The sequence below is a fragment of the Arvicanthis niloticus genome, chromosome 17 (assembly GCF_011762505.2).
Source record: "Arvicanthis niloticus isolate mArvNil1 chromosome 17, mArvNil1.pat.X, whole genome shotgun sequence".
NCBI lineage: Eukaryota > Metazoa > Chordata > Mammalia > Rodentia > Muridae > Arvicanthis > Arvicanthis niloticus.
Window position 1 is genome coordinate 12,805,207 of NC_047674.1, and position 70,371 is coordinate 12,875,577.

General features: G+C 46.2%; 3 protein-coding genes and 1 long non-coding RNA gene across 6 annotated transcripts in view; all 4 read left to right on the plus strand.

The window, feature by feature from the left end:
* LOC117722622 (olfactory receptor 6B2-like) overlaps positions 1-393 on the plus strand; it is a 5,796-nt gene extending 5,403 nt beyond the window's left edge. For both annotated transcript variants that reach the window (XM_076914752.1, XM_076914751.1), the window contains exon 2: positions 1-393. This exon is cut by the window's left edge and continues 2,971 nt beyond it. The gene's annotated coding sequence lies outside the window, so the exon portion shown is untranslated.
* Positions 394-1,053: 660 nt separating this feature from the next.
* Positions 1,054-8,574, plus strand: LOC117722600 (olfactory receptor 6B2-like). Its single transcript, XM_076914753.1, has 2 exons — positions 1,054-1,516; positions 5,033-8,574. The coding sequence occupies exon 2, from the start codon at positions 5,043-5,045 to the stop codon at positions 5,979-5,981; it is 939 nt and encodes a 312-aa protein (XP_076770868.1). The 5' UTR covers positions 1,054-1,516; positions 5,033-5,042; the 3' UTR covers positions 5,982-8,574.
* Positions 8,575-12,352: 3,778 nt separating this feature from the next.
* On the plus strand, positions 12,353-49,749 carry Ndufa10 (NADH:ubiquinone oxidoreductase subunit A10). 2 transcript variants are annotated; one of them, XM_034521831.2, is made up of 10 exons: positions 12,353-12,517; positions 14,998-15,166; positions 15,929-16,144; positions 18,896-18,982; positions 21,897-22,018; positions 24,258-24,337; positions 25,106-25,160; positions 26,996-27,081; positions 35,209-35,317; positions 49,327-49,749. In XM_034521831.2, the coding sequence occupies exons 1-10, from the start codon at positions 12,443-12,445 to the stop codon at positions 49,393-49,395; spliced, it is 1,068 nt and encodes a 355-aa protein (XP_034377722.1). In that variant the 5' UTR covers positions 12,353-12,442; the 3' UTR covers positions 49,396-49,749. The 2 variants fall into 2 exon arrangements, with proteins under 2 accessions (XP_034377722.1, XP_076770869.1); XM_076914754.1 differs by having other exon boundaries at positions 49,302-49,619.
* A 15,508-nt stretch (positions 49,750-65,257) lies between these two features.
* On the plus strand, positions 65,258-68,409 carry LOC143434764 (uncharacterized). Its single transcript, XR_013104520.1, has 2 exons — positions 65,258-66,002; positions 67,142-68,409. It is a non-coding gene; the product is annotated as an uncharacterized LOC143434764 (long non-coding RNA).
* Positions 68,410-70,371: the final 1,962 nt, after the last annotated feature.

Here is a 70,371-nt window from a genome sequence, read left to right on the forward strand (position 1 = left end):
TGGTAGCCTCCTTCTGAGTCTTTAGCATAGGATGCACTAGGGAAGGTATGGCTGAGGACTGTCCAATACACTATCTCACAAAGCAACACCATGAGCCTCCACTTCTGACCCTCCCACTTGCTGAGCTGATTGGCTTCTCCATCATCAGGCAGCAGTAAGAGACAGGGTCCCCTTGGCAGCTGTGTCTTGGATGAAGGCTTTTTAGATGCTTTCCACTTGTGGGTTTCTATATGCATGAGAAATTTTACACAATCTTTGAAACATAGGCACATAAAATAGGTATATAAATCAAGTATTTATTGATATAAAACATACATAAATGCTTTAAAGACAATTCTTGGTATAGAAGAATCCCCCCATCTATTAATGATAAAGGCAGATTTGCATATTTAATCACATGGATGTGCTTGCTTATTTTATGCAAGGAATGTAATCTTGGGTAAATACTTGACACTGAAGGCCATAGAGAATCTTCAACTTACTCAGCTGACAAACGTCTTGCTTTTATAATTGTCACTCTGTGAATGCAGCTTCATATAAATATGTAGCACACAATGGCAGAAGTATATTTAGGACCCTGCCAGAAATTGCTGGAGATTCCTGGTCTCAAGACAAAATCAATTCAACACTTTTTTTTAAAATGTGACTCAAGTCAGTGACTCAAACAGTAATTTTATAAATCAAACGTTCTAATGCACTAATCTAATTCTTAGATGTTGTGGAATGACAATAGGAACACATGGAAAGGCTTTGATTTACGTAATTAAAACATTATAATTCTAAAAGAGCAGACAGGTGTGCTCTTACAGTGCAGATGCTGCAGTTCATGATTTGTGGTGGTCTGGACTCTGAGCCAGGATGTTTCAAGCAGAGTTCTTTGGTGTTGTGTGACACCAGAGCATATGCAGTACATGGTATTCATGGCGTGTTCAGGAAGACTGTTGTGAGGTTGCGTGACACAACACGGGAGAGCACTGTCAGCCACCCTGCATTCATTCGCTCTTTGTTAAGCGTGTTCAACAACCATTTAGTATTGTTAAATCTTTCATGATCCCCATGCTTAGCGGCAGAAATTTGTCTCAGATAGAACTTAGGAGAGGATGGGAGAATTCTGCAGGATAGAAGGATAGCTACTGAGAAACACAGGGTGTAGTTGTGGAGTCCAGCAGCCAGATGTCCGGGAGGGTGGAGAGACAAAGAAAGGCTCCATGGGCTCCTCTGGCTTGAGGGCTAAAGGGCAGGGGCAACATCAGAGGCAGCCTGCCTCAGAGGCCTGATCCAGCTCATTACCGGTATGGGCAGCTCCATCAGCTGCAAGGGGGTAATTGGGCCCTGGAGACACGGGGCTCAAGCTAAAAAGCCATAACTGTTCTTTCCCTCACTTGAGGAGCCCATGTCCTGATAGCCCATGTAAGGCTCAGAGACTGGTCACTGTGGCTAGTCTCAGAGTCACCAGCCAGGAAGAGGCCCCTCCTCATTCCCAGAGTCTGTTCAAGTGAGGCTTCCAGAGACCCAGGTAGGATGAGTACTTCTCAAGCCAGGATGATCTCACAGGGTAATTTTAGAGTATGTTGTATAATGTGCGTCATAGAAGAGCTTCATGTGTAACATGCATCCCATCATACATGTCCACATTGAGGCTGGGCCCTGAGGATTCACCTCCACAGCTGAAGCATCCAGCATGAAGGCTCACAGTGCTACAGCAAACGGTCATTTATAGCATCTGTACGTGCGATGCAGAGTGGTCATCTGCGGGTACTGCAATATTGATGGGCACTGTGTGGTTATGCATCTCTGAGTACTGGGCTGAATGTGTGTGTGTGGGTTGGGGGCTTAGTCTGATGAGTACATGTTCAGGACTTCTGTACTAAGTGTATATTGATGAGTCCTGTGTTGAGTAACCACGGATGGGAGCCATGTCAAGTACAGATATGTGAGAACCGTACTGAGTGCATAGTGTCCAGGACCAAATGTTGAAATTGCAATGCCAAGGCCATTACTGAGTTAGCTTAAAGAGACATGGGCTGGATGGTCATTTTAAATGCTGCTGAGGTCAGTTCTCAGCCTTGAACACACTAGTGTTATACAGTAAGAAACTGCTACCTTGAGACAGTCCACAGCTGTCACAAGTTTGGGTTCCTACAGGATACTCAACCTTGAGGGCAGGAATCACTATCCCAACTGCAGATCTGTCCTGTGCCGTGTATTTTCTAGATGTTTATTTTCTATTCCTTTCTGTGAGTTCCAAGCTTGCTGAGACAACCTTACAGACAGCCATGAAGCTATCCAAGAAGCACTCACAGAACACACATGCACACGCACACGCATGCACACACACACAAAGAGAGAGAGACAGAGAGACAGAGAGAAAGAGAGAGACAGAGCTCCCTCCTAGATACAGGGAAGCCACAGGACCCTCTGTTATACTTCCATCACTGCAATGACCTGGGTAGGCTAAGTACTGGGTTCACCTGTCTCTTCTTTTCCTCTCTCTTTGCCACTAGTACCCAAGGCTATTGCCACTGAAGACCACAGCACTTGGCTTAAAACAGCAGACATTTGCTCTTGAAAGTTTTGGGGATCAGAAATTCAATATCAAAATGTGGCAGGATTGTTCTCCCGCCTGACCCCTGATCCCTCTCTCTGCTTGTTCTTGAGTCTGGTGACTCAAAGGGTCCTCAGGCCTGTGGCTGCATGATTTCAACATCTGCCTGAGTTTTCATGTGGCTATCCTGTCCCAGATGTCTATTCTTTGCTATCTTTCATAAAATCAGTGTCATTGAAGTTAAGGTCCATTATCAAGGAGGTCAGAAATTTGTGAAATCTTGAGTCTGCTTTGCGACCATCATGTGTCTGCTATGACAGCCAACAGGAAGGAAGGAATCCTTCCATGCTCAGGGCCCAAGATCCCCTTACTGGGACGCTAATGGCACAGCCTTCCTAGGAGACACTGCCGCTTCCCAGCAAACATGGAACCACTGATGTCAGCTGGACATCTAAGTGTTCACATGACACCTTCTTTTTGCAAACCAAAATTCTGGGGCTAGAATCACAGTGCCTCAGGGAGCACTAAGCCTAAAAACTGCTTCTCCAGACTTGACTTTACCACTCCCTATAAGCATGCAGCTGGCTGGCCATCAGCACTGGCATAGCTTCAGCAGCCTGAGCAAGTGCCCATCATTCTAGTCTGCCTTCAGATTTGGGTTCTACCTCATCTCATCAGTGCACCTAGATGGGCTGCAGCTGTGGGGCTGGACACACACACACACAGGCCTTCCTGTGAGGTGCCAGGGGTCGTTCATGGACAACTACAAAGGAGAGACGTGAAGCCTGAGCTGAGCGAGTATGGCTATCAATGGGTGGTGAAGGAGGAAGCTGGACAGCAGACCCAGTCACTGGCCCAGAGGTCAGCAGACCCAGCAGGATAGGAAAGCTGTGGGGATGTGAATACATCAGTGTGTGAGGACCAGCCTACACAGTCTTCTAATCTAGAGGTGGCATGTGTTGTGGATGTTTGTAGGAAACAGCTCTGTGCCTGTGTCCACTGCCATCCTAGTACCCGCAAGAACTACCTGTGTCTATGGGGGCCTGCCCAGGGCCCAGATCCATCCTCTTGAATGAGCAGTGGCCTTGGCATTGGTTCCTCCATTATTGAGAGCTGGTGGGTGTTTGTTACTCCATAATCCCATGTCTAGGATCCATATTTGGAGGGGCAACAGCTACTAACTTTCCTCCTGCCTGGAAGTTCTCCAAGAATGTGAGTAGTCTCTAGAGTCTCCTTCTGCTCCCTGTTTAGTTCTGGGTCAGCTTGGTTGCCTGGTATCCAGACCTTGTACCAAAGCTTACTGCCTGAGCTGTAGGAACCTTGGAGGCCTGCTCCATGTGTGTTCACATGGCTATCTCTACATTTGATCTCACTGTCCACCCTGAGTTCAGTCTGCTCTGGAACCTTGCCCAATTCTATCAGTGCTTCTGAGACCTATAAGACATGAGTGGACAATCTCTCTGTTCCCATGAGCGGACTAGCTTCTGCAAGTAGCAATACTAATGGAAAAGCAGTGGTGCCATTATGAACCTGTGGAGCGGGTCCTCAACCTTTCTAACGCTGCAACCCTCTAATACAGCTCCTCATGTTGCGGTGACCCCCAACCATAAAATCATTTGGTTGCTACTTCATAATTGTAATTTTGCTACTGTTATGAATTGTAATGTAAATATATGATATGCAGGGTATCTGATATGGGAGCCCCTGTGGGGATCAAAAACCCACAGGTTGAGAACCACTGGTGTGAAATGTCTGGATGTGTGGGCAGATGTGAGTTCCTCCAGGGTGGAGAGGGGTTGGAGTGATGTAGAGTGGGGTAGGGAGGAGGTGGTCATACAGTCAAGGAGCCTTGGGGACCTCACTAAGTCACAGCAATACCCTAGGCTGTCATACTCACAGGTCCAGAGAGGCAGAAGCACACTCCTCTGTAAACTCTTCCTTCCAGACGAAGGAGCAGAGCCCTGTCTATATTCACCTCTACAGGGTAGCACACCCAGCCCGGTCTATACCAGCTTTCTTTCTCCATGGTAAACGTTTATGATACAAAAGCATAGCAGAGCAAACTACTTTGGCACCTCAGATTCAAGGGAAAATATATAAACTAATTATTATCATGTCTGCCATGATTGAACAAGGGGGTGGGGGCTGATAGTGGCTGGAAAACTCATGCCCTTCCTAGAATATAAAACTCAACCCAGCAAGACAACTAAGAAACCCATTTCAGATCCCAGCTACTCTCCTCATTGGCCACTGTAGGTTTCCTATGTCTTAAATATCTAACTTCAACAGTTCCCCTTATCTGTCCTCTCTTCAGTCCGCACCCAAATACAAATGCACAGTTAAAGACCTGGCAGAATAAATTCCTGTCCTTGCTGCTTACAGGAACCAGGAGTGCTGTCTATCTTCCGGCAGAGATTACCAGCTGGCTCCCTGTTCTCCCATAAGCTGATGCTTGGCCCTTCCTATTGGCTTCTTGATCTTTTGCAGGTGCATAGGGATGAGGGGAGAGAACATCACCAAGGTCGGCACATTCATCCTGCTGGGCTTCCCCACATCCCCTGAGCTGCAGTACCTGCTCTTCCTCCTCTTCCTGCTTGCCTACCTCTTTGTGCTGGTGGAGAACCTGGCCATCATCCTCACTGTCTGGAGCAGCACCTCCCTCCACAGACCCATGTACTACTTCTTGGGCTCCTTGTCCTTCCTAGAGATCTGGTATGTGTCAGACATCATCCCCAAGATGCTGGACGGCTTCCTTCTACAGAGGAAACACATCTCTTTCAGTGGATGCATGACTCAGCTCTACTTCTTCAGCTCCCTGGTGTGTACAGAGTGTGTACTCCTGGCTTCCATGGCCTATGACCGCTATGTGGCCATCTGCCACCCCTTGAGGTACCAAGTCATCATGACCACAGGGCTGTGTGTCCAGCTCGTGGCCTTCTCTTTTGCTAGTGGCTTCACCATCTCTGTGATCAAGGTCTACTTTATCTCCAGTGCCACCTTCTGTGGCTCCAATGTCTTGAACCACTTCTTCTGTGACATCTCCCCCATCCTCAAGCTGGCCTGCACTGACTTCTCTACTGCAGAGCTGGTGGACTTCATCTTGGCCTTCATCATCCTGGTGTTCCCACTCTTGGCCACCATTTTCTCCTATGGCCACATCACCCTGGCTGTGCTGCGTATCCCTTCAGCCACAGGCCGGTGGAGAGCCTTCTCCACCTGTGCCTCTCACCTCACTGTGGTCACCTTCTTTTACATGGCCATGATATTCATGTACGTGCGACCCCAGGCCATTGATACCCGGAGCTCCAACAAGCTCATCTCTGCCGTGTACACTGTCCTCACTCCCATGATGAATCCTTTGATCTACTGTCTGAGGAATACTGAATTTAAGGATGCTGTGAGAAGAACGTTGGGACTGGGAAATACTCGACAGTAGATATCAAGTATTCTCGAGAGTAATTCAAACAAAACCTCTTATACCGCCCAATTCTATTTAACACTTTAATGAAATTCAACAAACCTGTAAAACTGCCTACAGTAATGAACTTTCATCCTAATATGCTTTCTGGGTGTGGACTGAGGGAACTAGCTCCCAGGTAGCATTAGAGTTCACCCCCCCCTCCCCAATAACCCTCTCTGCCTCAAGAGGACCACTATGCTGACTTCTAATGCCACAGAGTAACTTGAGCGTGTTGAGTTTCATTAAGGTAATCATGAAGCACTTAGATTTTCATGTTCTGCTTTGGCTTGGCAGTGCTTCTGGGTGTCTCCCTGCCTTTGCATGTAGCAATTCATGTATCATTTCTTCATTATATTCGCATGTACATCATCATGCAGTTCTGTGCTTTGCTATTGGCTGACAGTGTCATGGATGCTCTATAGGGTGTGTAATGCTGCTATATGGAATCCAGGTAGTATTTTTTTTTCTTACTGATTATCTATACAGTTTGTTGAGCTGCACAGAACTGTATCTAGGCTGGACCTAGGTACATATAAGCCTTATGTGTCTGTAACCGCTGCAGCACAAGGTGTGTGTATGGCCAGGTTTAGTAGAAACTGCACAACTGTTTTCCAACTGCCTGTGCCAGTTTAGCTCCTGTTGGTAGTATAGGAGAATCCCAGTGGTCTCAAATTCTGGCCAACAGGTACTTGTCCATGTTCATATGTTTCAATTCAGTCTTTCTTCTGGGCTCCAAAGGTATCTCACTCTGACTTAAATCTGCATTTTACAAATGCAAATGGTTTTCTGCTGACATCAATAGAGTCTCTCCCTGTCCATTTGAATATAAATTCTCTTTTCCTTCCTCCCTCTGTCCCTCACTCCTTTCTTCCTTCTCTCCCTCTCTCCTTCCTTCCCTCCCCCTAGCACCTCTCTCTTCAGACCCTGTCACTGAAGACAGACCTGGTTCATGCCAACCTGTCTCTTCCTGCACCAGTACTACAGGGTTTCCGGAATGTGGCTTTTCATGTACCATGAGGTCCAGATCCATTAGCATGTCTTCTAGTCACCTGCTTCTAGTCTAGGTTGCCTTTTTTTTCTCCTGAGTCTTCCAGAAGGGAAGAATTATACATCTTAGAATATGCTTGTCAACTCAACCGAAGAAAGGCTTGTGGGTTCGTATTTGTGGGACTGTGTTGAATCTACAGGTTAATTTGGAAACGAATGTTATATTCACAGTTTTGAGATTTTTTTTTAACTAGAAAACAATGAGCACCTGTCTTCTGGTACCATCTCAGTTTCTTAAAACTACCAGGTAGCTTTGGTTAACAGTCCTTCTTTCCAGTGCTTGAATTTCTAAAACCTATAACACAAAAAGTATCCCTTAAGTTTACATTTTAATATCCTGTTAGTTTATTATACCACACACAATATAATTTCAAGCTTTTTCTTAAGAGAATGGCAGATTTATAGAAAGTCGCAAAGAAATATGCCAGGTAGTAGTCCCATGTGTCCCTTGCCTGGTCTTTTCAATAGTGTTGTCTTGCATGACTGAGGTATAGCTCGGTGATGGGGCACTGACTCTGGCATACCCTGCTGCACTTGTTCAAGTTACATCAGTTATGCAGATTCATGTGTCACAGGATTTGCACATTTGTGGCGATTGTGGACACAGTGTAGTCGGGGGCAGAACGTTTCCAACACTGGAAAATGTCTGGTGGTGTTGATTTGCAGCCATATCCTCACACTGTAGCCTCTAGAAGCAGGTAACTTCTTCTTCCTGTGGTTTTAGTTCAACACACATTATGATACAAATGGAAGCACATCATTTGACTTTTAGGGTGTGCCAGCTACCATGCCCAACCCTGGATTATTTCAAATGTGAATTTACGAAAGCTGTTTATATAGTCTAGACGCTGGTCTGTTGTCAAATACGTGCTTAGTAAATATTTTCTCCGTCTGTAGTTTGTCTTCCCAACCTCTTAAGAATGTCTTTCCCAAAGCAGGCATTTCTGGGCTTGATAAGTCTAGTTAACCTGTTTCCTTTTTTGAATTATGCTCCTGATATCAAGTTAAAAATATTTACCTACTTCTAGGCCCAAAATGTTCCTATTTTTTTAAAAGCTTTGTAGTTTTACATATGATATTCAAATACAGGATCCATTTTGAGTGGTTAAGCTTGATTTTGTTGCTTTGGTTTTTGTTGTTGTTTCCTTGTGCTAAGGTTATTGAAGGTTCATCTGCTTCCCACAGCTAGCCAGTCACTTTCCCACTGCCTGCCATGGAACCATGTTTGCACTGTTGTAGAAACAGCTGAGAATATGTGTGCTGATTCATTTGTGGAAACTCTTTTTGCTTCGTTGGTTCTTGTTCTATGAACACCATAGCCCTCCTCACCACTACATGTTCTTGATTTGTATCAACACATAATAAAACTCATTAATGGAAGGGTAATTCATTCTTCTTTTTAAATTCATTATGACTATTCTAGCATCTTTACCTTTCTGCAACCTAATAAAGCTTGTCTCTGTCCATTAAAACATCCTTGTGAAGGGTCTAGTTGGATCTCCATTAAACTTAGAAGACTTGACATTGCCTGTTTCTTCTGATCTGTGATAGATAGATAGATAGATAGATAGATAGATAGATAGATAGATATGCCTTTTTCAGATCTCCTTTGATTTTTTATGTGTTTTACAAGTTGCCACCTACAGATATGTTATATTTAAATTCAAGTATTACAAATTTACTTAGACCAAATATAAATTGAATTCTGCTATTCAGCTTTGACTTATATGCTGTTAGCATACAGAATACTGTATAATTCTCTCTCTCTCTCTTTCTCTCTCTCTCTCTCTCTCTCTCTCTCTCTCTCTCTCTCTCTCTCTCTCTCTGTGTGTGTGTGTGTGTGTGTGTGTGTGTTAATTTTTTGTTTGTTTTGCCTTTTGGATTGCATAGCCTGACTGAACTTGCTATTTATTCTAGAAGCTTTTTTGTCAACTCCTTTGGGTTTTCTGAGTAATAATAATATAATCTACAAATAGTTGTATCTCTTTCTTTCCTGTATGTATTCTACTTACATCTTTTGTATTTATTATGTGGTTTAGGGGTTCCATTGTTGAATAAGTGAGAGGAAAGCAGAAACCCTTGCATTTTATTCAAAAGGCAAATCCCATTCACCCTGTAGCCTTTGTTGGAGCAGATGTGTTCTTTTATTTTAAATGCATATTGAGTCTTGTCAAATGCTTTCCCTGAACCAGACAATCTGATCACATGTATTTCTTTTGTTTTTTATATATTAGTTGATTTTAAGAATCAGGTGCCTTTTCATCTTTGGACAATATCCCATTTGCTTGTGGTGTACCACTCATTTAATGTGCTGCTGGATTCAATTTGCTGATGTTTTCTTGTGTAAGTTTAGAAAAGATACTGATGTATGGAGGTCTTAAATTTTGGACTGTCCTTGACAGTGATGGCAGCATAACACTTGGTGGTGAGTGTTATCTCTTCTGTTTTCTGTCGGAGACTGTTCACATTTAGTATTACATACTTATGTATTAAGTAAAATTCTTCAGTAAAACATATGTACTCAAGAAATTTCTCTTTTTGAGTTAAGAGATTTTTGAATTACAGATCCAATTTCTTCAACATAGAACTACTAAGGTTGGGGCTGGAGAAATGGCTCAGTGATTAAGAGCACTGACTGCTCTGCCAGAGGTCCTGTGTTCAATTCCCAGCAACCAGATGGTGGCTCAAAACCATCTGTAATGGGATCTGATGCCCTCTTCTAATGTATCTGAAGATAGCTGCAGTATACTCATATAAATAAATAGATCTTTTTAAAAAGGAGAACTACTAAGGTTGTCATATAACATGAAGGCTTTTAATGATTCAAAAAGGTTATACACTTTTTACAAGGCTACCTCATGCATGTATGATATATATATATATACATATATATATATATATATATATATATATATATATATTTGAACACACACACACACACACCTCACTACCCTATCCTCACTTCTTACATCTCACATCACTCCCTTCTGCTTCCCCAGTTTCCCTTCTGCTTTTATATCATTAGTACATACATGGCTTTATCTGTCTATGCATTCTAGGACACACCAATGGGAGAAAAGATGAGACATTTGCCTTTCCAACTTAGTTTGCTTAATTTGATAATGTCAAGCTGTGTTCCCCCACCTCAAACAACACAACTTAAAGATTCTTTACAGCTGGACAAAATTTCATTTGTATATCCAACACATATTCTTCATTCCTTTGATGCTGGACACTTGGGTTGGCTCCTAACTTAGCTATTGTGAGGAATGTTGCAGTAAACACTGTGGTACAAGTATTTTTGTGGCAAGTTGACTTGAAAATTTGGGGTAAGCACTTGGATGTGGTATAGCTTACTTATATTGTAGCTGTAGTTCCAGTTTTTGAAAAAAAAAAACTCAATACTGAATTCCATACAGACTAGCTTAGTTTACATTAACATATATATATGAGAAAACAAGCCATTATGTAACCAACACCACTCCATGAACTCTGCATTAGCTCCTGCTTCCTGACCTGCTTGAGTTCCAGTCCTGACTTCCTTTGGTGATGAACAGCAATGTGGAAGTGTAAGCTGAATAAACCCTTTCCTCCCTGATTTGCTTCTTGGTCATGATGTTTGTGCAGGAATAAAAAACCCTGACTAAGACAGGAGCCTTCTGCTGTCATTTGAAAAGCTTCCCTCATCCAGCTATTTCATAGAAAAGTCTTGATGGGGATGAGAACTGCCACCCAAGTAGGCTTATTCTCCCTCTGAATGGCTAAAGAGTTCCTCCAACAGCTCCAGGAGAGCCTCAACCCCCATCAAGAAACACACTCTCTGGTCACAAGCATCCAGGGAAAATAAAAGTGTGAAAATGCTCCCCAGGTCACTTTGCTGAAGCCTATAGTATCTTGATATTAAGGCAAGACAAAAAAGTCCCTAACTAATAATCATAGACCATTATTCTTAATGAGCAGGTAAGGAGTTCTTTTTAAAAGTTTAAGAAGAACTCATTACTATAAGAATGACATATAATCAAATGGAGGGGGGCTAATCAAGGGATTCAAGGCTCACTCAATAGTCGATATTTAAAAAAAAAAATCACAGTTAACTCACAATAAAAGCTTGCAACAAACTTGGGGCAGATGAATTGACTGCGGCTTAAGTAGCACCATGAAGACCTGCAAGCTAATTACATGCACCGTTTTTTTGTTTTTGTTTTTGTTTTTTTTTTTTTTTTGTTATACCACCAGTAGAAGTTGTCAAACACAGAGACCTTATCTAGGGAGGCAAGGACAGTGTCTTTCCTTAAGGGTAAGCCTGAGACTGACACCTAGTGCATCGGAGGGGAGCTGAGAAATGAGATGGTGATGCAAGAGGAATGTGGAGTGGGTTCCCCCTCCCGTTCTCAATGTACTGGAAAGGATACGGGGCTTTCTAGAAATCCAGAAATCAGGGGAGGTTTTGTGTCAACTACATGGAAGGTGATCCACAGCCCAGAACTCCCCATTGTCTTGGGGATCCTCTTCATATCAGCACTTTCCTGGCTTCTTCACACAGTTCCACCCGAGTCTCAGAGGGTCTTGGAGCTGAAGAGCTTTCCAGGAGGTGACTGACTATAAAGTCAGCAGCTGCGGAAGTGAAGCAGGGAGCTTTGCGTTGGAGATACCTGGTGGTAACAGGTCTGAGGCCACCTCAGCTCTCAGTACTACAAGAGCTCAGAACCCAGTCGTGAGCGGGTGGCACCCCCCCAGGGTTCAGGCTGGTGGAAAGTCCTTCTCTTAGAAACCGGGGGGGGGGGGGGTGTGCGGGGGGGGATTGGGAGAGGGGAGAGTGGGAGGAGGGGAGAGTAATGTCCATAGAACCCAGATGTGGAATGGGCTTTCTCCTCAGCGAGCAGGAGGGCAGGGAGAGGATCCCCCCTACAGAACTCAGACTGAGAGTGGGTGACGTCCATAGAACCCAGGGACATGGAGCATGTAGGTGCCAGGTTCTCACCACAGAATCTGGGGAGCGAGCGGATCCACCCCACAGAACACCCGGAGACAGGGGTCACACTTTTGTCACACAACTCAAGCATCTGCGAGAACCCGAACTCAAAGCTGGCAGCCTTCATGCAATTCACAAGGCTCAGGCGGGTCTTCTCACCCTTCGCCACACTCAGTTTAACTGTCAAAGATCTAGCCCTGTTGCCTGGCCAAACAATCTAAGCCCACGCCCGGAGATTTGATCAAGCCTAAGCTCCGCCCCTCCTCTCTGGCCCCGCCCCATCCAAGCTAAGGAAAATTTTTTTGGACAGGCGCCGCGAACACTCGGTAGTGACGTCATGGTAGCGCGCCGGGAACAAGATAGGACCCCGTCGCGTTCATGTCCCTCTGGTCCTTGAGCCGGTGCAGACGGCGAAGCAATGGCCTTGAGGTTTCTAAGACTTGTTCCGGCGTCGGCGCCCGCGCGCGGCCTCGCGGCGGGAGCCCAGCGCGTGGTGAGCGGCGGGTGGCTCTCCTCGCTTGGATCTTAGCCTATCGGCTCGGAGCTCTGACGCTCCGGCATCGTCGGTCAGACCCATGAGCTCCTGAGGCCTCCACTCACAGCTCCGGGTGCAGCGGCACTCATTTTCCCGGCTGCACTTGGGGAACCGAGATGCCGGAGCCCTGGAGCCTGGGCCCGTATGCTCATCCGTTCAGTGATTGGCGAAGCTGCTTTGTCGAACGCCTTGTAGATTCTGGGTGATGTGATATGGAGCAGCAACAGAGATTTGGGGTAGATTGGATTAGGACTTCCTAAGGTGCATGCAGAATAGTGAGTGATAGTAGGTGCCTAGGAGGGGACCGTGGCTGGAAACAGGACACGTTTTATGACGGCATCATAATGTCTTTGCTTTCTAGTCGCTGGAACTACATCGGTGTTAAATTGTAGAGGGGTTGACAGTCATGCTAAGGGTTTTTTATTTTGAAGAGGAGTGATCTGTGTGTAGAGATGTATGGATGGATGTGAGCTGGAGAGAGATGAGGTGTGTGTGAATGTGACCCTGGATCAGCGCTGTCCTCCTAAGCCCTGTTATGAATTAGCACTGACAGCCTAAGTCGCATTATGATCACACCCACTAGAGCACAGAGCATATTCACAATGCACTTTTGACCTTGACGCTTAGCGACTACACTCATTTCCCTGTATCTTCGCCACATCACCCCCTTCAGTGAGGTGGTTTCACATATTTATATGTCAGAAGTTCAGTCACATTCTGCGTTCTGCCCTAATTAAGTTTTGCATGCATTGAGTTCATTCCTTATTCTGTGAAGTTTTATTGTCTTGCACAATGAACAGTGTTATATCTTGACCTTTACAGTACACACAGAGTAGTTCACAGTCCTAAAAAAAAATCTATTGTCCTTAATATTCATTTATTTTCTACCCTTTTAGCTTCTGACAGCCACTGCGCTTTTGAAGATTTTTGTCATTTTGCCTTTTCTAGACTCCTGTAATCAGTCACACATATTCCCTGTCACAGTGCTTTCTTTCTTTACATATACTTTTACAGTTGCATTTAAATTCATTTGTGGGGCTGCACAGCTGTTACGAGTACGTGTTTCTCTTTTAACACACACACACACTAAATCTAAATAATAATAAATCTTAATCCAGATGTGGCACATACCTTTAATCCCAGCATGAGACAGGCAGATCTATGAATTCTAGGACAGCCTAGTATATAGGGAGTTCCAGGCCAGTCAGGGCTACATAATAGTGAGACTCTTGTCTCAAAATCAACCTCCAAAAACAGCAAGGGAAAAAAGATTTACTCGTGTCCTTATGGCTTATGGTCATTCCTTTAATTCCATAGCTTGATTATACTGTCATTTCTCCATTTACCTATTGAAAACCATCTTGGTAGTTTCCCCTTCAAAGCAATTATGAAAAAAAAAAAAAAGCTGATTTAAGTATGCATGCAAATTTCTTGTGGGAATGTTTCTTATCATTGGGTGGTGTGTTTGCTGGGTGGTTAGTGAGTCTGTAGTTTTACAGCATCTGTCTTCCATCGGCTGTCCCGTTTGCACTCCTTAACAGTGCAGCAGAACATTCTGCTGTATGCTGTCTTGCTGACATGGGTGCTGGAAGTCATTTGCATTTATGAACACCCAGTGACCACACATAGCACATCTCCTGGTTCCCGAGGGAGTATCTTAGGCACTTACATGCCGTCTGCATGATCTTTGTGAGATCAATTTGCTTATTTTAAAATTCGCTGCCCTTTCAATTGTTCACCTTTTAATTCTGTATCCTCCACTGTCCCCAGCTTGGTGATTTTTATTTGGGAGAATGGATTATTTTAGCTTCAGTTTGATGAATAGACTGGGAGACTGCTGATGAGGACGTCCCTTGCCACGTGGATGAGAGGTGTGAGGAGGACCTTTGCATCTGTGCAGCAGGCGAGGGAGATGATGCTTTTTCCACAGAGCCTGGGCATTCAGCTTCTGTGGGTGATTATGGAATTGAAGAAAGGCAAAAATAATGCTTATATTGCTCTGTTTGTGGGTCGTGAACAGTTCCTACTGTTGAGGGCATCATACTCAGGAGTAGAGCATGGAAACTCTACTGGAGCTTAACTTTTAGAGTGTTCTCATGCTTAAATGTTTACTCAGTAGTAGGGTAATTAGGTCACAGTCTGAAGGCAAAAGCCTAGATCAGAGAGATACTTTTATCCCGTCAAGTCCTCCTCCCCGCTGCCATTTGTCCATATCCACCCTTCTGTCCGTCCATCTGTCCAGTTTTTCTTGACATAGCAAGCATCCTTGTTTCCGGGCCTGTTCTGAGACCTAAGGAGGTAAAAGCCAACTCCCAGAGAGCTTGCACTGAGGAAGAAGGGAGTCAGGTCATTAAACAAGAGGGACCTCTTAGTGTTTTACATAATAGCTGCTAACTCCTGCAGTAACCAGAGTGGTGATGTGGTGTTGTGTTTTTCAGGGACGAATTCACACCAGTGTGCACTGCAAGCTGAGGTATGGGCTTTTGGCCTCCATTCTTGGTGATAAGACAACGAAAAAGCTGCATGAGTACAGCCGAGTGATAACGGTAGACGGGAACATATGCTCTGGGAAGAACAAGTTGGCCAGGGAGATCGCAGAGCAGCTAGGTACGCACCTGCAGAGTGGCCTCAGTGCGTCAATTGGTGTGTCAGGCACGTGGCCGCTTGTCCCACCTAGAATCTGCTTGGCTATTGACTAGGTAGAGTTAGGCCTAAGGTGGGTCTTGTACATTTTTAATTGCTTGTTGAGTATATGCTTATAATCTTACTGCTTGAGAGACCACAGTGAAAGTACTGCCATGAGATTGAGGCACACTTGGGCTGCATAGTGAGTACCAGGCCACCCATGGCTTCAGGGAGACCCTGTCTCGAAAAGACTAAACTGGGGGAGAGGTACTAATCTTTCAAAGATACCATTGAAACATCTATGGCAGTTACCAGTTGGAATTAGACTTTACCTGGGACTGCAGCAGAATCCTTTTCTGAGCTCCCCTGCCAGAGAAGCTGCCACTACATTTGCTCTCACATCAGGTGATGGGAAGCAGGCTGGTCTCTTCCGTTCCTCATGCAGCCATCTGCCTGCTTGCCTTTGGGGATATTGGACTGCTGCAGTGGGGTGAGGGTTGGAAGGGGCTGTGCTGAGCTGCTTGGTTGTAGAGAATGGAGAAGCATGCTTTTTAGCTGTTGTCCAGCACAGAATGTGCTTCTTGAGAATGTGATGAAGTGTGGGCACAAATGGGACTTTTCCTTGGGTTTAGACACCCAGCCCTGACAATAACATTCAATTTTTCTTTGGGTTTCTGTCCAGCCACACACTTGAAGTAGGAATGAGTGGTCTGCCCATGCTTCACCCAGGCCTTCTCTCCTCAGGCATGAAGCACTTTCCAGAAGCAGGGATACAGTACTCAAGCAGCACCACAGGTGACGGAAGGCCCCTCGACATAGAATTTGCTGGCAGCTGTAGTTTAGAGAAATTTTATGATGATCCCAAAAGCAACGATGGCAACAGCTACCGCCTGCAGTCCTGGTTGTACACCAGCCGCCTCCTGCAGTACTCAGACGCCCTGGAGCACCTGCTGAGCACAGGTACCATTGTGTCCTTGGTCAGGGGTGGAGGGCATTCTCCTTGATTCTTTCCTGAGGTTTTCTGAAAAGGTACTTATAGGTAAGTTTGTGTTTGCAGTAAGATCATAAGTCCTCAAAATCCCTGTTGATGGCAGGCCCAGAATAGTGCGGCCTTATCATTGCTGCCCACACAGGGAGAGCTGCAGCTTGCAGGTGGTATGACACTGTGTTTGGAGGACAGTATACAGGTAACTGGGAGAACGTGAAGTCACACTCATGAAGATGGACTGCATGTCCTATGGAGAGAGGCATGGATGACAGCCAGTGGGTTTTCTTGAGGGACAGTGGTCAGGCTAAAAGTTAAACCTTGAAAAGGTGGCAGAGTTGGAGGTCCTGGGGCCCACTGAGTTAAAGGAAAGTATGTCCTCAGATGTTATACAAGTAAATGTTTGGCCAAGCAAAGTATAGAGTGGGACACTGGCAGCAGAGACTGGGAAGCAGTTAGGACATGAGAGAAGAGCAGATTACAGAACCAGAGTGTGGGTAAATAAGGTCAGAATACAGCCCTTCCCTGTCCTGAGTGCAGAATGTCTTGAAAACGAACAGTGGGCATCCGCTGATCCTGTCGCCAAAGCTGTGTACCAGGAATGTCTTCACAGTGGTATATCGTGTGGGGCGGAGAAAGGATGTGGTCAGTATTTAAGGCTGTGTCTACCCCTTATAGCAGTGGCTGCCCTGTGGCTGATGAGTGGATTGTGTGGGAGAAGGGGTAGCTGGTGTGTAAGACTGTGTCTACTTTGTATGGCCGCCCATGATTGATGGACAGATTGTGTGAGAAAGACTGAGTGGTTTATATTTAAGGCTATGTCTGCTTCCTGTAGCAGTGCCTGCCCTGTGGTTGATGGTGGGTTTAGAAACAAGTTCAGATGCCCCTGGACATTGGCGCAGTGATTCTGAGCTGTGAGAACTACAACAAGGATGTGTTTTAGCAAGACCTCAAGACAGCTGATAAAGCTGCTTCACAGGCTTGAATTTGGGATCCATTGCCTGGGGCTCTGGGTTCCTGAGCACGCAGGTGTCACAGACCCCAAGTTATGCTGAAGTTGTCACAGAAGTATCTGGTTTTTATTTTCCAATTGTATTAATGATTATTTCCTTCCATGGATGGAAGCTCGGGTCTTAGTTAGTGTTATTGCTAGAAACTTATGTGGTCTCTCTTGGGTTCTATACCAGGCCCTACCTCAGGGAAACCTGAGCGTTAGCTTGGGAGTGACACTGGCATTCAGGACAGTTCACTTTCCTTTAGAAACATAGTCTACCTTGTTTCTAACTACTTGCTTCTTAAAAAGAAACGCTTTACAAGTTAAGTGCACAGTGATTTGTTTCATTTTATGCTGTGTTCAGTCACTGAATATTCTGTGACTGCCTGTTGTGTGTTAGACTTATTCCAAAAGGCAGGAACACTACAGGAAGTAGGCTTATGTTTTAATAGGAGGATAAAGACTGACTGGAAATTTGCATGACAGGAGTGAGTGGTGTTGAGTGCTCTGGGAAGCTGGTCCTAGGTGAAGTTACAGAACAACCAGTTTTCTCTCTGTGGTGAGTGGTGTTCCAGGGCCCATTCTTTCAGAGGGGAAAGTTCTGCCTGGGCCTCACAGGAGGGATTGCAGGGACTTTTGAAGATCCTGAGTGATCATATTGTAGTGGATGGAGCTGCTGATGCTGGTAATAAAGATAAGAAGTTGCCAGTGGGAGTTTTAAACTTGAAAGTCTTCACTCTGAAGGAGAGAGGAGGCCATTGGGAAGTTTGAGCACAACTTCATCAGGCTGAATTTGGAAGTGTCCTGCTGCTGAGAAGGCAGGATCAAGATACAGTTGTGAGATGGTGTCTTCTCTGAGCCTCCAGTTCACCTTCTCACTGAGTGCAACGGGAACACACACTTTTGGTTTCTTCAGCACGACCATCTCAAAGATGGGAGTGTCTCCAGGGAGCTGTATGTCTCTCGGATCATGCTAAAAGATGTAGAAGACACTGGACCTAGAGAAAGAAGTGATCTGACATTGTTACCTAACTGCTCGTGTAGAAAGCAGATTTGATTGGAGTGTTAAGCAGTTCTCTCTGGCAACAAAACAAGACACTGAGCCCGGGTGTTCTTTGGGCCGTGATTGCCCCAAGCAGTAATCTGAAGCTGCTGTTGAAAGAGAACAAAAAGTTTTCTTTATGATGGAGGTGGTCTCAAGAGAAAAAGGAGTGTTGCTTTGACCCTGTAGTACAGTGTCATACCAAATGCTGGCATTCCACCTCTTATGACAGGCCCATGAATTTTTCCCATTTCCAGACACATGAGATAACTAAAAGTTATGAAATTATCCTGAACTTGAAACATTTTTATACTTAGTTCTTTATATTCAGAAAAATAACAAAAAATAGATTTTTGAAAGACCCTGATGGCTATGAGGAGTAGGACATGGAGTGGAGGAGGTGGCCAGGATGGGAGAGGTCCCAGTGGTCCTCCAGGATCTGTTGGAGACCCACATTCCTCTCTATCTCAGGTATGGAGAAGACAGTGTTACCTCAGACCAAATGAACAATGTGGTTTAAAGGGCTTTCTATTTGTAGATAGCATGGTCTTTGAACGTATGTGGTAAGAACTGGAATTTTAAGTGACTTCATTTTTGTTATTCTTGGCTTTCCATTTCTAAAATGAAATTTCTAGTTAGAAGTACTTTTTATCTATTTGGTTCACAGTTTTTGTTTACCTGTTTTGACAGGACAAGGTGTGGTCTTGGAGCGCTCCATCTACAGTGACTTTGTCTTCCTGGAGGCAATGTACAACCAGGGCTTCATCCGAAAGCAGTGTAAGTTGCGTAATATACCCCTGGTGTGCTTGTGCCTCTGCTGATGGGTATGCCTTCACAGAGGGTGAGGGGAGGTTATTTTGAATGAAATAAGTGCAATGGCATGATATATTCCCCAGGGGAGAAGGGAGCTCACCAAGTTCATCCTAAATAGCTATCTTCTGTCCCTTCACTTTCTATCTAAGGAAAGTGGCATCTTTGGTGCTCAGAATACTCAGGCATCCCACAGCTCCCACGGCCATTCCCTAAGAGACCCCTGACCCTCAGTTCAGTCCTAACAGCCTCACTAGTTTTCCTTGGCCTGTGTAACTAAGTGTGCTCAACTCTCCAGTTTCTAGCATATGGGTTTATGGACTTGGGTTGTTTTATTATTTTCTCCTCTGCCCTACACAGTTGCCAGTATCATTGTTTCCTTTTCATTGATGACCCTATATTAGGAACATTGGCATTGGTTGGCAGATAACAAAGGAGAGAGAATAAAAGGTTGTTGGTTAAAGTAGGCTCATTGGCATTGGTTGGGAGATAACAAAGGAGAGAGAATAAAAGGTTGTTGGTTAAAGTAGGCTGGCCTGGGAAACTTAGGGAGATCGGTGTATCTGTCAAGAGTTTGCGCATGCTGTGCTTGGCCTGGATCGGTTTCAGTGCCAAGTTCTTGCCTGTGTGCTTGATGGCTGCAGCAGTGGCACTGAAATCTGGAGGTCAGTGTGAGTGTACTTGATCAGGGAAACTGAGGCAAGCAAAAGAATGATTGCAGTCCGAGGCTCTGGCTGCCTTTCTGGTGGGTGGCTAGAGGTCATGCACCCATGTGTGGGGAGCAGAAAGAGTGGGAGAAACATGCCTATATGTGCCAAGCAGCACTTGAAGTTGGTCAATGGGTATTTCTGAGCCACTGTGAGCACAGTTCTGGCTGGATGCGCAGGCACACCAAGCAAGGCCTTTGCTGTCCTGGGGAGAGGCATTAAGGCAGCAGAAGTGAGGAGTGACAAAACAGCATCCCTGACACCCCTCAGCTAATCCCAGAGTACTGTGAGGAGTACCCTGTAATCTGGCTAATGTGGCAGGGGCAGGAGTCATTGCCAGGAACAGCTTCTGTGGTAAATGGCCTTCAGGAATCATCCACCGAGCGCAGGAGGCAGTGAGGACAGCTGAATCGTCAGCATTAGGCGAGTGCTGTTACAGAAAGAGGGCTGGGGCTGGCTAGTGGAGGTGTTGGAGTGTCAGGGCATGGACAAGCAAGGACTGGCACCTTACTAGGGTGGGAAGCTTGGGTATCTTCTGGAAGTACCGAGGGACCACTGAGCATTTAGGTGTGAGAAGGAAGCTTTAATAGTTAGGTGGTCACAGGAGTGTCTGGAGAGAACATGTATGGGAAAGTTCAAGGGAAGGAGACTGGTTGGGAGGAAATGGGAAGGGAATAGGTAGCCTAGGTTGCAGGACACTGGTAGCAGGAGCTATCTACTCCCGAGGCTACAGCTGACAAGACAGGGACGGTGGTCACTCTTGCAGAAGCACAGCAGGAGTGTAATGGAAGACCACTTTCCAGAATGAAGAGGAATCAGTAGGCTGCACAGGGGGCTTCTGTTTGCTAATCTTGGATGTGAGATTCTCTGAGATGAGCTCAGGATAGACAGATTCATGCTGCTGAGGTCTGGGGAATGGATGCCAGCAGGTGTAGTTTGCTGTCAGCACTGACAGTGGGCCTGTTTTGATTTGATAATGCCCATGAATGATAACAGAGAGGCAGCCAGGTCCTGGGTACAATATCTGAGGTGGCAGAAACCCCAAAGGGCAAAGCTGCATGGCTGTGTGTGCGCACGGATAGCTGAAGGGAGGAAGGGGTTGGCCATGCCACATGTACTGTAGCAAGTGACCGTCGGATTTCATTTGTGTAGGGTTAGTGACTGGAGTCAGTCATGTTAGTACCAGGATAGGGAAAAGCGAAGTAGCTAATGTCAGTGGCATCCAGGGAGGGAAAATGGCCTAAGGAAAGGGATGTTGACATAAACAAGTAGGCAAATGGAGCTGGAACAGAGGAAGCCACCAGAGGGCAAGGGCTAGTCTATTGCAAGTCTAGCAAGCAGTGCAAGGCATAGCTTTCTCCTTGTGTAGGTATGGTCAAGGCAGTTGGGACACGTGCCTTAGTCATGGGCTTGCCTCCTCCATCACAGTTTTCCTGCTCCTGCTTGGTTCTCCTTGGTCTTGGTCACAGACCAGTCCAAAATAACCTTCAACACAGTGACCTTGAGGGTCTCTGGAAGACTCAGAAGTGAAGTGAAGTGTCTTTCCAAGGGCCTGAGTGCAAGCACCCACTTGTCACTTCTGGATGATTTACCATGGAAACAGTGCTTTCTCAACACTGCGTAGAGGTGTCCAAGTGTGGATATCCCACTGTAAACCTAGTGCATTCTCTCTATGGGTGCTAGTGTTTATAGGGTGTGTGTGATGACCCTGGGTGGTTGTTCTTTCTAATAACAAGAGTGATCAGGACTGTGGTGTCTGTGTGTTGGGTGCCGAGGTGAAATGACTGTGGCAGTTACAGTGCTCCGCTTCATTTCTGTTTAAATCTGATTCAGTAGATGCTTACATGTAGTCTATCAGTATCTCAGACATTCTGAACCCAGGTAAGTGTAGCCTACGTTTTTCAGCTGAGTCTTTGTGAAATACTTAGAACTCCCTATAGAGCAGACTCTTATCTATGTATTGTAAAGAAATAGATACACAGTGGGTATATCATGCATCCCAGCTCAAGAAACATGAAGAGAACACTGGTGTGCCTCCAGCTTGCTCAGGAACTAAGGTAGACACACTGAGGATCTGTCCTGTGGTGGCGGTTAACTTAAGTCATGATTTAGATCCTTGTGCCAGAAGAAGCCTATAGCCATCTGGAGTGTGATGATGATGGGCTGTCTTATAGGTGTGGACCACTATAATGAAGTTAAGCGGCTCACTCTCCCGGAGTACCTGCCACCACACGCTGTCATCTATATTGATGTGCCTGTGCCAGAGATACAGAGCAGGATCCAGAAGAAAGGAGATGTAAGTCATTACCCATAAGAGCCAGGTGTTAGCATGTTCTTGTGATCACCATGTGACAGGTGCCAGTTCCCAATGACCTTTATGGTTGTATGCCCAACCAAGAGCATACCTCTGTCCCTGAGTCATTCTTGTGGGGAGACAGAGCACCTCGTCTACCCTGCCTGGACCTTTGTCTTCTCTAAGACTCATGTCCTCTTGTTCTGGAAATGAAAGTGGCTTGGCTGTCCTTTGCATGTCCTGATTCTGTAGAGAGCCATGTGCTCCATAACCAGCTACACTTTTGGTTGTCACTCTGAGAGATTAAAGGATCCCCAGCAGGTCATGGGGAAGACGTGGCCTTTGCATGCTGTGGTGGGGATATAGATTACTGCAGTGAGCGTAAAGTGGCCATCCTCAGTGCTGTGTCCTCACGGGCTCAGGGGCATCTTTCCTAATGCAGGCTTCAAGTGTCTTTTAAAACATTCATTTATTACTATTATTGTACATAATACTATGTATTATAAATTGTCAAGAGGTGCATGTATCATAGCACACATATGGAAGTGAGGCCACTTTGTGATATTCTCTCCTTCCCCTTGTACATGGGTTCCAGAGATTGATCCCAGGCGTCTAGGCTGTGTAGTGAGCACCACTGAGCCATCTTGCTTACCCTCCAGGTGAACCAGCTCTTCCCTGCCCCTGACAAGGACAAGGAAACCATTTTGTTTGTGCCTGTCCCGCAGGCTGCATAAGAGCCCACTCTTAAGTTGGATGACTAAATCAGGACTTGCCGTGGAATTACAGAGGGAACTGCAATATTTAATCTCCCTAGTAAAATAACTTTCAGCAAAATTGTTAATGGCAGTCATTGAGAAAACCCAAGTCATATTCCATAGCTCTAGGAAGCAATTTTGTTATGTTAGATAACATATTTGAAATGTTTCAAGTAATTGTGAGTCCAAATTTGAGCTGTCACCTATGTGTTTTCTAAGTCAAGTCTTAGTCTCACCAACACAAAAACAGTTGCTTTATAAAGACAGGAAGCTTCTGTGGAGAGCTGTGTGCTTACTGTTCTGTCAGTGCAGTCTGCACTTCCAGGCCATGTGTGACCTCTGGGACAATCACGGGCATCTAAACCTCACTCGTCAGAGTTGCTGATAACTCCATGTGTTATCCAGTATCTGTGGGTGGAGTGTGCACTAAGTGGTTTTGTGGTGGGTGTTTGTCTGGGGATCTTTTAGGATCCCCCTGCGTGTGATCTTGCTTCACTTTGGCTGTGGCTGGTGATGGAGTCATTCTGTCACCCCAACAGTGCCTGCATCTGTCAGACACAAGTGCCTGCGGTGCCTGCATAGTGCCCACTCTGCTGCGGTAAATTCTCCAGGGAAGTCAGTCTGCAGGGAAATCAGTCCCCTTCACCTCCATAGGCAGAGTGCAGTTGACTGGCACATTTTCCTCTGTCTACTGTAGGTGCCAGGGCCGCAGGCACTCAGGAAATGAATGGCTCTTGACTTTTCTGAACAGCTTTAGTGAAATGTGACTTATGCTTGATCATGTACACCCAGCTGAAGTTTACAGCTGAGCTTTAGCAAATTTATCAAATTATGGCAGCTCCCATCACAGTCCAGTTTTAGAGTATTTTATTTTATAAGTCAGATCAGTAGGCCTAGTCATTTTCTTCTTCCCTCCCACGGTGTTTCTTGAGTACCTCTGTCCTAGGTTACAGGGTGCTAGGACTGTGTGCTCACTGGAAAGAGGCTCCCCACTGGAGCAGCTCAGGTTCTAGGAGAGGAGTGTATAGTGAGCAAGCGAACTGACAGCCACAGACAATGACCCAGGGTGAAAGAACAAATCTTAGCTTGGAGTAAACTATCAAGTTTTAAATTCTGACTTGTCATTCTTAACTGAATTTTAAAATGTTTCAGAATTGTCTTCAAATGACAAGGGAAGCGAGAGAGTGAAAGGATGAGTGGGGTTGGTGAGGAAGGGACGCACTGAGGTGGAGAGAAGGTCCACAGTAGGGAGGCGGGGCATCCAGAGAGGGCGGGGCTGGGGGTGTGTCCCTCAATGTCTTCATTTGGTGAGGAGCAGCAGAATGACTGGGGGGTGGGGGTAGAGGCTCCTCACTGCCTGTCTCCTGCAGCCCTTGCAGCTGGTACCTCTTTAGAAGAAAGAGTGCTTCCAGTTGTGGTCATGTTTACATATATGTACAAAAAAAAATCTGAACGCTTCCTAGAATGTGTTCTCTACATTTGTTTAGCCGCATGAAATGAAGATTACCTCTGCCTATCTCCAGGACATCGAGAATGCCTACAAGAAAACCTTCCTCCCACAAATGAGGTGAGCCCAGCACAGTGTTCACATGTAAGACGCAAACTGCCTTGCAGAGGCTGGAGCCACACAGCCCAGAGTGCTTTCTCTCCACTCACAGCCTCAGGCTGCAGAGCCAACGGGAGCCTTTTCAATTCAGGTCTTGTTAATTTGTTTGGGTAGGGTTTTTGGGGTTTTTTTTGTTGTTGTTTTTAATTTTTCCCCTCCTGTTCTAGCCTTAAAATTCTTGATGCTAAAAGTAAATCTGTGCTCAAGTCCATGGCAAATCTTAGCACCAGAGGTCCTGTGCATTCTTATTCAGGTAGTGGGTAGATATCTAGTAAAATCACTTAGCATGCCCAAGGAGGAAGTCCATGAATACATAGCTCCATAGGTCCTTGGAGTGGGCATCCTTCAGTGAAGTTAGGGTCAGCATCACCAGATGGATCTTCTTCCATCTCTGTTGTGTTGGAGTGTGAGAGAACTGTGCTTTCCTCACTCCACATGGCTCTCTGGTCCTTGGCGTATTGTGTGTAACAGTTAGATTGTTTGAGACTGAAAAATCTTCAGGGTGTTGTTTAAATCCTCTAAGTCCTTAAAACTACAAATAAAAACAAAATGAAGTGAGTGATCTTTGCCTCCCACAGTCACACTCTGGTCGTGTGAGTTCCAGGACACCCAGATCACAGATGGTGGGGGACACTTGTGTCAGAGCAAGGGGTTCTAGTGGCTGCTGGGCATTTGGGCAGACCTGCTCCCTGGAAATGCTGACCCTGTGCCTCTCGATCTGTCTTACAGTGAGATGTGCGAGGTGTTGGTGTACAGTTCCTGGGAAGCTGAAGATTCAACCAAGGTGGGGTGAGCCAGCCAGCGGCAGATGCTCTTCAACTTGATGCACAGGGTTCCCCAAAGCACAGGGCGAATTTGATTCCTACTAGTTGACGAGCATTGGCATATTGTAATCAGATGGCAAAAGCCACCCGAAGTGTCCTACTCATCAGCCTCCCCGAGCTATGAAACTTTTGATTTTTCAAAAAATAGCTTCATGTGTGTGATCTTAAAATCATAGTCAACAAAGATGCAAAATGCCTTGGGACTTGTATCAAAAAACATGACAGAACCTTGCATTAGTTCAGAGGAAAGTTAGTTATTTAAAGAGAAGTGTTTTCCTTAAATCTGCATTTTGTGAAATTCCAGTTAATAACTCTGCATTTTATGAAATTCCAGTTAGTTTTGATAGAGTTTTCAGGGTAAGTAACAACCAAGAAAATTCTGAAAAGGAGTAATTCAGGACATCTGCTCTCCCAAGTACAAAAGTGTATGTACAGTGAAGAAAAGATTGTGTTGTTAGTACAAGAATAACAGATCATCCAGTCGGTGTGAGTTTGCTTTGGTTCACCAGGCTGCAGAAACAGCATAGGAAGACTATCTTAGTTTGGCAGAGTTCCTTCAGGATAATAATCAAAAAGAAAAATAAGAGGGAGGAGGTCATTTCATAATTGGTATTAAGGTAAATAAGTATCCATTGGTGAAAAAACAAAAACAAGTTCGAGGCCAACCTGAACTACATAGTAAAGTCAAGACCAGCCTGGGCTGCTTAATGAGACCCTGTTAACAACAAAAACTAATATTCCCTCCCCCTCCCCCAGCCTGGAGTTCTGCCTTATGTTTCATTGTATATTCATTGTATCTCAAACTTCAATTACCAGCAAACAGGCCTGGCCTAGTGAGGCTTGTTTGTAATGCCAACATTTGGGAAGCAGAGGCAGGAAAATTATTGCAAGAGTGAGGCAGCCTGATCTGTATAGTGAGTTCCAGGCTAGCCAGGGCTGCATAGCAAGACCCAGTCTTAGACAGAAATGAAGGTCAGCAAAGGGTTAGTAAACAATAAGAAGCATACAAATTCAAGACTTAAGTGCCAGCTCAGGCTCCTTGGACCTGCAGAAGGATCTTGCAGAGCTGATGGCTGTGAGCCACCTGCATGCTCAGTTCCTCTGTATAGAGGGGCAGGAGGAAGGGGACCGGTGAGCTCTTCTACCAGGGAACAGCGTCCTGCTCTCAGAAGGAGGCTGTGTTCCAGTGTGGGTGGCTCTGTTGCTTCCTCCTGTAAGCATTGTTTTCAGTTCCTGGTTTGTCCCACTTGGACTGAAAGGCTAGTTTCACTACCTTCCTGGACCAACACCAAGTTGTCGACATTCAGTTTATTTTTGTGCTTTTTGATCGGTGTTTAGACATATGTTTAGATGGTATATCTTATAATAATGAGCCTCCGATTTTTAAATGAGGTCTGAGCTGGGCATGTTCTGGAAGAACAGTGAATGTGAAAAGATTATCTCTCTGAAGGGCAGGACTAGAGGCCTGGGCTCTTCAGGAATATGTTGGTGTGCAGGTTCCTCTGCTTCTCTGTGTGGCTGTCTTCCCTTCCAGAAGGAACTTGTTTAGGAAGATAAGTACTCTGTCCTTAATGTTGGCTTTCCTCTCATCTCACCTTTCTTCCTGTCTTCAGGGCAGCTTCTATTCCCTTGCTAATTTGGAATGTTGATGAGGCAGGGTCATGCTGAGCCCACTCAAGTCCCGCCATTTTGTTCTTGATTTATATGTCACCTTGGTTTGTATGATCTGCCAAGACTTTGTAAACTTGCAGTGTTGCCTCATTCACAATTCTGTTCTCTGTTTCTATTGTTTTAGGTGGTAGAGGACATTGAATACCTTAACTACAACAAAGGGCCTTGGCTTAAACAGGATGATCGGACCTTTCACAACCTGCGGATGCTGTGAGTCACTGGGGAAGCTTTTGGGGCGGGAACAAACTACTCCTTGGTGTCCACTGCAGGGGCTGCTGCATGCTGTAGAAGTAGGCAGTTTTAAATAATTAATGCTTCAATTTAGTTGTCAACTGCACCAGCCACAACTGAGATGTTTGCCCTTTTTCCTTCTGAGCAACTCTTGAGTTCTCTGGTGGGCTCAGTACATAATGGTTTGTCGTTATTAATTCCATCATTATTTTGCTTCTACTCTGTGCCAGATTTGGTTTTAGTTTAAAAGACTTTAGGATCAAATAAAATTTCTGTTCTCAGCAGAGATACATTTTAGTGGGAGATGCAAGCAAACTAGGGCATGGAACTAAAGGCCACTCCCGAGTCTGACTCCTGGTAAGCTTCAGATACAGAGGGCTGAGTGCTGCTTCCTCAGGCCTTTTCATGCAAAGGCCTGTCTATTCACCTTGCTCATTCAGCCTCTGTCACTTACTTTTTCCTTCCAGTTAAGACTGCTGGGAGCATCTTCCTGCCACATTCACAGCAAAGAACAAACTACAACAACAAAAATAGTCTCAGGGAGCTTCCCAGCTAACTTAACACCACAGAGAACCTTGAGTTTCTGAGGTTTCAGAGGCTTCCCATTGTTTCTGTTTATCACTGTGTCTGTCAGCAAGCTTGCAGCCCTCTGTTGGACTATGGTGTGCATCTTGAGCAGATACACTTACACAGGGCCCACAGGCAGAGTTGGGTGCCTTGTATTTCAATAGGGGCTATGCTAGATCTTTAAAGAGACTTCCAGACATGCACTTGTACCAGAAGGTTCTTTCACAGAGAATAAGATTTGTTACTGGGTCAGGCTGTACAAATAAATACACTTCACAACTACTGAGGGTTTTTTTCTTCTTTTTTGCAGGATTATTTTGTAGAAACTGTTGGTAGTGAATATTTCATATGTACAGAAGTACAGTTAGGGCTGAGACATAACCTAGTTAACTAGTAAGGGACCTAGATTAAGATTCCAGGCACCCCCATAAAAATCTAGGTTTAGTTATGCATGTTTGTGTGGAGACAGAGGGACCCCTGGGGCTTGCTAACCAGCCAGTCCAGCCAAATTTATTCAGTAAGAGACCCTGTCTCAAACATTAAGATTGAAAGAGAATGAGGAAAACTCAGAATTACCCTCTGGCCTCTGTACACATTAGAGATACAAACATGCACATGTGCATTTGCACACACACAGGAACATGAATTTGTGCACATGGATACACAATGATGCAGTAAACTTAAATAAAAATCAAAGGAAACATGCCATTTTGTTCCAGAGAAAAGAGTTGCCTTTGCATGCAGTTTCTAAATTTCAATTATGTTCCTCCTGGTTACTTTGTGCTGTGAGTCTCCTTTTCCCGCTGGTAACTTTCAAAGAGCCAGGTGTTGGCTGTTCATTGACAGCTTTGTTCTCAACGATGGTTTTCCCTCTTCCTCCTGCTTCCTTAGATCTCAGCTGCTGTCTTCAGCATCCCAGGGTGGACAGCTGAGTTAGACCCTCTTTCCTAACAAAGCCCAGATTCATTCAGTCTTTATTAGTGCTGCTTTTTCTGCAGCCTGTACATCAGATAAAATCACTAAGGTAGAGTATTTTCAGAATTCTGTTGAGACTTTCCTTGTCTCACATATGAGTTAGGAGTAAGTTGTTTGGTGTTGTATCTGGGGCTTTCCATCTACCATCCTCCCCCTCATCCCCACACCCCGCTGTGGTCTGCAAACATTCTGTCTCTTTCTTTTCTTTCACCTCCATTCAGGTGTCTTCTGGCTGGCATGCCTTTTGTCTTGGCACATGGTCCATTGAGCAGATAGTGTGGGTTCTGCTGTGGGACAGGAAGTGCTGAGCCTGCCTGTTGATAGAGCTGAGGCATGTGGTGACTGGGTCATCTGTGCCCCTTGTGGGATCTGTCAGTTCTGAAAGGGTTAAAGCTCAGGCAATGCCCGTTCTCCCATGTCTGCATTGAGTCCTGTTTATTTTTGCCTTGTGTCCCGATTGTTATTAAATCCCTGCTCTAATTAGATAGTGCTCATCTGCATGTGCCTGCCGTTTCCTTTGTTCTGAAACGTTAAAGATACTCTTGCTCTCAGCAGAGGCATGCCGTCTTTTTTGTCCATTCTTTTACCTTTATTATCTCAACTCTGAGTCATTTTCCTACACAGCACGTAGTCAGGACTTGTTTTCATATTGTCTGACAGTTAGTCTTCTGCACTTGGATCTTCTATATTAAAAGGAGCAGTGCTGTTGGAATCCATTTCTCCATGGTTTGTGCTTTTTACTTACTACATCGTCTTCTTTCCCCATCTCTGAATTTAACTGATCATTTAATATATTCTACTTTGTATCAGCATTTCATACTTTAGAAAAAAAATCCTACATTTTCAGTTGCTCTGTTTTCCTGTCATTCCTAACTCCTCTGTGTCCAGTGCCATTCCACAGGAGGGCAGGTGGCTGACAGCAGGGTGCACGCTCTGTCCCTTACAGTGTTGCTGGCATGGTTCCACTCTGCTGCAAGATATGATCTCTTAGTATATTGTAACATCGTCTAAGAAATGTGCAGTTAGCCTACTTTAGCCACAACGTCAGCCAAGTTTTTGTTGTTGTTGTTGTTTAAATATTGTGACTGTGCTGAGTATGTGGAGACTTTTCCTTCTCAGTATTCTTCAAGCATTGTGGTGTGACAGCTGTGTCCACGGTGAGGATTACTGAAAGTGTGTGGCTGGAAACATGGAGGCTGTGTGACATTACTGTGCTTTTTATGTCCTTAGAGTTTGCTATCCACAGGGTCTCTGGTATCATCCTTGTGGATACCATGGGATACCTATATCTGCTTGAAATGGAGTCATACATTCAGTTCCCTTGAAGAGGTAGGGGTGTGTGGTTTGTTAGATTGGTTTATAGGATGCTGCTATGACAATCCAGCAATAGCTATTTCACACTGGAGGGGCTGAGACTCTGGCAGGTGTTCAGTCCATGAGGCTGGATTTCTCTCTAGTCCCTGTCTGGTGCTGAAGGCCTGGAGAATTCCTAGAATCTTAAGTATACATTAGAATACCGAAGAAGTTGGTGCTAATATTGGTGCATGAATGGTGCAATAGCAGGATAGACAGACTTGCTAGCAAGAATGAGGACAAGCAGGCTGGAAGCAGTTACCTCCTTCTGTAGCCCTGACCATCCAGCCAAAATACTGTCCACAGCCCATAAATCAATATACAGACACTCACACATCTGGCTATTCCTCCTTCCAAGTAAAATGTACAACCACGTATGCTGCCCATAGTTGTGCTCACTGTGAAGATTTCCCTCCCCTTCAAGGTTCTCCAGAAGGTAGTATGTGCTGTGAATCATCATTCAGTATATGGTGCTTCTCCTATAGCCAGTCTAGGTATCAGAGTGTGGAAATAAGAATGATTCCATTTACTCTCACCCCTGGTACCCCAGAAAGAAAATTTTTGCTTCCTGATTCTATGGCTTTATACCCTGCTGTCCTAGAAGTTTGGGTCCTAGAGAGTGGGCTTTTGCTGTGAAGAACTTGATCATGTTTTATATATTTGTTTTGTTTTAAGGAATGTGGAAGGCTTTGGTGTTTTGGATTAGTAAAATAACTGAATTTTGTAAGCAGAACTTAATGGACTCTTCTAATAGGAACTTGAGAGTCAGTAGCACTGAGGGTCATACTCATGTATGAACTTTACCAACAACTAGGTTGTGATATCTTGGCAAAGAATCTGGCTGTCTTCTGCCTTTGTCCTGAGAACTTGCCTGAAGTTAATTAAGTAATAGACTAATCTCTTTGGCAGAGGAAATTTCAAGAGAGTATAGCATTGAGTCTGTGGTTTCAAATGGAACAGAAAGAAATAACAACATACATAATTGGGAGGAAAAAGCACTAGGAAGTTTAATGTTTACAGCCAAGACATCTCTTTCAAGAGAGGCTTTAATCGTTTAAATAGATTAGTTAAAGGAGAGTCCACCTGTTTCTCATTGGAGGAATAAGATGCCCAGGACACAAGACCTTGTCCTGCTAAGCTTCCACTTTATGAAGAAGCTTGAGTGGTTTTTCTAGAAAGCGTCAACATACCAATGTGGTCAAAGGCAAAAAGGGGCCATCCCAAGCTGGTATCTGAACTTGGCAGTATGAGGGGCTATCCCAAGCTGGCTGCTGAGCTTGGCAGTGTTATCTAAATGGTATTGGATCTAGAGGCAAGAAATACACAAGAATTGAGGAGTCAGGAATTCTGTAGTTTCAGAGAGCTGTGAGTCCAGGCAGCGTGTGGTAGGGGAGTCCTGCATGAAGGCCAGCCCCAAGAGGACAGGAAGCCAAAAAGATTGTTGCATGAAGCTGAGAAAATAAAGGCTGGTTTGCAGTGGAGACCCCAGATGTTGGAGATGCTGTGAGATGTCTGTCAGGAAGAACTCCAGGAAGTGGAGCTGCTGCAGTGTTCTGAGCCTGTGCCTGTCTTGCCCTGTTCTGTTTTGTGCTTGGGGTTGAGTCTGAGGCTGTAATGCTAAGTTAGGCCCCTCTGTTCATGCTAACCTTCACTTCTCTCCAGAGTCTACTCTGTAGGCTGGTGTACTCCATTGTGGTTTCTCTCCTGACTCTCTCGTGTCTCTGCCGTGGTGGTTAGACGGCTTCATTTTGGATCTCTGCCTCTGATCAGTTACTAACTGTTTTCCAGTACACCTCCAGAGGCTGGTCTGGTTTGCTTGCTCATTTTTAAGTTAAGAGAGTTCCTGTTCCCTTTATGAAGAGTGTCCCAAGCGCGGACATTTCTGTTCCTGCATTGATTGGCTCAGGAACTGCACCTGGGGATCTGAATCCCAGTGTTGAACTTCATTTCTTCACAGCCGTGCAGCCACCGCTGCCTCGTTACCACCATGACACCTCCTCTTAACACTGGGGTCTGTCACACGATGTCTTGTCATCTTTGCTTTTTAGGATCAGTTCTACTGGGTAGAGTGGATGAGCTGGCGTTAGGGAAAGAGGACTGTCTAAGACCCAAACAGACTCGCTGAGACGGCTTTTGACCTCCCACAGATAATACCATATCATTTTCTAGATGTGATCTGAAACACGTGTTGATCTGACCTGTGCTTAAAAATCATAATTTTGGTAATTACTTAGTTATATGGTTATCAGGGTATAGAGCTGTGTGTCCTGTAATTTTCCCAGAGTTTGTGACTTACAACATCCAATTAATTGCTTTTATTTCATTTACTGTGGCTTTGTCCTTTCCTTGTGTTGTGTCCCTCCTCAGTTTCATAAGTTTTCAATGGTAATTGTGTTGATCTTAATTTCTTGAGTGAAAATTATGATCTGTTTTCTGAGACAATTACTGTAAACATGCCACTTGCCAGTTATACTTATTTGGTCCAGAACTTGACCAAATTATTGCTTTAGAGCATTTCTGTTTAATTTCAGTTTCATTTGTCAGTGCACACACCCCACCCACCCACCCAGCCCCACCTGCTGCCCGTGAGGCTCATGCAGCTGCTGGAAGTTTCCAGACAGATCTAGTTCTGCGGCGATGGATGCAAGTTCTCCACATGGTTTCAGGCAGAAGGACAGTTCAGGAGGAAGTAAAACAGCCTGTGGAAGGTGGAGAAAAGTGGGCTCTCTCCTATTGGAGAAACACTTAGTCATTAAACCTTAGTTGCTGTTTTACTCTTTTCTGTTGTCCTGTCTCAGTGCTTCTGGTTAAAGCTGTCTGTCCATGGGACTAACCGGGGAGACTTCATCACATCATAGTTGGACACTGGTTCGGCAGGAACATTTTTCTCAGCTGGGCTTTTCCATCTGCAGTGTCTAACCAAGTATGCATTGTATAAGCAGAGCTCCCTATTGGCTTAGTGTTCTGAGTCATAAAAGCCTTCCCAGTACTGTTAGTTTTTCATTATCTCTGATCAAGGATGTTATCTCTAGCTTATCTGACAAGTATTTACTGGAGGTGTGCTGTGTCTCTTCTCATCCTCTGAGCTCAGCCAAGAGTTGTTTCTCCAGGTTTAAGTAAGATACAGAATGGAGTACTTTTAAAGCCTTCTTGTTCTTTTTCTGGGAAATGTGTAAATTGTAAGTTTGGATAGATGGCGCTGTTGTTCTGTATTTCACATACTTCCAGGACACCTCCCTTTGATATTTGTTAACATTTACCATGTACTTCATTTTTAATTGAAATATTTTGTTACCACTTCAACAGAATTAAACACTAGCAGGTACAGAATAATCCTGTGTGTTACAGTGGAGAGCTGTGTGTGCATACGTTACTGGCATAGTCATGAAGAGTGTGAGACGGTTGTCGGCTTGTCCCTGGGGAAAGGGAGGTCTTGAAAGTAGCGCTGAAGACGGGCTTTGGCACAGTGGAATTTCTAATTTCTAATAGCTAATCAGAGCAAGCTTACAGAGCACAGCTACTGTGTCCTCTACAGACTTTACTGTTTGCTTGCTTGAACTATTTTTAAATGTTTTCATTTCTTTTGGCAGAAAAAACCAACTGGGTAGGATATGAAAGCTAAGAAACACAATCTTAATCTTCTACTGTGTCTAGTATGGCCACTTACCTAAATAAGCGCAAACCCACTGGGGAGAAAGGCAGGCAGGGCTGCCTGAACAGCTGTGCTTGGGGGATTTGAATCGCTGGATCATTGTGGGAGTGGCTCGTTTGTGCTAGGACAGTAGGCCGTGATCTTCCTGCCACCCACAAAGTTGAGCCTGACACAGTCCTCATTTCCCTGTGGTTTCTTGTAGAAGCATGACCCATGGACCCATGCACCACGCATTCCTCTTGGGGTGTTCTAGTTCTGTGGGGACCTGGCTGTCTACAGGTTTACATAGCAAGCCTAGACACTTCCTAGGTCCAACCACAGGAGCCAGACACAGTGACAGAATCTACACTTGGAAATGCAGGCAAGAAGCAGCTTCTGTTGCCTTTACAACTTGGGTATACCTAAGTATCTGTTGAAAATAAGTACTTTGGTTTTTGAGCCTATTAAGAATGAGAAAAACTTTTAGTGCCTTTTTCCCCTCAGACATTTGACTCATCAGGTAGCCCAGGCTAGACTCAAACTTGTGGCAGTTCCTTTTCCTTAGCTTCCCAAGTATTAGGGTTTCTAGCATTCATGGATTTCAAGCCTGCATGACTATGCCCAGATTTAATTTAAGAAAGAAAGAAAGAAAGAAAGAAAGAAAGAAAGAAAGAAAGAAAGAAAGAGAAAGAAAAGAAAAAAAATGAAGGATTTGTCTCTTTAAGCATAGTGGTTATGCTGAGCCCAGCTTTGAAGAGAATGAGCTGTAACAATTGTATAAACATTCTTGAATCAGTAGAATAAACTGGTAAAGCAAGGGGAGAAGACTATAGTTGGTATTATTAGTACCAGAAATGAAGCTGGCCCATGATAAATATGGCCCCATGTGCTACCTAGTGAGTTCCATGTGGTACTGTCACTTTGCTTTCTACAAGCATTAGTACCTGTGGAAAGGCACTACAGTGCCTCCCCACTGGCATTGGTGTTACACCTGTCTCATGAAGACATAGTGTGCATACTTGGGGACCTACCATCTGCTGGTAGATTTCTCTCTGCTATTGTATGAAGCACTCATTGGCTCCATTTTTCCATTTCCCAAACCCTTCATCCAGAGCTCACTATCTGAAGGCATTAGGGCTTCACAGAACTCTCTCAGTTCTGGAGCTGTTTCAGCAGAATGGCTGCATGGCCCCACAGATCTTCAAAAGAAGTGATGCTTTGAACATGCCTGCTTGTGAACAGTGTTTATCTTAGTTAATGGTGTTTTGTTGATGTTGTTTTGGTTTGGCTTTTTTGTTTTTTGTTTTTTTTTAAGATTTATTTATTTTTATGTGCATTGGTATTTTCCCTGCATTTATGTCTGTGAAGGTGACAGATCCCCTGGAACTGGAGTTATAGACAGTTGTGAATTGCTGTGCAGTTGCTGGGAATTGAACCCAGATCCTCTGGAAGAACAGCCTGTGCTCTTAACTGCTGGGCCATCTCTGCAGTTCTTATAGATATGTGAAGAGTTAAGAATATTTGCCTAATGGTATTCATTTTGATGGCTTGTTGAAATCCATGTTTGTCTTACTTTTCAGGATTCAGGATAAGACAGAAGTGCTAAATTACACAGCCATCCCGGTCTACCTCCCAGAAATCACTATTGGAGCTCATCAGGGCAGCCGGATCTACAACAGCTTCAGAGAGGTGAGCCCTGCCAGGGGGGCAAAGTCAGGGACACATGTTGCCACTAAGCCACCTCCGTGAAGAATGGATCTGCTGTCTCTCTCATTTCTAGTGATAAAGCAGTGAGTCCTCAGGCACACAACAGATCCAGTGTCTTGATGGACACATATCCTCCATTCTTTAGCTGATAGCTCCAGTTCTTCACAGCTACATCTGATGTCACCTTACTCCTCACAGTGTGTCTCTAAGGCTTACCTTTGTGGGGCCTTCCATTTCTATGGAATGTCCTCCAACCCAAGTGATTGATTGTGGCAAGGGTGGCGGAGCTCATGCAGACATGGAAATAGCAGCTACCTCTCCCCGGACCTTTCTCTAGTTCACACATCTTCTTCACAAGTCTTTTGCTCCTCCATTGCTGTTATTTCCAGCCGTGTAGGCAGGGTCAGGAGCCTAACAAGACCAGTAGCTTGCACCAAGCAGCATCATGGAATGGGAAGTGTCCTCTGTCCGTGGTCTGCTGTAGCATGTTGGTTACTGGAAAGTGTGGAATCATTGCCTGGAAGTGAAAACGTGGGTCTGCATCCGGAGACAGCTGCCTGAACTATCAATTGAGCAGCAGAGGCTACAGACCACTGGAGCTTCGATTAAGGGTTCAGCGTGGCCAGTTGTTCCCCCCACCTCCTCCCTTACTTGAAGGACTCAACATTTTCTTTTAAACAAGTTCTTTGGACCTTTTTGAAAATAATTGTATTCACCATATACATTTGGGAGCACAGCCATAAGGTTTCTGTCTCCTTACCATGGTCTGTGTCTGGACTGACATCTTCCCTGAGTGATACAGCTGCCCCTTATGGCCTCCGGGTCCACATACTCTTTGCCTCCCTCTGCCATAAGTAGCCTCGTTCAGGTCCAGCTTTCTCTCTGTCAGCTTCAGGAGGAGGGACTACAGCATTGCTGGACCTGCCTCCCTCTGTCAGCCTTGGCCTCATTGGTTCGTGGTTGGTAAGGTGGTTAGTACTTCCCCTCTTGTGCCTTTGACATTACTGTCTGGACCCTATCCACAGAGCTTGCCTTCAAGTTTCTTCTCATGAGTATTGCTCCAGCACCTTAGACTGTCTTCAGCTAGTATTTGCCCAGGATTTATTTTCTGTTTCCTTTCACATCAGCCTCTTTCTGGTTACCTGAAGGTATTAAAACAAACACACCACCCCACCCCACCCCCCCCAAAAAAACCCTCTAATTATTCTGAGCATTTGTAATAGTTATCCAGTTACATTGGAAGAAAAAATACATGGGTTGTCTCATTCTGTTACTAGTTGACCACTGTAGTGATTAACCTGGTAATTAAAATGGTCATCTTTGATATATTTGAGTCTAATACTGGTAGTTTTCCTGTTTCAGGCAGTGTAAAGTCACAGCCTGTGTTGAGACTTGTTTGCCCAACTCCTCCTGTGGGCTGTTGTGATAATGTGTCTTAATTCTCCATGCACTTCAAGTCCCTCAAGTCATTATGGGGACTGTGGAGACAGTGTTGACGCAGACAGGAAAAGTGCCCTAACACTTACTGCTGTGGCTCACTGGTTTTGTGGCTCCACTTCTGCTTAGGGTCATCCCTAGGAAGAACACTCTACTGCAACACATTAAAGTGATCTTTATTTGATCTTCATTTCTTTTATTTTATTTTTAAATTTGCTTGGGTGAAATATTTCAAACCTTTTAAAATGATAAGAGGGCAGGAGAGATGGTTCAGCAGTTAGGAGCATGTCCTCCAGTTGTGGAGGACCTGAGCTCGGTTCCCAGCCTCCACAGGCGGCTCACAGTATTTGTAGGTTACAGGGGATTCTATGCCTTCCTTGTGTCTCCACTGGGACCAAGCATACACATAGTACACAAACATGCATGCAGGCAAAACACTCATCGATATAAAATAAAAATTAATAAATTTTTAAAATGACAAGAATAAGCCAGGTCTGATTGTCTCTAGTCCCAGCATTTGGGAGATAGACACAGGAGAATCAGGAAAGTAAAGTAATGTTTAGTTATGCAGTGAGTTCAAGGCTGACCTGAAAAAAAATTATAGAAAAAGTAATCTCTCCTGCTGCAGCTGAGATCACTGCCATGCCCTTCTATCAGTCAGCCTATATGGTCAAGCTCTTTGAGCACCCTTGTTCTTCCTTATTCTGTAGTCTCCTCCTTATCTCGAGGGTGCAGGCTCGTGCATAGAAAAACAGCTCCTGGGAACACCAGACCTGCTGGATCACACCCCAGCATGAACTGTGGAATTATGTCCTTTTGAGCCTTCAGTCCACCATAATGACCATTAAGATTTGGACACTCCACTTGGAGATGGGACTCTTATAGACAAGATGTGAATCATCTGTATGCTTAACTGTATGTTGAGAGACTCATGAGCCCATAGCAGTTTCAGGTTCCCACCTCCTCTACAGGGCTGCAGGTGACTGTTCGGTCCTTGGTCCTTCTCACATTCTCCCTGCCGGCATCTACAGAACCAAGCCCGTGAGCAGCCCTGTGCCCTCTGTTGGCCCACAGTCATTTCCATGGTGTGCTTCAGAACCTACCAGTGTCTCGCCCCACTTTTAGGGAGTCAGAAACCCTATTCAGCCTTGCAGGAAGCTTTAGGTCAAACTTGGAAGGAAGGGAGACTCTTTGTTTTTTGAGGAATAAGTTGCACAGGGCAGAGAATTCTGAATTTCCAGCTTATTTTTCTTTCAGCCAATCCAAATTTCAGCATCTTAGGCTTCTGACTGTTCTAAAGAGCAGCTTGCTTTTTCTGATGAATGTCTCTTGTCTCTTGTGGGTCTGATTTTTGTCTGCTTTCTGATGTGATCTTGAGCTGTCCCAAGGCTGTGTGCACCTGGGGGCCAGGCTATGTGCCTTTGTTGTCACTTGGCTTGGGGTCCAGGAAATCCTTTGTCCCTTTAGCTGGTCTCCACAGTCAGTGCCAGTTGTTGGCTCTCCTCGGGCTCCTAAGGGTGGTAGCCTGTCTCGCTGTGTGCTGGTCACTATGGTGACCTCTCATGGCCATTTGTCAGTGTGCATGCGGCAGCCTGCACGTGTTCTGCTGCCGTCTCCCAAGCTCCTGACTGATCTGTTGGAGCCCCAGCTAACCTGTTTGCTCACTGAGCTTTCGTTTTAATCTTGCTCTTTGTTGTTGTTGTTTCTAAGTTTACACTTTAATCTCAACTTTGCAGAATAATTTTGCCATACATTTTTAAGCCTTAATCTGTGATAGAGCAATCTGATAATTGCAGTGTGTGTCTGATAATTGTGTCTTTTGGGTCTGCTTGGACTGCCTGGCTCCCTTCTGTTGTGTGGTCATCTCTCTGCCACCCTGGCAAGTGCTCCCTGTGTTTTGTCTCACATCTCTCACTGTGGCTGATATTTGTCACTTTTGATAGTGTTTTATTAAGAATAAATATTAAATCATAATAAAATAAGTATTTTATCAAGGAGATCTTCTGGTCAGCATTAAAGTAAAGGGAGACCACAAGAATCCATTCTAGTGTCAAGCTGATGGGCTGGCTGTGTATAGGTTCCATGAGGTCTGATGTATTTCCAGCCTTCCTGCTTTTCTGTAGATTTCATCCCTACTGTGTGCATTGCTTCCAGAAGCTCTGTTTGGTGCCTCGTTGCTGCTGCTCATGAGACTTAGGGAGACCCCAGAATGCTGACTGTAAGCCCACCTGCTCCGTGCACTAACACCATAAAACACAGCCGCTGCCTGCCTTGATTCCTGTGAGTGGAGGGCATTCTGTGCCATCTGTCTCTGCTGATATGGGAGGGCAGGGTTTGTCTGAACCAGCTAGTGAGCCACACATAGGAAACTGGTTTTACAGTGAGCTTGACACCATCACCATCATTGTGTTTTTAAGGCTTTCTGTGTTCTAATACTCTTCTGAATGGTGTCTTGTCAACCTGACCCGAGCTTTGAGAAGAAAGAATTGCAATTGAAAAATGACCCTACCAGATTGCCTGTGGGGCATTTTCTTGATTAACAATTAATGTGGAAGGGCCCAGCCTACTGTGAGTGGCACTACCCCTAGGCAAGTGGTCCTGGATGGTGTAAGAGAGCAGGCTGAGCAAGCCATGGGGAGCAAGCCAGTAAGCAAGATTCCTCCATTTCCTGTGCCTCTGTTCCTGCCCTGACTTCCCCCAGTGATGGACTATAAACTGTAAGATGAAATAAACTCCTCCTTGCTCCTCAAGTTGCTTTTGGTAATAGTGTTGTATCAGATCAATAGAGACCTAATACTGAATATCAAAGAGAGTCCATGGCATTGGACATGGGGATATATTTAAATATTAGAAATGTTAGAGATTTTAAACAAATAATTGGAGGAGTCTTTTTTCTTTTTAATTTCTGAGTGTTTTTTAAAAAAAACAAGTTTAGTTTTTCAAGAACAGTTTCATATGTGTAGCACGGCTGTGAGGCTGGTAGAGGTTTTCCTCACCCACATTGGTTTCCATGTCACCAACTTTCAGTCCATACTAGGCATGGACACTGGGTGCTAACTGAAGCTGTCACCCAGCTCTCCTCAGTGTGTCACTGCTGTGCTAGGACCCCATCTAGACTTCATGGCAAAGACTCTCTGCAGGCTCCTCTTGCAGTACCGTCTCTGGTGGGCATTGGTGAGATAGTAAGGGTCGGAGTGAGTGATCAGAACTGCCATTTAGGACCCCAGCCTTGATTACCTGGAGCCTTTCCTCTGCAGAGGAAGGCTCTGTGTCTTTCTTTCAGAAGTACTGTGTATTTTTCAGGCTTCCTCTTCATTGATTAAGAACTGCGTGACCATTTAGAGGAACGTTAGTTTTATTTGTCTTTTAAGGAAACTAAGATGCTTTTATTTTTAAAAGATGGCTTGAAATGAAGCATGGCAATAAGTACAAAATGACTTTCTTCTTAGGGACAGAATTTTCTTTGCTATTAAAGACAGCAAAAATTATCACAAAATTTCCTACTGGAAATTGCTTTGTGGATGATTCAGAGATGAATGCATGAGGCCCCTCAATCCGTTTCCCACCAGCTATTGCCAGCTGCGTCTTTCATGAAGGCACTTCCTGGGAAGCAGAACTGTTTTCCAGTCACTGTGCTCAAACCGCAGACAACTCTGGCTTAGTGGTCTGCTTATACTGCATTGGCAAACACTACTGTCATTGCTGTTTGGGAGCCAACACTGGTTCACGCCACTCCTGGGAAGTGCAGGAATGCTCGCAGCCAGGTAGTGGGTTCACCCGAGCACTTCAGAACAAGGATGCCAAGACCCCATGTCATGAGGAACAAGGAGGCTAGTGATGAAGATGGTGGTGCAGGAGCTGTGTACCTTGGGTACTCTGGGAAGGTCAAGGAGGGGAGCTCAGAACGCTTCTTTAATGACTGCATGGAGTCTACAGTGAACCTTGAGAAAGTGTTATTAAAGATGAGTTTATGTAATGGGTAGGCAAAGGTGAGTGCCAGTGGGAGTGGGAAGAAGAGTCACAGGAGACTTAGGAAGAGGACAAAATGGGCACTAGGGCAGGGGTCAGCCGCTGGCCAGGCCACACTGCACAGAAGCAAAGCTGTTCCACTGGGGCCATGGGGTTTAGACTGTCACTGTCATTTCAGAGGACTTTCTAGTAGTTGCTTTTTTTGCAGCTGCAATTAATTACTTGACAAAAACAATATCGGAAGAATAACTTATTTCCTGGGAGTTTCAGGGGGCCAGTCCATACAGGCAAGGGAGATGAGGTAGGTAGTTAAGCTGAGGAAGGAGTGAAAACAGATATCACCCTAAAGACTTGACCACAGTGGTCACTGCTTCCTGCTTCCCCAGCTCCCATTTTTCACCACCTCCCAAGCACCTTGTCATCCTAAATGTCTGTCCAGGGATCCGTCCACTCACAGTTAGAGCCTCGTGCTCTCATTGTCTCTGAAAACACAGGTACCCAGAGGTTGTTACCAATCCAAATTTCATTCTCACACATCCACTCTCTGGCCTGGCATCCAAATGCTCTAAACATACATTGTTCTCAGGCCTCTGTCTGCACACGTGCTTACCAATGCTGCTTTCATCGCTCAATTCTGCATGCACCACAGGTCTGGTAATAGAGCACTGGAGGCCATCTCCGCACTCAGGGCCTCTGCATTTGTCCCTAGCACAGTCTTTGGCATCTGTTAGCAGCTGCCTTCAGAGGGGCCTTGTCAGGTGGTGGGTCTCACTGGGGGAGGGTGGGTTCAGAACTATCACCATTGGGTATGTACCTGAAGTTGCTAACTTCTGGAATCTGACAGTTCAGCACAGCTGGGTAAGGTCCCATGAGTCCCTCCACACTATCCATGGTTGACTGGTGACACGCCTACTCTCGTAAAGCACAGTGCAGGCAACCATAGCTGCTGTGAGAGCATGGTTTCAGTCACGCCCTGAGGATTTTGCAGCCCTTTTCCTTTCTTCCCACTTTTATATTCTTTCCACAGTGCTTTCTAATTAAGCCTTAGAGGACGTGTATAAATATCCTTAGCTATCACTTATTCTTAGCACCTTGAGCAGACATGAGTCTCTGCATTCATTGTTCGTCACTCACAAAGAAGCATCTCTGAGTCAATAGTGTCATTTATCTATGAGCATAAGCCTTAAGTGTTTAGAAGGCAGTTTACAATAGTAGTATAGTGTCCCAGCCATAAGTTTGGGAGAAAAGTGTGTGTGTGTGTGTGTGTGTGTGTGTGTGTGTGTGTGTGTGTGTGTGTGTGTGTGTCCTGTGGAGCAAGCGTCAAATCTATTCCAAGAGTTGTATGTTACCTATAATGGTACTGCCACTATTGTACTTGTAAGTACATCTTGTCTCACAAGTTGTGTTTATAGTTGTAGGGTTCACAGCTGGTAAGAACTGATGCCTTCTCTCACCCTTTAGTCTGTATAGCACCTTCTCACTGTGAAAGCTATCCAGTAGGGAAAAAGCAGCTGGCCAAGTTCCAACTTGATCTCTCTGTATTTTGCAACCAAGATGCACAATGCCTTAACCTTTAGTTCTGGTGGGTAACCAAGAATGCTGGAAATCTAGACAGGGGCCTCCATGACCGATAGCTTGTAAGGAAGGATTTTACATTTGGCACTGGGATTTTTGTTTAGGCAGCCCGTGGAATGGAAGAAAATATCTGGCACTCTACATCTGACAGGGCTAACATTTAGATTGTGCAAAGAACTTTTAAAAAGAAGAAAAGGAAAGAAACTTCAAGAAAACAGTTCGATTTTAAAATGGGCTTTGGAACTGAATAGAGTGTTCTCAAAATAAGAAATATTAATGGCTAATAAATACTTTAGAAAGTATTCAACATAATTAAGCCATCAGAGAAATGCAAACTGAAACCACTTTGAAATTCTCTCTCACCCCAACCAGAATGGCTATTATCCAGAAATCAAATATTAGCAGATGCTGTCGAGGTTATTGGGGGAGAACTCTTATTCACTGTTGGTGGGAGTGTAGACTGGTACATCACTATGGAAATCAGCGTGGAGGTTCCACAAAAGGCAACATGTGGATCAACCATGTGACCCAGCTCTACCACGCCGGGTGTAGACCCAAAGGGCATTACGTTCTACTACAAAGACACTGCTGCTCTTGTCACATTGGCCAGGAAAGGGAACCAGCCTTCTGAATGTCTTGTCAGCAGTTGAATGGCTTTAAAAATGTGACATATACAAGATGGAATTGTACTCAGATGTGGGGAAAAAATGAAATTTGCAGGTAAATGGATAGAACTAGAAAACAGAGGTGACCCAGGGCTAAGAAAGCAAACACCACATGGTCTCTCTCATATATGGATCCAGCTTAGACTCTTTAGAGCTGTGTGCTTAACTGTGTGGAGCATACGTAGAAGCCAGGAACTAGAAAGGAGCCATCGGTGACTCCTTAAGGGAGGCTGTCTGGTAGAGCATAGGTGATATGAATGTAGAAAAGGCTGATGCTGGGCATGGATTGGTTCCAGCCAGAATAAGGAAGACAAGCTATGGGATGAGAGAGTTAACAAAGACAATGGGTTTATGAAAAATATCAAGACCTCCTATTTTGTAAGCCAGTTAGAAAACAAGTTTAAATGGGGAGAGAGGAGAGGTCTCCTCCATGGCTGTAATGTTTCTAGAAGCAGTGTTGAAGCAATGGATTGGAAGAAAAGATATAGTAAACTACCATTTAAGGATCTGCTTCTATCTTCTCTCTGAGCTGTCATGTTAGGTGTACTCCATTCTTTTGTTTGGACCCGGGTTTTGCCTGCCTAACTGAACAGTTTTTACATATGGGTCTGATGGTGACGAATTCCAGTGGCTAGCTTTCCAAAAAAAGGGGGATTTACTTCAACTCAATCTGAGAGGTATTTTCAATTGATACGAGATTCTAGCTGGATCATTCTTACAACACATGGCAGGTTCTCTGTGCCTCGTACCTGTGCTGTTTCTAAGAAGTCTAGTCATTCTTGGTCTTGGTGCCCCTGTTGCCTTCCGTCTCTGGCTGCTTTCAGGATTTCTGCAGCCTTCTACTGCTTGCTTTCAGGAGGTTCATTGTGATGTGCCTCTGAGGTTTCTCTCTGGATCCTGCAGAGGTTTGCTGAATTTCTTGGTGTAGTAGCTATATTTTTCAAAGCATTTGCAAAAGATTTAGCCATTACTTTTGAGGATTTGGGGGATTCTATTTATACATGCACTAGACGGAGGTTTTCATGGGCCCTTGAAGCTGTTTTGGCCTTTTTCTTTCTACTTTATTTGGAGTCGGTTTATTTTATTTATTCTTAGGTCTTCATGCTCTTCTCTATGTTGTTAAGAAATGTGCTGGTGTTCCATTGTGTTCATTTGGCTCTTCAAGGAAACAGACAACAGAGAAGTGTTGAAGCAACAACAAGGAAGTATTGGGAGAAAGATGGACTGGAGGGGCAGGGGATGCTGGAGGCCTGCCTGACAGGCAGCAGCGAGGACAGATCCAGATGTGGTCCAGGTTAAAGAGGGTGCCTCTGGGAAGAGCCTGTGCCCACAACGCAGACTGGCACTACTCTGCACCCAGCATTGACAGTGAGGGTGTGGCTGCCATGGGCAGCACAGTGGATCCCAAGGACTAGTCCGTCATAGCCCCACGTTGCACATGTGCATGACTCCTACGCCCATCCAATAGAACTGTGTACTTCAGGAATCTAGTTTTACACTTGGAACTCCTGCCTGGTCCTTTGTTTTCCAGTTCTCCCTTATTTCTGTCATCTGTCATTTTGTTCCCAGAATATATCAAGCACTTTCCTAACAGATGCTTTAATATCTCTGTTCACTAATTCATCATCTTCGTCACTTCAGAGTCAGCCTGATTTTCCCTCTGGTTTAGGGCCATACTTTCCACTTGCACGTGTCTGGAAATGTATCTCTGGCTGCAGTGCGTTGTGAGTTGCATGGTTTGGAATGCTAGATTGTGTTCTGTTCTGAGACAAGTGTTACAAGTTTTCTGGCTGCAGTGCAGTTACATGGCCATCAGCATTAAGCCTGCTAGCACTGAGTTCAAGCATTCCAGTGCCTCTAGCATAACCTGCTTGGGGGTACAATATGGCCTGAGATCCCTGTGCTTGTGTGTGAGGAGGGTCTGGTGGGAACCCATCTGACCCACAGCCTTTTGTCAGTAGCCACAGATTCATTCTGCTCACAGCTCCTGGAGGCTTTTTGTCCAGCCTAGCATGGACATTGTCTTCAGCCAAAGGCCAGTGGCCCTGTAACAAATCCTGGAGCTCTTTCTGTGCCTAGAGCCTAAGTCTCCACTGTCTACACTTGGGCTTGTTCAGAGTCAGGTAGGGTGTGGGTCTCAGCTTTCCAGTTGGGAAGCCACTGTTACTTGATGATGGTGAGTCTGGCCGGTCTCAAGTTCTCAGACCCCAATATGGAGTCCAGGACCTGGAGGCTGCTGTGTTACAAGTTGACCCAAGTCTAGTATATGGTCAGGACAGGGTGTGGGGGTCCATGCTGAAGACTGAATTCTACACTCAAGCTGGCTGTGGCTGTAGAGGGGACACCTTTTACGACTCGCAGAACCCCATTCCTTTATGTTGCTTGAATCCAGACCTCAGTAGCTTCACTTGGTATACACAAGATGACAGTTGCCATTGCCTTTCAAGCTCCCAGTAGGACCTTGGTGAAGCCACCACAGCCAACTTGGACACAGTGGGTAGGGGTGCCTTGTTTGTAGTGACAGTCAGTGGACCAGGGCTGAAGTGAAGCCAGCTTGCTGATCCTGGTGAAGATCCTAGAAGACCAAGATCATGGTTCGATTTTTAAGGAGAGACGGTGCTGAGTCTACGTCCTTGCCTAAGCCTCTGCACAGTAATCCAGACCAGCTCTTCCACGCTGTCAAGTTAAACCCATGGAGGGGGCTTTCCACACCTGCTCTTCAGGATGATTTGCTTCAGCAAGCAGTTCTGTTTCTGGGAGTTTATCCTAAGCACACAGCAAGGGGAAACATTGTAAGGTGGAATGGGGGCTGGAAACCGCCGGGCCCAGCAGCACAGGTCCGCCCTCAGACTGGGCTCATTACATGAGTTGTCTAGGGACTTGGGCACAGAACCCACTCCAGAGTTGGGAGGCTGAGGTCTCTCTTGTACATGTGTTTGAGGAGGGGCTGGTTCTTGCTCTGTAGATGGAATAGCTAGCTGTATACTCCAGGCAAGTGACTTACTCCATGTGAAAACAGAAGTACCTATGCATCCTGTAGCATCGAAGAAGGACAGCAGAGTGTCCTGACCTTCCGTCTCCAGCTGCTGGGCCCCTCCCCAGAGGCAGCTGGATCTTGAGCTTCCTTTGCAACCTCCCAAAGAGCTAATTGTTGGTTTAGATTCAGCATGGCCTCCAGCCTACAGACAAGCACACAGTCAGATACTGGGAATTTAGGGGGCTTTTATGTATGTTCAGTTGCTGTGCTTTCTCCCAGAAACCTGAGGACAGAGCACCCCTCACTGGATTTTATAGGCCAATTAAATGCCCCAAAGAATTCCAGAGAGTGGCTTTGTGAAGCAGTTAGTAGACATTGGTGAGGCTTGGCAGGTTGGTAGTCTTCAGCTAGTTTTTACTTGCTCTAGTTTAAAATTCAGGACAGTGGTGGTTGAAAGTCCCAGGCCATGCTGGCCAACTGGCCATTGGTATAATCCAGACCTCAGTAGCTTCACTTGGTATACACAAGATGAGAGTTGCCATTGCCTTTCAAGCTCCCAACTGGACCTTGGTGAAGCTGCCACAGCCAACTTGTATACAGTGGGTAGGGTGCCTTGTTTGCAGTGACAGTCAGTGGACATAAAATCCTCTAACGGGTGCAGGTGTTCTGTTCATGAGACATAATTGTGGGGATTTGGTCAACAGATGAGAAGTGACCTCAGCTGGACGGCAGTTGGAGAAGCTCTGTGCTTCAGTGTCTGTTCTGCCTGGGCTTGCTTCTCCCACACACTATACCTGTGTGTCTTGCCTGAGGCCATTCTAGACACACCCCCTTCTCTGCAGGCAAGCTTCTTGCTGCCACCTCTGCCCTTGTGCAGTGTACTGATAGACTGCCCTTGTGGCTGTGTAGTGCATCCTCCTGCTAGGCTAGACGGGTCTCACTTTGTCTGGAGTTCTTTCTGGGCTCTTGCCTGTGCCATCCAGCTAGGGAAGGACAAAGCTGCTGGCAGAGGGGGCCAGCGCTCCATCCTCTCGGACAGTGATAGCTCCAGAGGCTCTCCCATGGCTTCCTTGCTTCCAAAGTAGTTTCTTGCTGATGTTTCTTCAGGCCTGGGCATTTCAGTGGCTTCCAAGGCCTAACCTTGGCTGTGCCGTCTGTGCCCCCAGCCCTTTGCTGGCTCCCTTACCTGCCTGCACTTCCCAGGTGTGGTAAGGTCACACTCCCTTCATGTCCTCCTTCCAAACCAAGGCCCTGGGGACCATGTCCTCTTTTTTTGTTTTTTCTAAAAAGGGAAAAAATAAACTCAGTACAGAACAGGAAACCACAGTACACATCTCTGAATACATGGTTACCCACACAACAGACTGCTGAAACTCACGAAGATGATCTGAAGGAGTTACAATAATGAGTTCCGAAAAAAAATCTCCTCCCAGAAGGTTCGAATGGATACATTTCAAAATAAACCATCGACTGAAAATTTTTTCAGGATTTTTCTTCGATTCTTAAATTAATATTAGTTAAGATACCAAAAGAAGAAGTTAGCTCCTCAAATATTTTGAGTATCGGTGATCTTGTAGGAGCCATCAGTAAATAAGTAAAAAAGTTGATGAGTAAGTCACTAACTTTGTTCTTTGTATTGATTCTTTGTGAGTTTCGCATCGTACACCCCAGTCCCACTCATCTCCTCTTATGTACCCAGCCTTCACTCTTGCAGCCTCCCTGTTGCGGTTAATATTAAAAACGTTGGCACCCAGTCCGGCTTGTTGTTATGTGCCTGCCATGTTCCCGACTAGGCAGGGCCTGAGGCCATGAGCAGCAGTGTGCTTCCGCCACTGCTCGGCTCAGGTCGAAGCACCGGCCTTGGCATCCATGAGATGCCAGCGTGGGAGATGGCTCTGCTAATCTCCCATGCTGTCTCCACAATGCTTGGCTGAGCCATCCACACGTCCAGCCATTCACACGGTACCCAGTAGAGATGAGATTCTAAAGCTTTATTATCCAAAGGCTTTATATATTTAGAAATGCTCAATTAACAATTTCCCACACAATTAGAGTTGTTTCCCAATATCCAACCTTATGATATAAATCGTTACCCAGGACTGTCCTGGACCTGTGCATGGTTCTCCATGGCTCCTACATCTCTCCTCCCTCTCTTAGCTCCTCCTCTTCCTTCTCCTCATCCTCTCCTCACTCCGCCTACCTCTCATATAGCCCAATCACCAGGCTTCATACAAATGTAGTGGGAAGATATCCCGCTACACCTCCCTCCAGAATAAAACACAAACACAACAACAAAATCCATAGAAAACGTCTTATCGTGGAAGCTGTAGTGTGTCACAGTTCGTCCCACAGTATGTCCCTCTGTCCACACATCTTCACTTGTAAATGTACATTGCAGTGAGTCAGTGGTCTCAAGAGAACTGGTCCTGCCTCTCATCTGCCATGAGGTGATGTGGGGGTGAGAGTTATGCCTGTTTTACTTTTGCCCCTCACCATCTGTAGCAGTGGGGAGAGCTGACCCTAGGGCCATCAAAGTGGGACAGATAGCCCGCTCTCCCTCACTGGCTGTATCACTGGGGGGAGGGAGGAGTTAAACTGTAGCTCCCTTAGGCAATACAGTGGAGCTGGCCTGATGGTGAAGGCACTGGTGAGCCAGTCTCTCTCAGGCTGCAGCACTCTGGAGAGTCAAGCCTTGACTGGGCAGTGCAGTAGAGCTGTCTATGCTGGTGAGCTGGCCCCAAGGGCATGAGAGCAGGAGAGCTCACTTGGTGGTGTGAATAAAGGGGAGTTGATGGGCTGACCAGCTCAGCTGCTACCCAAGCCCAAATTCAGGCTCTGAATTTGCCCACCCCAAAATCTATATCATCTGCGATAGGTTGGGGGTACATGAAAGGCCAGTCCTGGTGATCCAAAGCTGCAGGATCTCCATGACACAGGGCAACAGCAGGATAACCAGGAGTCCTGGTGGGTCAGTATTGATGGTGTCACAGAAGCCAGAGAGCTCCAACTGTGGCCTCTTAGTAATGAGTTCATCACTGGTTCCCAAAGCTAACCTAATGTCTCATTCACACTAGTCAAGCAGGCAGTCAGGGCTTAAGAACAAGGCATTTTCTGGGCCCAGCCTCCTCTGCCAATTATCACTGAGTGCCACTGGTTTCTTGTCCCTCCTGCTCATCATACAAAATAAAAAAATCAGCTAGGGGGTCTGTCTCCATCTGGATCTCTGTCCTGAACAGGACTTCTGTGGGCAAGGCTGGATCCCTGTTCTCGGGTGTCCCTGGTACTGGATGGGCAGTAACTGACCAACTCTGAGGGTTGGGAAAGTGGTCTTTACTCTAAACAGTGTTTTAATGCCTTCTCCCCAACAGCTGCCAGGCCGCAAGTACGCCCCTGGGTACAATGCCGAGGTGGGTGACAAGTGGATCTGGCTGAAGTGAATGGTCCCCCTCTGCCTAGCTGTGTCACGGCCATGAAGATGTCTGCTCTGCCCAACTCTATGAACTCCAGAGCTTTACATGACAACAGGAAAAAACAAATGATCAAGAAATTGCCAGAAAAAAAAAATGATCTAACAAAAAGAGTCTGGCCCATGCCTAGTCAAAGTTGAAAGAATCAGCTTCCACTGAAAAGGTTCTGGAACCTTCTAGTGTTGTTTTGGAATCATCTGGGGAAAAAACAAAACACAGTTGGTCTGCTGAAAGCCCAGCTTCCACTGGAAGCCCCACCGTGTCCTGTGCTGTTTCCTTGAGCTCTCCCAACTTGAAGAAATAAAGCCTGCTCTGTAGCTCCTCCTCCTCCTCCTCCTGTGTCTGCATGGCACACCTTTGCCTGGTGGCTGAGCTCAGCCTCCCCTCCAGCCCTCCCCTGCAGTTTGGGTCTCACACCGTGTTGAAACATTTGTTTTTCTGAAGCATTTGTTATTTTAACAGCACATTAGAGCAAAAGGGGAAAGAAGAATGACCACAGACTAGCAGAACCGTGTCTTAGAGCAGGCTCACTCCTTGGCCGCCCTTGGGGCCTCTGTGCTCTTATCTCTGAAGAGCAAGCTGAGCACAGAATATGGGTACGGATGCTGTTATCCAAAATGAGGGTGCCAGTCCCAAGTGAAAAGAGCAGTGGCGTCTTATTGTTCACCTGTATGGAAGCTGGGGAATAGTCCTTATGAGCTGGTGTCAGTCTGCACTGCTGTTCTGGAGTTCCTTTAAGTTGTCTGTCCTATGCTGTGAGTTTGTACCGAGACCCCTGCTGGGGCTGCTCTGAGCACATGTAACTTACATTTAACTTAATTAAAACTTAATGAAATTTAGCACTCAGTTCCCTAGTAGCACTGGGCTCCATTCAGGCACGCACAGAACATGTTGGGGAGCAGGTCAATATTAGACAGTACAGAAGAGAGCACTTTTTTCTTCCAGAAAAGCTGGCCTTACTGCTGTTGCCACCTACCTGCCTGCTGCCCCTCCCCCTCCGCTTCTGAAACAGGCCAGCCCTGGAATTTGGTGGTTTGAGTAGCTTGTGAGCCCCTTGAGAGGGTTAAAGAAAAAGAAATCGTTTTTATCTTGGCTCTACCTACTGTCCCTGGCTGGATGGCACTGCTGCCCCTGAAAACCCACATAGCAGGCATGACAGCGTTGTCAGCAGTAGATGCTCAGTCATGGTTGGCTAGCACGTCAGCACAGACTTCATCCCTCAGAGTCCACGTGCTTATTTCCCTGGTGGCTCTACTCCCTGGGTGTAGTGTGACACCTGTGATTTGTGTTGCTACAGGAATCCATCTGCCCATTTCCTGTGTTCACTCTGTGTTAGGCAGAGGAAGATGAGTATTCTTATCCAATCTCCAGGGTGAAACTCTGAGAGAAAACTGGTAGATATTCTGGTCTGGTTTCAACGCAGTACCTCATCAGTTTCACCAAACCACCTACTGCCCTTTAAAACGTGGATCAGAGCTGAACTATAACCATGCACTTTGAATAGCCCACATTGGCAGCGTCCGCACTCTGAGGATCAGGAAAGGCACTGTCTCAACACTGGTTCTGTGTGGTTTTTGTTGACAGAGGACGTCCTCATGGACTTAAGGCTCTCATGGTTTCCTTCGTTTTCAGCAGAGCTAGGCTCAGCCAGCACAGCCTGGCAGCAGCTGGCATACTCCCCAGGTATCTGACTACTGCCAAGTGCAACCCACCACACAGCCATAGTTCTACGGCAAATAGCCGCTCACCAGGCAAAGCAGTCCAGTGAGGGCAGCATGTGACTGGGTGGTCACTGAAGGATACCAAGGGGTCCAAGGACCTACAGTCAGGCTACACTTTGATGTAAGTATGTGGCTGTGCAATGCAACAGGAATGAACAATGTTCTCTTGCTGTATACAGGCCCTCTTCTAAAGCCTGCTGGCTCCTAATTGCTTGGAAACATCCTGTGTTCTGTTTATGAAAACGGACTTCTGGATTGGCTGTGAGCAGTATGTGCTGGCGCCAAGGAGACAGGCCTGCCCTGGAGCTGGTCAGCAAGGTTAGGGCTATAACTTGGGCTTTGAAAGGAGACAGCTCAGAGCTGGGTCACACTGGGCTTTACATCTAAATATAAAGCCAGCCCCTGAGGTCAGTGCTTCTACCAGGACCTCAGCCCTCGGGTCCTTTATTCCTGTTGGGTTTCTTTAGAGGGAGGGTCATCTGAAAGAAGGCAAACCCAGGATTAGGATAAAACAAGAGTTTGAGGGAAAGTACCCTTGTCAGCTGTATGGTCCTGGGCTCCTTGTCAGGAGGCCCAAGCTATGAATTTTAGTGTGTCCTGTTCTCTCTGGAATTCTCACCAGACACCCTAGGACCAGAGATCTCCAATATAGGCTTACTGCAAGGGATCTTCAAGCATGATAGCATTGCACCCATAAGTGGTTGGCTTTTATGACATTTTTTAGTATTCTGACAGGATGTCAATCAAACATCTTTTACACCTCCAATTTCCTAGAAAGGGTGGTGCCAAGAGCAGTAGAATCTTTTTCATGCTGTGTAGATTAGAAGGGGGGGGGGGGGCTGTGTTCCTACCAAACTCAGTAGCCTCATGGCAGAGTGGAGGGGCCCAGAGCCAGGGCATTCCAGGGGTGGGAGCATAGCAGTGGGCTGTGAATGGGGCCTCAGTCAGCAGGTCAGTGGCAAGAAATGAAATGTGCCACCTGGGAGCCAGATTGAGACAAAGACACACACACTGGCTTCCCTCCTCACAGTCCCAGGAGGCACAGTCCAGAAGATGGTAAGATTCAGATGTGGGGATCTTCCATCTCAGACATCACTACCACTCCCCACCCTTCAGTCCTCTCCACAGCCTGCAGCAGGGAAATGCAAGATCAGCTTCGAATTGAAGCTGTGCTTGTGGACCAGCCCTTGCCTGCAGGAGGCACGGGGAGTCCACGTAGTTGGCATTCCCTGCATGAAGCTGCACAGATCTGCCTGGCTCCATCCTTCAGGCTGACCTTTAGAGGTTCAGGTTGCTAGAAGCACAACGGAGGAGTGGAGAGGTGAGACAGAGCCAAAGCTTCATTGTGGGTAAGAGCTGCCCAGTGGAATAAACAGCACTGTCTGGAAGGACCCTCTTGGTTGGAAACTGATCCAGGGGTGGTTATACAGGAAATGGGTGGTCACAGCTGGTAGGGGCCCCACAGGTGCAGAGGTATGGCCAGATGTGTGCCCCTGCCCTTAATCACCTCATCCTACAAGCCCTCTGTCATAACAGTTATTTTTGACAAGGGTCTTTGTGTTGTCAACCTTTTAATGCACTGGCTGGTTCAGCTCCGACTTTCTCGGTGACTGGGCTGGAGAGAATGAATGGCTGCCCCCAGACCCTGTTGCTGGTGAAACCCAGGTAATGAAAGGACACTTCCTTCCTTGTGAGAGAGTTAGAGGCCACACTGGGGTGGGAGAGAAGCCTTACTGATCAGCATCACAGCCAACTTTCAAGCCCTGAGCTCACTCTTGTCACAAGACAGGAGTAATTCATGGAGGAACTGTAGCCACCAAGAGAAGGAGGCTCCAACATTCTTACATGCTCATTTGCACACAGCAGCTCAGAGGTCCTGTAGAGACATTTCTGTAGAGACATCCAAATATGAATATGCTTCCTGCCCTGTGCTCTGTACACTGTGCCTTGGGAGGGACCAGGAGTCACTGCTGATATCCCTGCCTCCTTAGTGGTCATACATCTTATATCTGAGCTCCTAAGAGTGTCAGTAGGAGGTGAAAAGGTACCCCATTAGCTGGTACCCTATTAGCCATGGTACCTGAGCACAGGGCTCCCACCTAGGACCATTCTCCAGTCTGTTTTTGTTGGTGGTAGTGGTAGGTTTTTTTTGTTGGTTTGTTTGTTTGTTTGTTTGTCAAAACACGGTTTCCCTGTGTGGCCCTGGTTATCCTGGAACTCGTGCTATAGATCAGACTGGTCTCAAACGCAGAGATCCCCCTGCCTCTGCCTCCCAGACCACCACCAGCTCAGATTCATCTTTTTAAAGGCCACATGAGTCACATTGCCTCTCTGGGAGGTGAACATAGCTGCAGCTAAGGATGAACGGCCCATGCCCAAACAATACCCTCTGGTTACAGCCCAGTGGGAAGTGTCTCTCTGTAGCATAGGTGTCCTGCTGGAGTTCAGCCCTTGAATCCATCTCTTCAGGGGCTCTTGCTGTTGTCAATAGACTCTTGCTTTCACAGAGCACGTCCAGAGTCCTGAGACCTGTACTGTGCAGTCTTGAGGACAGACCCTGAGGAGGTCTGGATGTCCCGGTTGTTCAACCTGGAGGTGGGCTCTGAACAAAGAGAATCTCAAGGTCCATACAATGAATTGGCTAGATGCCCTGGATCTTATGTGGCAGACACCTCTGCCCTCAGGATTCCTCATGCAGCTACCCAGCTACCAGCTGCCTGTTGTCAAGTCTCTGCATTGTGGCCAGCAAGGTGACCCTGATGACCCCTGATGTAAATGCTTAGTGCTCCCTAAGACTTAGGAGCCACCCCCTTTCGCTATTCTCCTTGGCCTAAAGTGAGTCTTTTGGCAGGGCTGGTTGGGAACCAACAGCTGTTGAGGAGAAGGGACCATCTGGGAGAAGGGCGAGCTGCCTCAGGGAGCCCTGGACAATAGTAGGGGAAATTACAGGAAATAGGAAGAAATGGCAGATCCGGGGCTGAGTTCCAAGCTGCCAAGCTTTTTGAATATACATATAACAGGTATAATTACTTTCTTCCTTTAAACACTTCCAGATCATCTTTTCCCTTTTTAAACTGGCCAGCATCCCACCCTCTTGTCAGCAGTACTTGGGCCTCCTCTCTGGCCTTAGAGGCTCCCAGAAGCATCTAGACAGGACCAGTGGGAAGCCAAGAGAACAGAGCCTTTGGGTTGCCTCTAGCATGTGCCAGGCTGGCAGAGCTACTGTCCTTCCCAGCTACCTCTAGGTAGGTAATAAAGACCTGACACTTGACTCCAGACTGCCACAGTTACTATGGTTATGTGCCTACTGGTGTTTCAGGTTCAAGGCATCTGAAAAGTGTGGTTTTCTAGGTATCTGTGACTTAGTGAGAGGGACCAGAGTGCTGATCGTCTTCTTTAGTCCAGCTTTGACCTGGGAAGCTTTACGAACTGGGCTGTATCACCAGTCTGGTGATCTGGTGACCTGGGCCAGGCAAGAGGGCCTCTTGAGTCCCACGTGCCCCTGATCATACATTCAGACTCCAGGTCTAAGTCTCTTCATGTACATGACCAGACAGAGAGGCATGGAATGAAATGACCTACCTGAGGTTCTAATGTCATGGTCTCAGGCTTCTCTGCCTCCTGACTGCAGATGTAATGTGAACGTCTGCCCCAAGCTGTTGCCACCACACCTTCCCAGCCAGGACAGACTGTACTTGAACTAGAGCCAGAGAAACCCCTTTCTCTTTGGCTTACTTTTTGTTTTAATCACAAAACCAAGAAAAACAACTAACACAGCAAGTCTGGGTATTTCCTATTTTACTCAGTTATGATGGGCTCCCTTTCAGGGAGGCCAAAGGAAGAGGGGTCCTGGGAGATGGGACATCGGCAAGGAAGGTACTGAGTGCACTAAGCTGCATGGGTGTCTGGGCTATGGTGTTTGACCTCCGCCTCCCACTGCAGCTCTCACTTGTGAAGTCTTGGTGCTGGAATTAGTTTGAAGCCAGAGGAGGCCTCAAGTTTTAGGATGCCTCCCAACAGCAGGGGTGCTCACGAGTCTCGGGATGAGCTGTGCACAGTGGAAGAGAGGGAGAGGAAGAGGCCCAGAACCCCAGATGCCGTGGACCCCATCCCTCTTCTCTACTTTGGAACCACCTGGGTGTCACTTCCTGTTACCAAGATGGAAGGGGACCAGGAGGACTTCAGCAATACAACCAGCAGTGTTTGAGGTCCACTGCTGGGTTCCAGACTCCTAGCCTGTCTGTTGCCTCGAGTTTGCCCCACAGATGTAAGATCTCATTAAGGATTTCTACTAGATTGTTCAAGGGCCTTTTTAATTGGACAAAAGGGGGAAATGTAGTGGGCTAGCCTAATGCTGCTTGTATTCTAATGCTAATTTGGGTCCCCTAAAACTGCCCCAAAGACAAGAAAGTCTACACATAAGACACTGAGGGACCCTGTCCCAGTTAATTCTAATTGGTAAAGATGCCAGCAGCTAATAGCTGGGGAGAAGAGACATAGACAAGGGGGGTTTAGGTTTCCCCCGCTTGAGACCACAAGGAAGAGGACAGAGGAGAGAGAAAGGAGCCACCATGGAAGAGGAAGAGCATACAGGAGCGAGGAGCGGCACAATAGAATAGCTGGGCCAGGAAAAGCATGGACATGTGGGATGACCAAATTGGACTTAAGAGTAGCACAGACAGAACATAGAAATGATTAAGTAGTGAAGACCCCCAAACTCGGGAGACCCTCACTCAAGTCTCAGGAAGTCACAGCCACCCAAAAACTTGCAAGACAAGTACCTGGATGCAATCAGCAGAGGCTTTATTAGGGAGAGTTGGCCGGCCAACTGTCAATTCGTTTGCCCACGCAGGAGCTGAATTGACAAAAGACCGGCTGGCTGCGGGGCTTTTTAAAGGGGAAAACCACAAACCAGGGGAGTGAGGAGGGGGTGAAAGGTTGCTAAGGAAATATAAAAATGGCGGAGAATTCCAGAGGAACCCAAACTAAGTGAAGCAGGGTCATGTGGAAAACACTCTGTATACTCATTCTTCTCAAAAATGTGGTCTTGCCCTGTCACTTGTTCGACTATTTCTCAGTTGTTGCCCTGTCATCATGGTTATTAGTTTCTCAGCCCCACCTAGATGACTTGCATTTTTCTTTGTGGTCAGTAATGTGTCTTCCTTCTTTGGGCCTTCCCCACCTACAGGTGGGTTCTCTTCCCTGAGGCTTGAGGAATGTTAATCCAGCAAGTGTCCTCTGACTCAGGGATAATGTACTCCTCCCAGAATGTATCCCAGGGCAGTGAAGGCCTGAAATCTTACATTCAGTTCCGCTTTCTTGGAACTAGTGAACCTGCATTCTTTTGCTCAGGTCTAGGGGTCATAAAATCCTTCTATATTTTTCATGCCCTTTAAAGAAAAAGCCTAAAGAAAAGCCTGTATATATTTTATAAATTGGTCTTTATAATTTTTCACTCTACAGTAGTAACTCGAAGTTATCAGTAGGAAAATGGAGTCTAACAACATGGAGGGTAGACAGTTGCCCAGCTATTGTGCTGCCTAAGGTATATTTAAAAATATAAAGGTTATATATGTCTTTCATATGGGACAATAAATGGTCAAAAATGGAAAGAAAAAAAAACTGTGCCAGGATTTTGAAAAATATTTTTACACTAGACCTTGCTAGAGCCATTGATGTGGGCCACATACCTTCTTGCCCTCCTGTCCTGCACAGAACCTAGGAGGACAGAGGATAGCTCTCTGTGACCTAACAGGACTTTAGAGCCCAGGGTACCCTGCAGAGATGTCATTAGGGCTCAAGGCCATAGCTGACATGCAATTGACTGAGGGTGCATCCAGGAGGCCACTGGCATGCCATCTTTGAATCCAGCTCTGGACTCTGATTGGCCACCACCCCTTAGCCTCATGAGCTGATGACAGGAACTTCTAGACTTAAGGAAGTGTCCTGTGAGGCTGGGCTGGCTGGGCCGGCTGTTTGGGCTCTTCTGGGGGATGGGTCTGTGCACTGTGTATTCAGCTGCCGATTTCTATGCCCAGACATCTGGTCCCAGTCAAGCATCTCTGGTCTCACTGTTATGTAAAAATTGTTTTCCATCACCTCTGATTGGTTAATAAAGAGCTGATTCATCTGATAACTGGGCAGAGGGAAGAGGGAAGGCGGAATATCCAATCCCAGTGATGTGGGTTCCAGGTGAGGGAAGAGAGCAAGAGATGTGGAGAGACCAGGTGGAGTCACCGTGAGGATGCATGTGGAGTAGAACAAGTCTGAGCAAGACTCAGATTACAGGTCAAGGACCATGTGGCTGGGACCTAGCCAAGCTGGCCTTGTAGGGTTAGAATAAATGAATATCTGCCCAGTTAGGACTGCCAGCTTGTTAATAAAATCTATTAGGTCTCAGTGTAGTTCATTTGGGAGCTAAAACAGGCTAGAGTGGGCCTAGAAACACTCGGCAATTATTTAGGAGCAAGGGGAAAGAACCTCTCCACCCCAAATTACTTTTCCAGGACTCTAAAGGTGTTTCCTCCTGTGTGCTCAGCTCCACAGCCAGGGCTATAACAAGTGGCCCTGGCACAGACACAGAGCCCACTTGCCTCCCCCAGCCCCAGCCTGTCCTTCTTAGGCTCCTCCTTCTTGGTTACTGTGAGGTCTGAGTCTCCATTCACAGCCTTGCTCCTGGGTCTAAGATTCTCCCAGTCTATCTGCTGAGCTGCCCTCTGGAACCTGCAAAGCTGGCCAGGTGATGCTGAGAACTGCCCCTGGTCCCTCTGTAGAGTGAAAAATTATAAAGGCCATTTTATGAAATATGTGTAGATTTTTTGCCTTAGACCTGAGCAGGAAAAGTGCAGATTCCAGAAGGAGGAACTGAAAATAAGATTTCAGGCCTTCACTTCCCTGGAGCACATTCAGGGTGGAGGACATTATTCCCTGAATCAAGCCTCAGGCAGTAGGCCGCCTATGGGTGGAAAAGGCCCAAGGCAGGAAGGCATTCCTGACCACAGATAAAAGATGCAAGCCACCTAGGTGGGGCTATAGCAGGAAGAGGTGAAGATAGTTAATCTGAAGTAGTTGGTAAATGGCAGGATAGGACACAATGGCATGGTAAAAACCACATTTTTGAGAAGAATGCAGGGTGATTTCCACATGACACTAATCATTTAGGGTGAGTACCTCTGAATTGTTCCACTATTTTTATGTTTTGTATCCTTGACAACCCCTCACCCCCCTTCCCACTCCCCTGGTTTGTGGTTTTTCCCTTTAAAACCCTCCACGGATTGAATGTTGGGGTCGAACCCCACTCCTTCGCGAGTGCGTGGTGAGACCGCTGGCTGCCAGGTTTCTTCCCTAATAAACCTCTGCTGATTGCATCCAGGTACGGTTTCTTGTGATCTTTGGGTGGTCGTGATTTCCTGAGACTTGAGGAAGGGTCTCCCGAGTATGGGGGTCTTCACCTCCACCTGGTCTGTCCACATCTTCTCTTCCCTCACCCGGGCCCCCTATCACTGGGATCGGATATTCAGCCCACATGCCCCTGATTCAGCACTGTGAAGCATCTTCAAAGGTCACCACTGATAAACTATGTCTCCACCAGTGAAAAGAGTCAATTCGAGCCAGATTAGAATATATTAAAGGTGGGTTCATTAGGAACCTACTCATTTATTGCTGAGTTCACTGGACAGAGGTCAGGGAAGTCAGCATGAGGAGAGGGGTGGAGGTGGGAGAAGAGAAAGAGAGAGAAGGGAGGAGAAGAGACCAAAATGTCTGGATTATAGAGGTAAGAGCCTCTGGAAAGGGCTGGAAAGTTCAGGGTTGGCAGCAGGCTATGCCAAGCAGGGACTAAAGGATGGGGAGAACCTGGAGGCCAGGTCTGCTTTGATATGTAAAATATGCACCTCAGTCCCCTGTCCTGTGGTCCAAAAACCAAACAACTCGGATAAGGCTTTTGAAACCATGTCTGCTATAAGTACTTTGTCCAATGTCTGCATCAAATACAGATGGTTTTCAGAATCACATAGTGGGTATTTAATGATACCCACAGTCAGTTTCACCGTTTGGTTTTGTGAAATTGAGGCCATGGTTAGCTGAATCCAATCTACTGTCATATTGAAACTTGTTTCTTGTTTGTTTATTGTCTAGGCCTGTAGAGTGAAAAATTATAAAAATCATTTTATAAAATATATACAGGATTTTCTTTAGGCTTTTCTTTAAAGGACATAGAAAATTTTCTCTGAAGCAAGCTAAAAATGTAGACTGGCCGGTTTCAGGAACTGGAAGAGAGGAATGTGAGTCATCTAGGTGGGGATGAGAAACTAGTAACCACGATGACAGGGCAACAACTGAGAAATAGTCGAACAAGTGACAGGGCAAGACCACATTTTTGAGAAGAATGAGTATACAGAGTGTTTTCCACATGACCCTGACTCCCTTAGGTTGGGTTCCTCTGGAATTCTCCGCTATTTTTATGTTATATTTCCTTAGCAACCCCTCACCCCCCTCCTCATTCCCCTGGTTTGTGGTTTTCCCCTTTAAAAAACCCCTCAGCCAGCTGGTCTTTTGTCAATTCAGCTCCTGCGTGGGCAAACAAATTGACAGTTGGCCGGCCAACTCCCCCAATAAAGCCTCTGCTGATTGCATCCAGGTACGTTGTCTTGCAAGTTTTTGGGTGGCTGTGACTTCCTGAGACTTGAGTGAGGGTCTCCCAAGTTTGGGGGTCTTCAGGCCTGTTTATTTTTTCTTCCATTTTAAGAAGAAATATGACATAGAATGCTTTGTTGTTGGTTGTTGTATGCTCCATGGAAGGTAATCAACTTATCACCAGCCATGTTGGGGACACAATTTTTAATAAAAGTTAGATTTCTTTTGAATTTGTCTTTGGTAGAAACTCACATAATTAGCCATATATATAGTCAAGCAGTATTGTCAAACAACTGCTTTTTGTTGACTACCCTGTAATTTGTTGTAAACAAACAAACAAAAAGTCAGTATTGAAAACAAAATTCCTGAGATCTTAGCAACGTGGGAAGTCCAAGCACCAGAACTGTCTGAAGGATGCCTGAGATGGAGGAAGCGCTCAGGCCTGAAGCCCGAGCAATCAGTCGCAGAGAGGCCTGAGAACCAAAATCTGCCCAATACCACCTACATTACTAGAATCATCAAGGAGGTGTTCCTGGACCGCATTAACATCTCCAAGGAAGCCAAAGTGCCATCTCCTGCCCGCTGGTGTCTTCCTTCTGTGTGCCACATCCTGTGTGGATAACTTCACTGAAAAGTAAGCACAAGTTTCAATGCCAGTGATGTGCTGTTAGCCGTGGAAGAGATGGGGTTCCAGCTGTTCCTTACACCATCGAGAGATGCTCTAGAAGCATACGGGTGGCAGCAGAGGGGCAAGAAGGAAGCTTCTGAGCAAAAGAAGGACAAAGACAAAAAAAATCAGATGTAGAAGAGAAGGACAAGAACAGGGTGAGGAAGGACAGAATGACGAGGAGGAGGCAACTGTAGAGAGAGAGGGCAGACCGTGGCACCGTGGAAGGGACCACCCTGAGATCCTGAGCCATGTTTATGTGATGCCTCTCCCTGCAAGGCACCGCTGTCTTCAGCACAGACGCTTGAGATCAAACTAAAACCTGGACAAAAGATCCAAACCAGCTCTTCCCAGACTCAGAAACCCGCTGTCTTAGTTAGGGTTTTACTGCTGTGAACAGACACCATGACCAATGCAAGTCTTATAAAGAACAACAGTTAACTGGGGCAGCTTACACGTTCAGAGTTTCAGTCCATCATCATCAAGGCAGGAACATGGCAGTGTCCAAGGCAGGCATGGTATAGGCAGAGCTAAGAGTTCTATATCTTCATCTGAAGGCTTCTAGAAACTACTGACTTCCAGGCAGCTAGGATGGGGGTTAAAGCCCACACCCTCAATAACACACTTACTCCCATAAAGCCACACCTAATAGTGCCACTCCCTGGGCCGAGCATATACAAACCATCATACCTGCTTTGCTTCATCAACCTGGAGTTTATGACTTTTTGCTATAAGGGATTCTGAATGACTGTATAGTTTGGTATCAGTTGTTTACATAAGTATATGGCTAGCTAGTTTTTTTTTTAATCCCATTTCCCTGCCCCTTCAAAAAAGTAATAACTTCCATGGTGCCTGCTGTGTTCCGAGTCACAGAGGCACTAAAGGCTCAGGGGGGAAATGGGACTTTGATCATGGTCACCTGTTTGACTGTATAGTAACTGGCAAATTATTTGATTGTGCAGTAACTGACAATGGGTATTAATGGTCAGAATAGTTGCTCTTTAGGAAACGAATAAAGAGCCCTAAGTGAAGGAAATCGTTTCACTTGATGGTAGCGGTACTTGCTTGGTTTCTTGCTTTCTACACTTTATTAGCTTATAGTCCTTTACTGAGTGTAGATGCTCAGTCTTCTGGGGTGGCTGCACTCCTGTGACATACATGCTTAAATTCTCAGTGCCTGTTAGAATCTGTCAAAGAATGGTGACAATTCTTAAAAGCAGGTGGTTTAGTCTTAGAGGTAGCTCAGCGCCTGCTAAGGTAGGATTTAGTGCCACCTCCTGGGAGGCATAAAATCCCAGGCTCTCTCTCTCCTCCAGTCCATCTCCCAGACTTGTGGCTGTGGCTTTTCATTCCCTGATCTCATGACAAGTTCCAGAGGCTTCATCTTCTCCAGGCTCTCCATCTCTCCTGCCTCTGCCTCCCAACCCTGCTTTCTCCCCCTTTTACTTAAGTTCATCTTCCAGTCTAGGAGGGGCCTTGATAACCTACACAGAATCCCACAGTGCAAGTTCCTCAGAGCCGTTAGTCCTAATCTCCTGTCCTTTAAAGAGAATGTCAAAACACCTCTGAACCTTAAGGTAAGTGTGATGGTGTTGAGGAATCTAGCCCCGCCCACCGCTGGAGCGTCGAGAGTGTCTGCCCCTTCCCTTCTCCCCACCCACTGCTCTAGGCACTGTCACCGTCTTAGTTTAGCACCAGAGTACCTGACAGTGGTGGCGCACGCCTTTAATTCCAGCACTTGGGAGGCAGAGGCAGGTGTATTTCTGAGTTCAAGGCCAGCCTGGTCTACAGAGTGAGTTCCAGGACAGCCAGGGCTACACAGAGAAACCCTGTTGATGTAACAGTTGGATAATGTTAAATAGTTGAGGGAAGACACTAAAGAGTTTGTTGAAAGTGACTGGAGACTGTTGAAAATGTTAATGCTTTATACAAATAAAGAACATTCTTGTTTTTTTTTAAAAAGAAGAATACAGTATCCCTTATCATTTAAAAGAAAAACTATTTAAAGAATAGTCCTCACTTGACATTAGCTAAGAGCCTGAGACGTAATTACAGAATATTCTTTACGAAATATTTTCTTTTGCAGGGATAGGCAATCCTATAAAATTCTGTCCATATATATGTTAATTTGTGAATGGGTGACTAACCGTTCACCCATATTCAAAAGTCCCTGAAGCTGATGTGTAGCTCAGAGGTAGAGTTCTTGCCAAGCATGCATGAGGCCCTGGCATCTGTCCCTAGCGTTGAAAAGAAAAGGAAAGATGTTTTCCAATCTTGTTTTGACTCCACCTTGCTGGAAACATTGTCTGCAGCATCCCCAACTTCAGTGAGGTAAGCCAGTCCCCTTGTTCTAAAATGTGCTAAAGCAAACAGCTTGTCACTTTGCTGCTGGCACATGCGTCCCACCCTTCAGTAGTGAGGCCTTGCCTCACATCACTGGAACCAGAAGCTCTCCAGCTCAGGAAGCCTTCCCTTGTAGCATAAACACAAGTTCATGTCCAGAGATGACTGGGTGTTGTGCCCACAGCTGGCTGTTTGCATCAGGGACCATCAAGTTTGCATGCCATCGAGTCTCCTTTCTCTCCTTCCCTCTGACCCTGCAAATGACTTGCTGGAGAGCCAGGGACATAGTCTGCAGCATTCACAACTTGGGTGAGGTGAGCCATTCTCTGTGAATGTTCCAATGGGTTCCTCCATTTCTGAACCTGTCATGTCCAGGAATGAATAGAAAAGAATAGTTCAAGCAGGCTGTGGTGTCTGTTGGCATACACCTGTAGGTAAAGCATTTGGGAGACTGAAGGAGGAGTTCGGAGACCTTGAGGCCAGCCTGGAGTACATAGTAAGACCCTGCCTCCAAAGACTAAGTAGATAGATACAAGATAGATGGTTAAACAGCCAGCAAATAGAGGGATAGTTGACTGGAAAGACATATGGAAGCCATGTTTGTTTGTTTGTTTGTTTGAAACCATTGGTTTTGCTGAGGATTCTGGCAATAATAGATGTGGGATGAGAAGTCCTGGACTGGGTGAGAAGAAGAATCTCACAGAACTCCTAGAGGACACAGCACCTCGATGAAGGTTCACAGGGAGTAGTCCACCTCACCCAAGTTGGGGATGCTATAGACAATGTACCAAGCTCACCAGAAAGCCAAGGGTCAGATGGAGAGGGAGAGAAAGACTCGGTGGCATGTGGATTTGATGACTCCTGATACAAACAGACAGCCGTGAGCTCAGCACTCAGCAGTCAGATCTGGATGTGAGCTTTCTGTTTCTGAGTGGGAGGAGGGGCCGGATCTGCAGTAACAGGCCTGATGTATACAGAAGCCAGGAGTCTAGTCTCATAGGCTGTGGTGCAGGGATTCACCACCGGAGGGAGGGAGAGCAGAGTTGAGCAGATGCAAGTAGACAGTGGGCAGGTCAGAGAACCTTCTCAGGCCAGTCCAAGCAGTGTGAGTTTGTCCTGAGAGTAGCAGGCTGCTCTCAAGGACTTTTATAGGGAGAAACTTGGCTGTGGAAGGGCAGCAGGTGTCCAGCGTCAGGGACCTTCACAGCATCCTGGTCCCCTCTGCAGTTGTATACTCTGTCACATGTCCCATCCACTCAAGTGCTTCATGACAGCCAAGCCAGTTCCTTCTAGAGCACAGGCAGGCTCTCCCATGCTCCCCGGGAACACAGTAGGACAGCTGCAGGTTCTCAAAGCCTTCACACTGATTTACCGGCTTGCCATTTTCTTCTTGCATCTTTCAACTTTAATCCTGGAATTTTTTTTTTTTTTTTTTGTGAAGGTCAGCAGAGTGGGCACAGGAGCAAATACGGGCTGCACACTGAGCCTGCCCCTCATCACGGCCTCATATACAGGTAGCTGTTCTAGTGAGGCCAGCTGCAGAACCTGAGTATCCGCTGTGTGGTGCTGGAGCCCAGCAGAAAGCTGAGAACCACCAGCACCAGGTGGCATGGGATAGGACCCGTTGGTGCCTTGAGCTGGAGGATTGCTGGCTTGGCATGAACACTCCCTGCATGAACACTCCCTGCATGTCTGATTTATCTGTGTAAAGTTGAGCAGGACTCTGACCCACCATCTAAGCAGCAAAGCAGAGAGTTGTAAATGATGCCAGCTAGAGATGTCAAGCTTGTGTCCTGTCATTTGTGATCCGCAGGATATCTTCAGGCCCAAGAGAGGAGTCTAGGGCAGAAGGGAGTTCTGGTCTAACTTTATGAACCGGGTTTGCCGAGCCTGGATGCGGCTGGTCCTGCCAATGAGCAGGAACCAGGCAGTTGTGATCTCCTCTCAGGTTGATCAGAATCTCAGTGTTGACTTCCAGCTGAGGCTCAGCAGCCCTGGGCTGTGTAGCTGTCAAAGGTGATGTCATCTTCAGGTGATGGCTTCATTCCCCTGCTCTGCTACAGGAATGTCTCCTTACCAAAACACAGCTCTGGCTATGGGCATTGTCCTGGACAGCCATCAGCAGTCAAAGTCAGTCCTGGCTTGTTGGCCCCACTTGGAAGTCGGTGACTGCTGAGGATACAGATTAGTGTTCTCTGATACACCTGAGGAGCTTTCAATCGTATTTCTTCCAGCGTTTTTCTCTTGCTCCCCACCCCCTCCATTATCCAAATGTGCAGGACAGCATTATCTAAATGTCCCTGAGCTCTTTCCCTTGTCACATATCCTTTGTACCTTGTTCTTTGGACTCCAAAGTATTTGTTTATAGGTCTAATTCTCCCACCCCACCCCTTCCTCCCCTGACAGCTGGGCTTCTGTTGAAGTTTTCATTTCAGTCTTTCTGCTTGTTTGCTAGGGTCTCTCTCTCTCTCTCTCTCTCTCTCTCTCTCTCTCTCTCTCTCTCTCTCTCTCTCTCTCTCTCTGTATTTGTGAGGGGTGGAGAGGGATGTACCTATATCCCTTGTGGAGGTCAGAGGACAACCTCAGATGTTTCTCGGGCACCATCCACCAAATTTAGAGTCGGAGCCTCTCAGCGGCCTTGAACGTCAGCACATAAGCTGGGCTAGCTGGCATGATCTCCAGGGACCCGCCTGTTTTGACTTCCTCCCTTACCATTATTGGGATTATAAATGCCACTGTGTCTAGTTTTACATGTGGGTTGTTAAGATCAAACTCGGTTCCTCACACTGGCAAGCCAAATACTTTACTCCCTGCAGCTTAATTTTTTTTTAAATCTTTTTATTGATGCTATCTACTATCTACACACCTGCATTTTCTAATTTAATCAAGATTTTTCTTTATTGAGCATCTTCATAACTCATAATGACTATTTTGAAGTCTCTTTGTTAAACAACAATTGTTTGCCCTCATGGGCAGTTTCTATTGTTTGCATTTTGTTTAAGATTTATTTTATTTTTAATTATGAGAGCTGGAGGGGTAGCTCACTGGTTAAGGACACATGCTGTTCTTGCAAAGGACCCGGGCTAAGTATCCACATTGGGCGGGTGACAACTGCCTGGCACTCCAGCTCCAGGAGATCTTCCGGCTTCATCAGACACCTGCACACAACTGGTGCACATACGTGCACTCAAATACACACATACATGCACAAAGTAAGTAAATACATGTCTGTTGTTGATTGTGTGGGTGTGTGTGCTCATGAGTGTGTGAGTGTGTATGCTCATGAGTGTGTGAATGTGTGTGCTCATGAGTGTGTGGGTGTGTGCTCATGAGTGTGTGAATGTGTGTGCTCATGAGTGTGTGTGTGTGTGCTCATGAGTGTGTGTGTGTGTGCTCATGAGTGTGTGCTCATGAGTGTGTGTGTGTGCTCATGAGTGTGTGAGTGTGTGTGCTTGTGAGTGTGTGGGTGTGTGCTCATAAGTGTGTGGGTGTGTGCTCATGAGTGTGTGAGTGTGTGTGCTCATGAGTGTGTGAGTGTGTGCTCATGAGTGTGTGAGTGTGTGTGCTCATGAGTGTGTGGGTGTGTGCTCATGAGTGTGTGAGTGTGTGTGCTCATGAGTGTGTGGGTGTGTGTGCTCATGAGTGTGTGGGTGTGTGCTCATGAGTGTGTGAGTGTGTGTGCTTGTGAGTGTGTGGGTGTGTGCTCATGAGTGTGTGGGTGTGTGCTCATGAGTGTGTGAGTGTGTGTGCTTGTGAGTGTGTGGGTGTGTATGCTCATGAGTGTGTGGGTGTGTGCTCATGAGTGTGTGAGTGTGTGTGCTCATGAGTGTGCGAGTGTATGCTCATGAGTGTAGGTGTCTTTGGAGGCCAGAGGCATCAGACCCCTGGAGCTGGGTATGAAGCTGCTCGCAGCCGCCTCACATAGGTTAAGGTCTTCTGTAAGAGCCACAAGTACTGAACTGCTGAGCCATTTCAAGTCCCTATTGCTTGTGTTTTAAAAATCTGTTTCTTTGTGTTCTCTCTGTGTCTCTGTGTGTGTCTCTTTCTCTGTCTTTGTATGTGTGTGTGTCTATGTGCATGTGTCTCTGTTTCTCTGTCTCTCTTTGTCTCTGTCTCTCTGTGTGTCTGTGTCTATGTGTGTGACTCTCTGTCTCTCTCTGTCTTTGTTTCTCTCTGTGTGTTTGTGTGTCTCTCTGTCTCTGTGTGTGTCTCTGTGTATGTCTCTCTGTCTCTGTGTGTCTCTCTCTCCCTTTTCCCCTCCCCTCCCTCCCCTCCCCTCCTCTGTGTGTTAGATATAGCACTTTAAGATAATATATTATATAATATAGGAGGGTCACTTGTTCCTCTCCAGCTGACCTACTTGGAGCCATACTGTGAGCTGACAGCCTACCTCAGGGGCCGTGTGTCAGGAACTTCAGAGAAAGAGTAGTTCCAGCTTATGGCCAGCAAGAAATAGTGTCCTCCATCACTCAGACACAAGGAGATGAACAAGGCCATGACCTGATGACCTGGACACATGGTCTTCCCGAGAACATCTACTGGGACTAGAGTGGACCACAGTGATTCCAGCCTCCTACGATGCTGAAGTGAGCCCAGCCTGGCTGTGCTGAGCTTCTGGGTCTCAAGTACTAACTAAACTAGTGTGATGCTTGATACTGTCAACTTGACAAACTAACATCACCAGGAAAGGAGGCTCTGGGCATGCCTGTGAGGACCCACTGTGTGTGGCACCATCACTTGGGCTGGGGTCCTGGACTGAAAAAGAAGGAGAAAGAGAGATAAGCTTTAGCATTCATCTCTCTGCTTCCTGACTGGATGCAGCATGGTCAGCGGCCTCCTGCTTCCGCAGCCAGGCCTTCCCCACTGAGAAGGACTGCTGTACCCTCAGACTGTAAGCCAGAATGAACCCTTCTTCTTAAAGTTGATTTTTGTCACCAAATATTGTACTTTAAACCTTTGGAAGCAGTTGGCTAGTTGAGCAGAGATGAAAGAGGCAAACGGGTTCCAGGGGCAGAGGAGTGAGGGCTCAGACTCAGCGTGACTGTACAGATGACAACAACCGCAGCTCACCACGGGACACTGCACACTGCAACAGTCTTCATTCAGCTAACAGAGAGGATGTCCAGTGACCAGACAAACGTCTTGTCCAAAGGTGCACCAAGGAACTGTTACCAAGCCAAGACACACACAATCCGAAGAGGACAGTCCCAGGTACCTTGTCATCTTTGCCAGTCCAGAAGGACAGAAAAGGACACAGCCCACTCAGGACTATATTTGGGAGCACCGCCCCAACAGTTCTGGTTCCAGCCTGCATCAAAGTGCACATGCACAACTATCTGTGTCACTGTGACAGGCATGGAGCAGAAAGGGGTATGTCGTTGTTGGTTTTATGAGAGGGGCAAAGATGGGACTCCTCAGTCAGTGGGGACTCTACAGTAACAACACTCAGAACATCTGGAAATTGAATAAGGCATGCCAGTGTAGCAACAGATCTGTGTGCATAGGATGCAGTCCACAGAGCGCTGTCCTGGTCACTTTCTGGAGTCTCACTTTCTTTATTCTAGACACCATTCATTGCTGGTACGACAGCAATAAAAGTAAAAAGAAAAAAAAATCAAATTTGTTTTAGAAGGCAGAATTCTGGTTGTAAATTCTGTGGGTTTGGGTGAATTTATTAGCAATAAAGATACTGTAGCTGCATTGCCTGTAAGTAGGGGAAACTCAGGTGCCAAACACCCAGTTATTTAAATTAAACACGCTGCTCATACGCATTATCGTGAGTTACAGCAAGCTGTTTCTGCATGAGTCAGAGAATAATCACTTAATGGCAATAAAACGAATAAAGTCGTATCAGCAGAGGGAGAGGCCTCTTGGCATAGGTGTAGAATTCAGAAGGGGGTTCACGGTGTGTGCATTAGGTGGGGGTGACTCCTGCCTGGGGTCAGGCTGTGTGGGTGACACTAAGTGGGGTTCAGGGTCTCTGTTCCTCCATGGAGATTTGAGACTTAGGACACCCTAAATAGGAAGACACATAAGCCCTGGCTGCCTCCCTTTCTAGAACAGGGAAACAGACAGAATCTTTTACCTAGAGTCTGTTCCACAGCCCATGGGACCCTCTGGTGCCTCACATAAGGATGAGGAGAGGATGACCTGGAGTGCCTCTATGGGAGAGGTGGCTTATGGTGACCTGAGCCATGGATACCATGGGCATCAGGAAGACAGAGGTTGTGGCCTGGTTGTGGTACAGTCACTCCATTGCTTCTGGAGACCAATGGGGACTCTGGGTTCTTGGCTTTAAGCTAGAAAGGGCTGTCCATCTATCCTAGACTCCACCCCCCCCCCCCCCCATCTACTTGGGTGCCCCTGATGTTTGAAGTCTGTCTGTCCTGGACCCTGTTGTTTGAAGTCTGTTCATCCTGGTGGTTCTCTAGTAAATTTCCAAATCCTCTTCTGTAGGCATCTCCACAAGGTCTGGCCTCTCTCTCGGAACCCGTGCATGTCTCTAAACCAACGTCTCCCACCCTTCTATCAGGGGCTGTTCTATCACACCCAGGACAGAAGGGACTTTGGCCCGTGTCTGGCAGGTGTTCAGCTCTATGCCTGTGGTGTGGTGGCTCCTCTGTTCTGTGATGCACAGGGATGGGGGTGGGGATGGGGATGGGGGGGAGGGAAGCATCCTTAGCCTCTGCGGGGCACAGGATCTACATCAAGGGTTGGGTAGGCATCCTTTCTTCTTGGTGCAGACTGGAGACATGACATGTGACCTTTCCGCTTTCTGACTTTAGCAGGGCTTTCACGGTTTGTGGTTCCTCCTGTGACCATTAAGGGCCATTGTATCCATTTTCAGCAGCTGATTCTCTGCCCTCCCACACCACACCTACCCCTGCGTGCACAGTGCCCACACCAACCCATTACTCTCAGGGCCCTGCTCTGTGTTTTTCTGATGAATTTGTCCAGTAGAGTTAGGAGGTTCACCCCCAGTGCCCCCCACCCCCCACTCCTGCCCTCCCTGGGATTTCAGGCCTGGGGAAGCTCCCGTCTCCGTAGGCCTCAGATGCTTTCTGCTTCTCAGAGCACACACTCTGCTCTGCTCCCTGGTTCCCCTGAGGACAGGAATTTTCCCTCAGAGCTCTGGCAGTGTGCTTGGGGCTGTTCCTTGTCCCTCAGATGAGCCCCGAGGGAGCTTGTGCCAGCTGCTTGATTTGTCCTCTATGTAGCAGCAGCCTGGATCTTTCAGGAAATATCAGCCATCAGCACAATTTGTTTTAAATGCTGAGAATTGTCTTCTTTAGTTCCTTTGCAGAAAGTGTTCACATTATGCCCAAAGGTGGATCATTCTAGGCCCTCGCTGGCCTCTTGTTTTTGCATTTCTGAAGCTGATTTTCCCACAAGGAAACCAGTATTATGGAAATTTGTTTCAAATTAAGCTGAGCTTCTAAAGACTGCAGGTACTTTGGGGCCAACTTTGCCTCCTCAGGCATCAGGATGAACCAAGATGACCTTACCTCAGGGACAGGAAAGCCCACAGTAGGTGTTTACAATCCTGTTCCACACAGTAACCAATCCTGAGGCTGCCAGAGA

What these genes read in the sequence shown, in the direction of transcription:
- LOC117722600 (XM_076914753.1), top strand. Translation starts at nt 5,043, where the DNA reads ATGAGGGGAGAGAACATCACCAAGGTCGGCACATTCATCCTGCTGGGC.
- Ndufa10 (XM_076914754.1), top strand. Translation starts at nt 12,443, where the DNA reads ATGGCCTTGAGGTTTCTAAGACTTGTTCCGGCGTCGGCGCCCGCGCGC. An exon ending in GGAGCACCTGCTGAGCACAG is followed by an intron (nt 16,145 to 18,895) that starts GTACCATTGTGT and finishes CTGTTTTGACAG; the next exon opens with GACAAGGTGTGGTCTTGGAG. An exon ending in TCTACAACAGCTTCAGAGAG is followed by an intron (nt 35,318 to 49,301) that starts GTGAGCCCTGCC and finishes TACTCTAAACAG; the next exon opens with TGTTTTAATGCCTTCTCCCC.